Consider the following 72089-nt stretch of genomic DNA (forward strand, 5'->3'; position numbering starts at 1 on the left):
GCCAGGCATGAATGCACAGCTGAAAACATACATGGAGCAATGCAGTGTGTGCAGTGCACAGGGAATCAAGCAGCAAAAGGAAACTTTAAAATCACATGAAGCACCAAGTAGACCCTGGGAAACAGTGGGAACAGATCTTTTTACAGTCAACGAGAAGGACTATATGATTACCGTTGACTACTACTCCAACTTTTGGGAAGTAGACTTCTGGAGAACACAAAATCCAGGACAATTGTATGGAAGCTAAAAGCACACTTTGCAAGATATGGGATTCCAGACACACTGTACTCTGATAATGGACCACAATACACAGCAGAAGAGTTCAAGAGTTCAGCAAAAAATGGGACTTTAAACACAAAACATCATCCCCTGGCTACCCGCAGAGCAACGGAAAAGCAGAATCAGCAGTGAAAACAGCCAAAAGGCTAATGGCTAAAGCAAAAAGAGCAGGATCTGATCCATATCTGGCCATGTTGGACCACAGAAACACCCCCTCTCAGGGTGTAGACAGCAGTCCAGCACAAAGCCTGATGGGGAGGAAAACTAAAACCCTGCTGCTGATGAGTGAAAATCTACCAAGGCCTGGGGTGACCAGCAACAAGCAGAAGAAGATCATGGAGAGCCAACACAGGCAAGCACAGTACTACAACACATCAGCAAAGGATCTACCTCCACTACAAAGAAATGACAAGGTGAGAGTACAGCCATGGGGTGGACAGAGCAAATGGTGGCAGAAAGCCATGGTGATTAAGCCAGTAGACATGAGGTCTTTTGAGATACTAACAGAACAAAAGGACAGACCTTAAGAAGAAACCGAAGACACCTTAGGAGGTCTAAAAAACAGGGAAACCACTTTCCAACTCTAAATAAGCCCCAAGAACTGCAGGAGACAAACACTGAGGATGAAGAGCATAAAGAACTACAGACAAGTACACAGGGTACAGAGGGCCTCTCGGATGACATCGGGTCCAGGGAGTTCCGAGGACCAGGGTCAGCCAGCCTACCATGAGTCTTCAGCGGTCGCAGAATCTGCCCACAGCAGATATGGAAGACCTCTTTGCAGGCCCACACACCTAAAAGACTGTTTGAATCAATAGAAATGTTCATCATTTGTTTTAGTTTATGTACTAGAGATTAAAAGTGCTAACAAAAGTTAGTTGATAATGTTTATTAGTTAAAAAAAAAAAAAAAAAAAAAAAGGGATGTAGCAATATGTGCAGAACCTATTGCTGTGTATTACTGTTTTCCTGGGCGGAGGCATTAGGCACCACACTGCACGAACATGGCATGGAGCAAGAACAGAGCAGAAAGGCAACAAGGAGTCCTGTGTAATAAAATCAAGTTGTTTTGTTTCCCCAGCTGGATTTGTGTCGACTTCTTTTGCAGGGGAATACATCAAGCTTTAAACAATGTGGGGCATGTTGTCCGTGTCCTCCTTTGTAAAAACCTGTGAAACGTAATCATTTATATTTGCTTTTTTTTCCACTTCATCTATGATTTTGCCATTTGTGTCTTAGACATTTAACCTCCTCTTTGAATGTTCTCTTGCTATTATAATATTGGAAAAACATTTTCGAATTGTGTGAAATGTTACCTTGGGCAGCACAACGCTTACCCTACAAACACCTATATAAAATGTAAGTTGACATTACCTCAAAACACAGCAACACTAGAGGCGTCCTGCACAGTTGGACCTAATACATAGCAGCAAGTTACCTTGTATATATTATATACACAAACATTGCACTGAGACATCGGAACATACCTTCCACACACGTAAAACTCGCTTTACAGTCAGCTAGCAACCCCGGTTTGTGGCAAAATGAATGTTGTTCTCAGTCTAGCCGGGACGCCAGTTTATATGCGCTGCGAGTGACAACAAGCATTAATTAAACTAATTAAGGTGAGAATAAGTCTCACCTGTTAGTCTCATATTGCAATTGTGTTATTATATTTGTCTGTGTTTTGGAGACTTCAAATATTGCGATCAATATCAATATTGAAATACGTGCACGATGTCAATATACAATTTTCATATCGATGCCCACCCCTCATAATAATAATACAAGCAGGAATTTAAAGTTACATTCAAACCCATTAAGATAAAAAAAAGTCAAATTTATAATAATACGTTTTTAGTCTTATTTAAAAACTGTAACGGTATCTGCTTCCTTGACAAATACAGGCAGAGCATTGCATAATTTTGATGCTCTACAGGAAAAAGCCCAACCTCCCATACTACTCTTGTTGACCCTAGTCACTCCGTATTTTAAAATAGCTATCCGTTCAATACTATTGACAATAGCCCCTAGTAAAGACACCATTTGGCAATCCCTTCCAATAGAAGAACACAACCAAAACACAGGGTTGCTTTCTGCCTGTGTTAAATATAGAACACAACTTTTATATTAAAAAGTAGATTGATATACTTCAAAGTAAAAATACATTCTGGAGTCCCCTATTATGACACACAGTTGAACACATTAAAAAAAAAACATTAAAATAAACAGAAAACAGAAAGGGTGGGCTTAAGCCCCTGCCTTCCTGCCGTTATGCCGCAAAAGTGCTCTTTTTCTGTCATAACAATATTGCGATGCTTGAAAAGTGCCATTTATTTATGAGCCCCTGTCCTTTTAATATCCTCTGTACGTTACTGCCCAATCAACATTATTGTTAATTATTTTCAGCTCTGTCCTTTGTCAATCAATGAATTAATCCATCAGTCAAGTAACTAATTAAGGTGGGAGACTTTTCATCGTCTTTCATTACAGCATTGCTTCATTATTACTGTAGTTACACAGCTATACAATGATACAACTGAATTATCACTGGATTATTTGTGTAAGATGTTCATAAAATGTTTACTCTTTGCTATGTTCTTCACTGTGTAATAAACTTGGTAATGCATCTGTAAACATGGAAAAGAGTAAAAGCATCAGCTTTGAGTGTTCACAGTCAGGTGACTCTCATCAAGTCAATTATCCCGTTTGCTGCTTAGCAAAGCCGCCTCTGGCTGGAGGGGACGGCAGTAAGGAGTTATGTTGGTTGATGGTGACTGTGGATCTATTTATTACATTTGTTGGACAATGACGTTTGGAAACAAAGGAGTTTAGGTAAGCGTTGGGTTAAAATAGGAGTGTACAGGGCGTCAATATAATGTGGATAACATATTGATTATGTATTGCAATTGCTGCAAGCAAGGAGAGCTCGAGTCTAAAGAAATACACGATGTCATAATCTGCATGATGTGTTTGTGTACAGGAAAATATCTAAATTAGTCAAATTATTAGTAGTTAACACTCAGTGTTCATGAGTCGTATCACCAAAACAAACTTGAATAAAATATATAACTATTTGTTGTAATATCTCACGTGCCATTATTTTAATTGTAAACGGAATTTGTTTAGCTTTTAAGCTTTTTTGAAGGTGTCAAGTTTCTGTTTCGGGCTGTGGTAATTTGAAAAATATTAAAGCAATTGTTTTTGCACTGGAACTGGAAATGTGGTTTTATATTGGAAATCCGCAATTTCACTGATTGATATGTCTGACATGCCAGTGGGGCGATTTGTAAATGTAGGCTGCGCATTCTTGTGTGTTTAACAGGTTATGGGCACACGTGAATAACGTACATACTGCAGTATAGAAATGGAGACATCGGTAATTGTATTGTACGATACATTTAAAGTACATGCACTGTATACAGTTGTAGGATCTATTCTATTTCATTTGTTTTTATTTATTTCAGGTTACGTGATCTAGCCGAGTGTTTAATTATGTGTGAAAGTAGATCCAGATCAGAGATTTGTAAGTCCTCAGAAAAGACTGCAAAACCAGCGCGGAAAAGATCCAAGGAGAAAAAGCTACAGCTCAAAGTGCTGTTTCTGGATGAAACTCAACAAACATTTGAGGTTGAGGTAGGACTACATTTGAAAACGACTCTTTGGGAACAACATGGTTATCTAATTAAATTTAAATATTTGTTACGTTTTAAAATAATACAGTGTTAACTGTATTGAATTAATTAGCATATAAATGAAACAGTGTAGTGTGTGTGTGTGTGTGTGTGTGTGTGTATATATATATATATATATACTGTAGTGGTGTGGTCTCTGATGTGATGCCACAGTGAAATGTAATGTATATACTGTAGTGGTGTGCCACTTTGAATATATTGATTGGATTCAAGCATTCAAAATTCTAAAAGGTATTGACAATGTCGACCCAAGGGACTTTTTCGACCTGAAAAAATAAGCAAGGACCAGGGGTCACAAATGGATATTAGATAAAGGGTCATTCAGAACAGAAAATAGGGGGCACTTTTTTACACAGAGAATTGTGAGGGTATGGAACCAACTCCCCAGTAATGTTGTTGAAGCTGACACCCTGGGATCCTTCAAGAAGCTGCTTGATGAGATTCTGGGATAAATAAGCTACTAACAACCAAACGAGCAAGATGGGCCGAATGGCCTCCTCTCGTTTGTAAACTTTCTTATGTTCTTCTTATGAAATGTAATGTGTATACTGTAGTGGTGTGATCTCTGTGATGCCACAATCGAAAATGCTCTTGTCAGGTGGCTTGTATCGCACAGACTTCAACCCATTTCTTGAATCCGATAGATCTGAAGTATTAATACTAATTCTGACAGCAGCTGTAAAAGATACAGCCACAAAACTGAAACAAACAACATACAGTATATGCCATTAGGATGTCGATTTGTAATCTAAATCGATGACAAGCAAAATGACCAGAAGACTGTTGAGAACAATCATGTCGTTCAGCCTCATATTGCTATGGACATTCCTTAGGGAATGTAATTCAGGTAGTTCTTGACTTTTGCATGAGTTGTGGCCTCTGACTGTTTAGTTTTGTTATAAATCATTGAGGGATGAAGCTTGTGTGTCTGTGGATAAAACTAGCTTACATAAACTGGAAAGTCAACAATGTCAGCTACCCAGGTAACAGGAACCCTTTCTCTGGCATAAGCAAAGCATGGGGCACATTATTGAATTGAACACAAAACAAGGGCACACTTGGACTTTGCTTTTGTCTAAAACTAAAATGTTCCTAGTAAAATTTAATTGTTATTATCATTGTATATGTTGTTATTATCTTTGTATTTGTAGTTGTTAGTTTGTGGGACTACCAATGTAAATTAGCTGTAGCTAACTTGGGTGCGATGCATCGCATTTTTTAATCATGAATGTTTTTATTACAAATGGTCCTAAAAAAAAGAAATAAAGGATGTACTTGCTTTGAAATCTACCTCGCCTTTCTACATTTGTTGGTACAGTAATTTTGCCTTCCCATGACCAGCATGCCGCTTATAGGAGTGCCTATGTGGTTGCATTGCACTCATGGTTGAGTGATTGCATTCTTCCGGTTGAAAATGGGGTGTTCAGCAGACCGGTCAGTTCAGAAGTTTGGTGTTCGGAACTCTTGGTTCTCTGTTCTACTTGCACCAGTGAGGTCACATTAAAGAGAGTCATCTATTCAGGAGTACCAGGATATTTGGTTAGATAGAGGTCTGAGTAGGGGAAAACAGGAACTAAATGTCCCAATTTTACATGTATTCATCTTTCCTACTAGTGTAGGAATGTCAGCAAATCAATATGATTTGATACCTATATTTTGTGTGATTTTAATGGTGAAGTGACAGAACTGAAATGCCTTATAATACTATTCATATTGTGTAGCAGTTTATAGCTGATCATGTCTGCAGTGGGAAGGGGGGGAGGGGTTGGTCTCCCATTTGTTATTCTTGTAAATATTCTCTTTATAGATACCATTAGTCACTGCTGCTTTCTTACATAAAGTCCGAGTAACTGACAGCTTCAAGGCATTTTCTGCATTTTGGGTTGCAAAGAGACAGTAAGTGAATCGCAGACTTGCTGAGATTAATAGAACAGTCCTGAGTGCATGTTACAAAAGAGGTTCAGGCAGCATGCTTCAGTGTAACTGCATTTCCACTTTATACCTTCAGGCACCATACATGCTCCTTTTCCTTCGCTAAGAGGTAAAGTATTTTGTTAGTGTTTCATTGTAAACTGTGAGCTACAGATCAGTCAGTGTGTTTAGATGTTAGACCGACACAAAGATCAGAGTAGAAATGACACACTGGCAGGGATGGGTAATGGGAAGACATCTCCTTTTTTTTCTTTAGTTTTTTATTTTTTTGATTTGCTCCTCTGAGCTCTAGTGGAGTCAGGGCTGGCACCATGGGGCCTTGCCTGGCCACTTTTAACCTTGTGCCCACCCTTCCCAGTTTGTTCTTCTCCCAGAACAAATCATCCATTTACAGTACAAATTGCAGAGCATTTTAGTGCTTTTTGGTCAACTTTGTATTTCCGCTATGACGTGTGTCTGCTTCAATTTTTATACATTTATTTTCCATTTGCAATGCCCAGAACTTCCCTTTCCATGTAGATAACTGGTGTACATTCAGTACATAGGGGCACAGTTTGTGTAGCGTGAATTGGGCAGTTGAAAGAAGTATACATATTTTATATATATATACACTGCTGTGCAAAAGTCTTAGACATGTTGCATTTTTCTACTCTGATGCATTATGAGCATCAACAATTTACTCAAAGCCTCCACTGGTGTATTTCTACTAATATAACAACTTTGACTGTTATTAATACAGCTTCGTTTGGGTGAGAATAGCTCACATCACTCAATTTTCAAGGTGTAGTATCCGAAGCATAATCAACAAAAACAGAGAAACATCATCTGTAATTGACAAACCCAGGACTGGAAGACCCAAAAAGCTGTCTAACAAGGATGAGCAATACTTGAAGGTAATATCCATAAGGAATAGAAAGAAGACAAGTGTTGAATTGACAACAGAACTGGCAGAAGGCTCAGGTGTCACCCGGACCGACCAGTCAGATCCATTACCCGCGACCCTCCAGCTCCTGCCAAATTCTGGAGAGCTCCAAGGAATGACTGTGGCTGACTGTGGAGCTGAAGAACCAGACCAACTCTCCGGCGTTGAAGTTGAGCCCTCGAGCCCTGAGGCCGTAGTTACGCTTCTGCCTGACACCAGCGGCCTGCAGTTTGTCCATGGCAAAGCGGTGGGCTACCTTTAGCCGGTCCTGCAGCCTCCTGGTGTACTCGGGACCCGGGGGCACACTGGGGTTGTCTGTGGGGCAGCCGAAGACCATCTCCACTGGCGTGCGGAGCTAACGCCCCAGCATGAGCAGGGCTGGAGTGCAGGCAGTGGAGTCCTGCACAGCTGAACGACAGGCCAGCAACAAGAGGCAGGTGGGTGTCTTGGTCACAGCCAGCTGCACGGCCAGCATGCAGTTTAAACACTCAACCAATCCATCTCCGCGGGTGGAGGGGGGTGGTCCTGGTCTCCAGGAGCGCAACTTTGTGTCCCATGTCTTTGCGGAGATGTGCCGGCGCCTGGGGATCAAAGTTGCGCCCCTGGTCTAAATGGAGCTCCTGGAGGATCTCAAATCAGCTGACGAACCCCTCCAGCAGTGCTTCGGTGACCGTCTCTGCCTCCTGATCTGGCAGAGCGTACCCCTCCGGCGACTTGGCGAAGTAGTCAAGAGCCACCAAGACAAACTGATTCCCCTTCTCCTGAGCATGGGAAGGGGCCCTAGATCCACGGCGACCCTCTCCATGGGTCTGCCGATCTTGTACTGCTGGAGGGGGCATGCAACCGGCCCGGGGGGTCCTTTCTGGCCAGTAGAAGGACTGGCAGAGCCGCCGCAGCGTCTTCGTCACTCCGGTACACAGGGTTTTGTGATGGGATTCTAGCACCTCCCGCTGCAGTGCATGGGGAGGTGCTAGACAGACTGCATGCTGTATCTCAGTGCTGCACAGACTGCATGCTGTATCAGTGCTGCACAGACTGCATGCTGTATCAGTGCTGCACAGACTGCATGCTGTATCTCAGTGCTGCAATGATAGGGTGCTGCACAGACTGCATGCTGTATCAATGCTGCACTGACTGGATGCTGTATCTCAGTGCTGAACAGACTGAATGGGATTCTGGGATTTGAATATCGAATCCATCTCGTAAGATTTGGCCAAATACCGAACCGAATACCTTATCTACAAACTGTTGAATGAAAAACAGACTGGCAGCTACTTACAAGGGGCGCTCACAATCTATAGTTTTGAGTCTTTTAGTAAACTAGTATTTTTATTACCAAATGGAAATATATCCCTGAATAAGATTTCAGTTTGAAACTTACACAATTTACTGCTAGCCCCCTCCCCCCACAACAGAAATGTCAAAATACAGAACCCTTTACCTTTACAAGAAAGGAGAGCTGCATCTTTGCCATAACCCTCTATTTTCTTTAATGAGGTTTCAACCTGTGTCACCTGATCTGAGAGTAGGGTTCCCAATAGGCTTCAGAATCTCGGAACACTTTAAGACAGGTCAGGTTTTGTAGGCAGCAGTGTGGAGTAGTGGTTAGGACTCTGGACTCAATCCCAGGTGGAGGACACTGCTGTTGTACCCTTGAGCAAGGTACTTTACCTAGATTGCTCCAGTAAAAACCCAACTGTATAAATGGGTACTTGTATGTAAAAATAATGTGTAAAAAATATGTAATTGTATGTAAAAATAATGTGATATCTTGTAACAATTGTAAGTCGCTCTGGATAAGGGCGTTTGCTAAGAAATAAATAATAATAATAACTCGCTTCTCTAAACTTCAGTAAAGCGAGTGTGAACTGTCGCTAAATCAATTGAATTGTTTTACTTAAGTGTTACCAAAAGCACACACCTGCCTGCAAGGATCATCAGGGCAGCAGTGTGGAGTAGTGGTTAGGGCTCTGGACTCTTGACCAGAGGGTCGTGGGTTCAATCACAGGTGGGGGACACTGCTGCTGTACCCTTGAGCAAGGTACTTTACCTAGATTGCTCCAGTAAAAACCCAACTGTATAAATGGGTACTTGTATGTAAAAATAATGTGTAAAAAATAATGTAATTGTATGTAAATATGATGTGATATCTTGTAACAATTGTAAGTTGCCCTGGATAAGGGTGTCTGCTAAGTAATAAATAATAATTTCCATCAATCAGACCTATACAGTAGCTGATTGGCTTTGAGACTGTGTGAATCAAGAAATATTAAACAAATAGAAACTTTGCCTGCTGCCACAAGGTTGAATGAAAGCATGCAGGTTAGTGCAAAGTTATCTATAGTAATGGTATTGTGCTATTTTATAGATATTGTTTACTGTATAAAACAATTCAAGCAATACGATTAATCATTGTGTTACGAGGTTCTCCGAATAGAATTGCCACCACAATTAAATACATTTACTAAACTGCTCAAGCAATTCACGCTCGCTTTACATGTCGAAATACATTGCAGTTTAGAGAAGTGAGTTAAGAAACCTGACCTGCCTTAAAATGTCCTGAGATTCTGGAGCTTGTTGACAACCCTATCTGAGAGCTATGAGGAAAATATTACCGTGATGAGTGACCTGAATCTCCCTACGAAATAAAACCCACATTGATTTAAATGCACCGTGTGTGTAATACCTATCAAATAGGCTACGAAATAGTTTTAAAAATATTTTAATAAAACACAGTAGTTCCCAAATGGTTCAACTTGTATTGGCAATTACAATAATTTAATTTACAAAAGCATATTGTTCAAAAATGTCTTGCACATCTGACAGTTGTAAAGTTACCAAAAATATATATTTCTGTGCACCAATTTTTTTTTCTCAGTATGATCTCTAGAACATGTTTGACAGACAAAGCAACAAAGCACGAAAGTCTACAACAGTTTGCCGTTACTATATATTAAAGGTTTACTGCATAACTTTACTCCATGAAAAGTGTGATGTGAATGTGCTTTTGCATATGGGGGTATGTTTGCATTAAGCAGCTGCGTGACGTGTTTAGTGCGTTTGCCACCAGTAATAGGGAGTTGAGAGTTGCGACAGAGTTAATCAAAACGTGTTCTTGTTGTTAAATACAAGAGTTACGTTCAGTACCGGATTCGTGTCTTAATTAAAGAATTACTGCACACGTTGGAGGTATGTATTAAAATGGATGTGCGTCTGGGCAGATATAGGATTCGGTTTCGGTTCACCGAATCCTAAGTATTCGACCGAATCCAACCCCAGATTGAACAGAAGGATAGTGCGAATGGTAGAAAAAGAACCAAGGATAACTGCCAAAGAGATACAAGCTGAACTCCAAGGTGAAGGTACGTCAGTTTCTGATTGCACCATCCATCGCTTTTTGAGTGAAAGTGGGCTCCATGGAAGAAGACCCAGGAGGACATCACTTTTGAAAGAAAAACATAAAAAAAGCCAGACTGAAATTTGCTAAAATGCATATTGACAAGCCACAATCCTTCTGGGAGAATGTCCTTTGGACAGATGAGTCAAAACTGGAGCTTTTTGGCAAGTCACATCAGCTCTATGTTCACAGACGAAAAAATGAAGCTTTCAAAGAAAAGAACACCATACCTACAGTGAAACATGGAGGAGGCTCGGTTATGTTTTGGGGCTGCTTTGCTGTGCCTGGCACAGGGTGCCTTGAATCTGTGCAGGGCACAATGAAATCTCAAAACTATCAAGGCATTCTGGAGCGAAACGTAATGCCCAGTGTCAGAAAGCTCTGTCTCCGTCACAGGTCATGGATCCTCCAACAGGATAATGACCCAAAACACACAGCTAAAAGCACCCAAGAATGGATAAGAACAAAACATTGGACTATTCTGAAGTGGCCTTCTATGAGTCCTGATCTGAATCCTATCGAACATCTATGGAAAGAGCTGAAACTTGCAGTCTGGAGAAGGCACCCATCAAACCTGAGACAGCTGGAGCAGTTTGCTCAGGAAGAGTGGGCCGAACTACCTGTTAACAGGTGCAGAAGTCTCATTGAGAGCTACAGAAAACGTTTGATTGCAGTGATTGCCTCTAAAGGTTGTGCAACAAAATATTAGGTTCGCGGCCCCATCATTTTTGTCCATGCCATTTTCATTTGTTTTCTTATTTACAATATTATGTTGAATAAAAAATCAAAAGCAAAGTCTGATTTCTATTAAATATGTAATAAACAATGGAGGATGCCAATTACTTTTGTCAGTTTCAAGTTATTTCAGAGAAAATTGTGCATTCTTCGTTTTTTGTGGAGGGGTACCAACAAATTTGAGCACGTCTGTATAAGCCGGACCAATTGAATGTGGCTCTGGCTTCGACGTCATCATCTTGTAGGTCCACCATATCTTCTTGCAAATCAGAATCACATTCATGTTACGGAAAATGGCTGCACTATCCATTCAGGACTATTGAACAGGCAAAGATCTTGGAAACAAATCAGCATGTCTTCTTTCGTTTGGATGATGCGATTTGAAATTCTTCATTGTTCTCATGACAAAGTTGTCAGAACAGCCTGTCATTCAAAGGATGACCTTTGATCTTGTCAATGGCCTTTATTGCCTAGTGTAAGGACTGTTTGGCTACCAAATTGTATTGGTGCAAAACACAGTGAACAGTAAGCACCTGTGGTGCGTCCGCCTTCAACAAGCAGTAAACCCACAATATCGACCAACCATCGAAGGGGCACCATCTGTGGTGCAAGCGACTAAGTTTGTGAAAGGAATGTTTTTCTTGGAGAAGTATTCTTTCAGCGTTTTGCTTGGTGTCTATTCCCAAAAATGTTACAAGGAAAAATTCTTCTCTTGTTTGACCCCAATGGTTGAAAAGGACATGAGAAGGGCATTGTTGTCACTTACGAGCTTTAATCTAGTTGCAATGAAAATTCAGTTTTATGTAAAAGGGAGCACAGTTCCTCAGCACCTTGAGCCATTTCTTCAACTGTGGTGGACACAGACTCTGCTCAGAGGCATTGGCATAGCCAGGAAATTTTTGCCACTGGGGCAAATAGAAATGTTCTATTTTTTTACAGTGCTAAACGTAATTATTATAGAAATGTAATTTCTTAACTTCCCTACTTTCTAAAAGAAAAAGCACAATTTTTTCTTCCCCCTCGGTTCCATCTTCTCCTGAACCAACAATATTTTCTTTGTGTCATGTCACTGAGGGATACCAGCACGTCTTGCTCCACAGAAGATAGGAGCAGTGCCTCCAGACTGTCTTGCCGCATGGTTTTGACCAAATAGTTTGGAAAAGCCTTGCTCTACAGAGGCAGTTGTTGCAGGCAGCGTCAGGGCTATTCTGTACAGGCACTCAAGGTCCTTGTGTTCCTTTGCGATTGGTGCATAGGCCTCTGAGAGTGACCATTGTAATCTTTAGGCCTGGCAGCTTTCTCAGCAGCCTCTACTGTGCCACAGCAGAAAAGGAATCCAGCTGTGGATATCTGCTGGCCAAAGACTCCACTTGATGGGTTGCTTCCAGTTTCCCCATGTGAAGAGGAAGTAAATAGGCAAAAGCATTCAACTCGAAGGGAAACAGGTTTTAAGCTCCATAAGGATCATGTCCAAGGTGCTGAAGTAGAACTCTGTCTTCATGCCCTCTTCTGTAATGTTGTGCAGCTGAGTTTCTGGATTCTCATCAATTCTGGTGGACACTCTACATCTTCTCTTTTCTTCATATTCTGCCCTGATGCCCATGGTGCTGGCAAGGAATTTTGCTTTTGTACGAAGCTCTGCCAACATTACACAATTTCTCAAGTCCAGGATGTTGTTCTTTAGCCTGCTGATCGTGTTGTTAGTATTAAGGAGGTCAAGGTTGGAGGCCTGTAGCACCTTGTTCAGTTGGTCTATATCACCCATCACCCACTCTCTGAACCCAGCCACTGTGCCTCTGTTTTAATCATACAAACACTTTCTTTAGGACAGTATTTTTATGGTGCCTAGCCTCTTGTAAACTCAGAATGAAAACACTTTAACGTAAATTATAGGACAACCCTTTTGGATTTTGTTTTAAACATTGTGCTTTGACTACCAAAACGTATTTACATAGATTTGTAAGCAAATAAGTAGCTTTACAGGTGGGAATTTAAAACATCAAGTTTAAAGAAATAAAAATGCACATATATTTTTATCAATTTAACCCAAATGTCAACTATGTCAATACCTAGAGTTTAAACATTTATAAAACCAAAGTGCATGTCGCTGGTAACTTTTAAATATTTAAATGGTTTTCCTGTGTTGCATGAATATAGTTTTCATAATATTTTTTTATTTTTCTGAAAACACCCCAATTTGAAAACTATAATCATTGGTTTAAATAAAGCCTAACAGTTTTGTTTACTATATTTAGAGCCTGGCAATGTCAAATAATGGCTTGGAATAGAAAACCCTACTGTATTTGCCAATTACTCGTACCTTATGAACAGAGTTTCACTAGTTGCATGGGGTAAAACCCCCATGTTAAATATATTGACAATGCATACAATTTCCAAAATAATTAAAATATATATATATATATATATATATATATATATATATATGTTTATACTACTGCCACCTGTGCGTAAACAAGGCAGAAATAATTAAGAAAAGGAAAAAAAGCATCCATGTCTTCAGATTTCCAGCATGGTGAAACATGGTGAAACTGCATCTGTGTCATCTTACCCTGCGTTAGTTCCAACAATTCAGGTGTATTACAGTTGCAGGCACATGTAACCACTTTGTAACAAGAAGCTAGCCTTTCATTAAGTCTTTAATTACAAATATGTTTTGTTGGTAATGATTTTAAAATACATAGCAAAGCCAAGAAATGAAAAAGACCCCGGTATCATCACATCCAGTAAACGGCACTGCTGGTAAGAAACACTTTTATAACGGGACATGTTAATCTTTCCTTTTGACGTACTTCTGAGTTATCTTAAAATAAATGATGTTGTACTAAACTTTCAAATACATACCAGGAAACCGCGCTTACCAGTGTTGCTTTTCTGGTCATCTGTGGGCTGAATTGGCCCATGTTTGGGACTGGATCACTCGGACCACATCCAATACATTGTAAATATGGACCTTATCCTCATCTATTCTGTTCTTTTAATAACCTGTTACTGTGTGGATTTGGCGGTGACCTGTTTGGCGGGTTCCCATGTATATACAGCCAATCAGCATTGGAGTCATGTAATAGGCAAGGGGGTGGGACTTTTTCTTTAAACTATTTTTATTAGAGAGTGTGCAGTTTCCCTGGTTGAGACAGGGCTATCCAGCCAATGGGATAACTGCAATCCTGACCCCCCCCCACCCCTACACCCCAAAGAAAAAAAAGAAAATCTCATCAGGTTTGCACAAATTGCATGACCCAATCCTGACTGGGCAACTGGCGCAACGATTTAACAATTCCACTTGGATCACGCTCCGTTACTGTGGATACGACTTTTTTTATTGCCGGAATGGTGAGCTGGTTCATCAGTAAATGAACACATTTTGCGATCAGCAAAGAAATCTTGTACGAAGCAGTAAGTCCACTGGCATTCTGGTTTTGTTTCTTCTTGAAAATATCATTGGTGGAACCCCGCTTGATAAACGTTTCTCGCAGAACTTGAAAAACCGATAATTCTTTGCTTGCTTTATCTGGATGAATCTTCAAGCCTTCCTTCAAACGTGATGGTTTCATTGCCGCATTTGAGAATACTTGCTTGCGTAAAAAGCACAATGGCAGGTGTTGATTTGATGGCGATGGAATAAAACCATATTTCAAATATTCAACGGAATGTTGCTGACTCTTGTGCCATTGCGCGGATAAACTGTGAAATTCAGATCATAACATTGCAACAGGTGTAAATGGAAGGGCTGCTCCGTTCAGATTGGCCCATATTAAATTTGCATGACAAACTGGATAGCACAACTGGCAGTGACGTTGCTGAGTAGCACACATTTCTGACTTGATGTTTACGAGATCTTATAGTGTATGAGTCGGTGTGTACGTTACTGACACATTGTGTGGAAGTAGTTTAATCAGCATTTTGAAATGTTTCCTTAATTTCAGTATTGAGGAAGCACAACTCCCCTGTTTTTGCGGTTAAAATGTCCCCCCCCCCCCCCCACCCCGCCCTCTTGGTTGTAAATGCCCCCCTTTGGCTTTAGAAGGCCCCTTGGAGGACGGTATTGTCCCCATTTGAGAAACACTGCTGTATCTGAACCAGGGAGACCTGTTTCTAAGTGGTTTCAGATCTCTAACTACTGTAGCGTTCTGCATTGACTTGCTAATGAATGCAGATGCTTATTGCAGCTGTTAATGAGTGCTTCATTTCCTGCAGCTCCTGACATAACCGAGCACTTCTGTTTATCATAAATAAGGCCTATGTTTTGTTTCACACATTTAACTAGTTAAAGCCCAGTGATTGATCAAAAGCACCACCTTTATCCACACAGTTATATTTAGATTGTAACCTGGGCTGGTACAGTACTATGTTCTGACAAGCAGACTTGCTGTTTTTTCTAGGGTGCCCCTCGCTTGAGGAAGCTGTTTTAATTATACTTGGACTGTGGTAATTTGCAGACTCTGGTGGCACATTATATTTAGAACCCTAGAATTATTCTGTCAGATTCAAGGCTGCCTGTACACAAAGTAGGCAGCTTTAAACAAAAACAGCATCTGCTTCCCAAAAAACACTTGAGATGCATTGGGCAATTCATTGGTGAATGTGTTAATGTAGTTCCCAACTCTAATCCCTTATTCACTGTTGTTTAGGTAGGTTAAAGTTTCAATTATTAGCATATTTTACACAATTAGCTTTAGCCTCTTGTGGCAAAGTGGCTGATTGTGTACAGGTGCAGGAGTGATGCAGTGCGCAATGAACAAACAGAATTGTAATCCAGTTGGAAACAGTTTTTTTTTTTTAATTATAATCCTGGTCTGGTGACAAAACAATAACTCCCGGCAATACACAACAATGTGTAACGCACTGGAAGTAAATAAACAGGTTACAGTCCCAAATAATAAACACACGTATGTACAAACATGGTCACCAGTCCTGGGTGCGTGCTGTAGTGCTCGTGGTGGGTGATACAAGTTTATGCATGACAAAAATGAAGTGCTGTTCTGGGTTTTGTGCTGGTCCTTGACGACAGCTCCAGAATGTGATGGCCATCTAATAATAACAAACAAACAAACAATTATAGGCAAACAAAACAAAAAACTCACAGTACTTTTATCACTGGGACTCTCACAGGTCCTTACAGGTTTTAATATTCAAACCAAAACGAAGGAACAGATTGCGATTCTCTGTCCACTTTTATGCCGTCACACATGAACCCTTGGCAAACGAGTGCAACCGCCTCTCTAATCTGCGGCTGCCACATCTTCCGGGTCAATACGTTATGCAATGGAGTCTCGCCCCCTTCCAGGCTGGACGGCTTCCCTTGAACCTGTGAAAGAACTGTCAGACCAGCCCGTCCAGAGAACTCTGTTCTCACTGCTTTGCGCCCTCACAGGTCAGGATTTACAACCAAGAATCATTGTATTTCTGTCACACCCCTATAAAAAAAATAGCTATCAACTGCATGCACAGTCCTCGAAAACCAACATAAATGCACGCAAGAATGCATCACATTTTTTACAAACAGAAAGTAGCCCAACTATGCTCACTCACTTTGGTGTCAGTGTGATCCATTAGCACTTGGAAGAGGAAAAGCAAAAAAAAAACCCTAACCAGGTTAGAAGTGGAAATGAAACCTCTTCCCTCAATATTGTTCATGACAGCATCTAGCCTATTCCTGAAGGATCCGATATCTGCTTCAACAACTCAGTCCGGCAGCCTGTTTGATGGTTCACCACCCTTTCCATGAAGAAGCTCCTTCTCCCCTCGGTTCTGAATATGCCCCTGGTTCTGTTCTCTGTGACCTGTGAAAAATATTTCTCAGCAGTTACTTTATAAATCCCTTGACATTTATTAAATACCTCTATTAAGTCGCCTCTGGCTCTCCTTTCTAAGCAATATAGATTCAGCTCTTCAGTCTATCTTCATATGACATGCCTTTTAATCCTGGAATTAATCGTGTTGCTCTCCTCTGTACTTTTCTCCAATGCCTCAATGTCTTCCTTATGAGATGGGGACCAGAACTGCACACAATATTCTAGGTGTGGTCGTACCAGTGCGTTATATAATTAATGTATCTTCTCTAGATTTTCCTGAGCAACATCCGAAGAATCCGACCCTTCCTCACCAACTACGCTACCCAGCTCCTGGTCCAGGCCCTGGTACTCTCCTGCCTAGACTACTGCAACTCCCTCCTGGCTGGCCTCCCTGCGTCCGCCACCCATCCGCTCCAGCTCATCCAGAACTCTGCTGCCCGCCTGGTGTTCTCTCTGTCTCGCTTCGCCCACGCTACTCCACTACTCCGCTCACTCCACTGGCTCCCGATCACCGCTCGCATCCAGTTCAAGACTTTTGTACTAGCCTACAGATGCCTTGACCAGACTGCACCCAGCTACCTCCAGACCCTCATCTCTCCCTACACCCCCACTCGACCTCTCCGCTCCGCCTGCACTAGAAGACTGGCTCTACCTCCGCTACGCTCCCCTGCCTCCAGAGCCCGCTCCTTCTCCACCCTTGCTCCGCAGTGGTGGAATGACCTTCCTACAGATGTCAGGACTGCCCAGTCCCTGACCACATTCCGGCGCCTCCTTAAGACTCACCTGTTCAAACAGCACCTGTAGAACTCCTCTGTTTGTATCCTGGGACACTATCACCCTTCATTTAGATGTGCTTTATTTTGCTCTTATCTGCCCCCTATTTTACTGCATTTAATCCTGTACTTCAGAATACTGTAATCTGCCAAGTGTTTAACCTGTAGTATGTTGTATTTAATCATATCCTGATGTAACTATCACTATTATCTGCTGTATTATTGAATTGTGGTTTGTCACACTTGTACTCTGCTTGAACAAAAGTTATTATTTCTTGCTCTTATTGTATTACTTGTATTGTAACACTTAATGTATTTGCTTACGATTGTAAGTCGCCCTGGATAAGGGCATCTGCTAAGAAAGAAATAAATAATAATAATAGATTTGAATTCACTGTCTTGGCTATAGAACCTAACATTTGATGTGCCTTTTTTTATAGCTTCTCTGCATTGTCTAATTTACTTAAGAGATTAATCCACTACTTATGTACCCCCCAAGTCCTTTTCATACATAGCCTCCTCTATTTCGTTACTATTCATGTTGTACTTGCCTCCATTTTTGAGAGGAGCGACACACCCAGAGAGAGAACGACACACCCAGCGAGAGAGAACGACATACCCAGCAAGAGAGAGCGCGAGCGACACACCCAGCAAGAGAGAGAGCGCGAGCGACACACCCAGCGAGGGAGAGAGCGAGCGCGACACACCCAGCGAGAGAGAGCGAGCGCGACACACCCAGCGAGAGAGAGCGAGAGCGACACACCCAGCGAGAGAGAACGCGAGACACACCCAGCGAGAGAGAGCGAGCGCCACATCCTGAGAGAGAGAGCGCGACACACCCAGCGAGGGAGAGAGCGAGAGCGACACACCCAGCGAGGGAGAGCGAGAGCGACACACCCAGCGAGGGAGAGAGCGAGAGCGACACACCCAGCGAGAGAGAGCGAGAGCGACACACCCAGCAAGAGAGAGAGCATGACACACCCAGCGAGAGAGAGAGAGATACATAAAAGCTTACAGAAAAACTATCAGACTGATGCAAACGGAGTCAATCTGGCTGTGAGAGACTTCAGCAAAATGTTACTAATAGCAGCAGACAAATCAGCATTAAGGAAAACAAACACAATTATTAAGATCCAGAAAACAAAACCTAAAGAAAAATGGTTTGACAGGGAATGTAAAGCAATGAGGAACAAATTAAGAGAACTATCTAATCTGAAACATAGAGATCAACAAAATAAAGAATTACGACTCAATTACTGTCAAACTTTAAAACACTACAAACATACACTTAAAAAGAAAAAACAAGCCTACGTGAGCAAACAATTATTACAGCTTGAACAATCAATTGATAATAATTCTTTCTGGTCAAACTGGAAGAATCTGAACTCCAGTAACAAGGAATTGGCAATCCTTATGGAAATATTTGGAAACTATGTTTTGAAAAACTTTACAAACCAATCCCAAAAACTAATCTAACTGTAAATCAAAATGGATTACTTGATAAATTAGCAAACCTGGAAAGAATTATTAAAGATAATCAATCACCTCTAGATGCCCCAATCAGCCTGCAGGAGGTGACAGACAAACTGAAGTCCCTCTCAGCCAGGAAAGCCTGTGGCCTCGACAGCATCAGCAATGAGCTGCTAAAATACAGCAACAACCATCTGAAAGAGACCCTGGTGAAACTCTTTTACATCATTCTGAGCACAGGCTGCTTCCCAGAGATCTGGAACAAAGGGCTCATTACACCAATTTATTAAAATGGAGACAGATTAGATCAGAATAATTATAGGGGTATCTGTGTAAACAGTAATTTAGGGAAAGTATTCTGCAGTATTATTAACACCCGAATACTGAACTTTCTGACAGAACACAGCGCGCTGAGTAAAAGCCAGATAGGCTTCTTACCAAAGCACCGCCCTACAGACCACATTTACACCCTGCAGGCCATCATTAACAAGCACGTCAATCAGACCAGCAAAGGAAAAGTGTTTGCTTGTTTCATCGACTTTAAAAAAACCTTTGATTCAATCTGGCACCCTGATCTCTTCTTCAAACTCCTCCAAAGTGGCATAGGGGGCAAGGTGTATGATATTATTAAATCAATGTACTCAGGAAATAAAAGCAGTGTCAAAATTAAGAACAAAAGGAGTTTTTCACACAGGACAGGGGAGTGAGACAAGGGTGTAACCTGAGCCCAACTCTCTTTAACATCTATGTGGATGAGTTGGCTACAGTGCTGGAGCAGTCCTCTGTCCCAGGAGTAACTCTGGATGACACTCTGATTAAATGCTTGCTCTATGCTGACGATCTGCTTCTGTTATCTCCCACAGAGCACGGGCTGCAGCAGAGTTTGAACCTGCTGGAGCAGTATTGTGAAACATGGGCTTTAAACATAAACATGAACAAAACTAAAATTATGATTTTCCAAAAAAAAGCCAGGATACAGAGAAATAAATACCAGTTGACTCTCATTGGCAAAACATTAGAGCACACAACAAATTACACCTACCTGGGACTAATGATCAGTGCATCAGGGAGCTTTAACCTAGCTGTCTGTGCACTGAGACAAAAAGCCAGTAGAGCCATTCATGCAATAAAAAAACAGCTGTTTTTAAAGAATCCTTCAAGAAGCTGCTTGATGAGATTCTGGGATCAATAAGCTACTAACAACCAAACAAGTTTACAAACGAGTGGCCTCCTCTCGTTTGTAAACTTGCTTATGTTCTTATGTATAACCTAAAACCATCAATCACGGTCTGGCTCAAACTCTTTGACCAAGTTATACAACCAATCCTTTTGTACGGCAGTAGAGTCTGGGGCCCCACTCTGAACACAGTAATTGGGACAAAAGTCCAACAGAAATCTTACATGTAGAATTCTGCAAAAAACATCTTGCAGTTGCACAGAAATGCTCCAAGCAGTGCTTGTAGAGCTGAGCTAGGACGCCTTCCCTTACTGCTCACTGTACAAAAGAGAGCTTTGAGGTACTGGAGCCACCTGAACCAAAGCAACCCCGACTCCTACCAGTTCAAGACCCTGAAGAGCCAGGAGAGCTACTCATATAAAAAGACCATCAACTACATGATGGAGAAGCTCTGTGAGGAGAACCAGATCAGTACCACAGAGCCTCAGAACAGCTGCTCTAATCAGGCCCCAGTGATATCTAAAATAACCACCGCCCTGAAAAACAAATACCTGATACACTGAGAGAGCCAAGTAAAATCGCAGCATGAATTAGAGTGCTACCAGAGCTTAAACAGACCAGACGCCCTGGCAGAGTTAAAGACCAAAAACAAAAGCAACTACTGACCAAATACAGATTGAGCGACCACACTTTAGCAATCGAAAAGGGTCGACACAGAGCCACGTGGAGACCCAGAGAGAGGAGACTGTGTGAGCACTGTGAGTTAGACCACATAGAGACAGAGCTCCACTTCCTATTGCACTGCCCCAAATACAAGCTGGTCAGGGACACATTCATACACAAATTCACGACTCGCATAAGTGACTTCACCCACCTCAGAGAAACTTAAAAATTACAAATATTTTTAGGAGAGGTGGGGATAACATGTGCACTAGCTGCAGAATATGTGACTGCCTGCCACAGTCCAAGAGAAAAAATGAACCTGCACTGAAAATTATCTTTTCATTGTGTCTGTTTATACACTGTACCTGTCTCTTTGTATGTTTATTTTGCTTTGGCAAAATGTGTTTATTCCTGTTATGTCAATAAAGCTTATTGCAGTGTGTGGCAATGTGCCCCGCCCCTGTGTACATGTGTGTGTTATATGTTGTATGTTGCGTGCGTGTGTTAATGTTGGTGTATAGAGATTGGTACACGGGATATAAACGGGTCTGTGTTTCACGTGTATTTAAAAATGTAGATTTGTATTTAGGCACGAGGAGGGCACAAATCACTTCACGTGCTGGTAAAATGTAATGTGTGGTCACGGGAGTACACTTAACTAATTCACGTGCTGGGATTCAAGTGAGTAATTAATTAGTAATTGAATCCCAGCACAACAGTATATATAGATGCACGTTTCTGTCACTCGGGGTTAGGTGTTCGGTGAGTGGAGAACGGGTGAGGAGCGGAGGTAAATGTTAGGAAAAATAATAATAAGTAGTAGTAAAATCTGCTCACCGTGTTGTGTTCGTCTGTCTGTGCACTGTTTAGTTCGTTTTGTTTGTCTATTTATTTTGGCCTCAAGTGCCGTGTCCTGTGTTTTTGTCTGTTGAAACCTTTTATTTTCTGTTCTGTTATTAAATGCTGAGCGTAAGCATTCGCTCAGCTTCACTAAACCCCAAATCTCTGTCTGTTTATTTCCTGCATCTGGTCTGACGCCACCCACTCCGGCCGTCTTTGTGACACGTGGTGTCAGAAGTGGGATAAACAGCGCCTCCAAGCGTCAGACCAGGAGAGGGGGTTTTGGATCACAAAAAAAACAAAAAAAACAAAAAAATATATATATATAGTAAAGCGAGGATGGGAAGAAAGAGCTGCAGGAAGCAGCAGCAGCAACAACAGCTGCAGCCCTCCTCCTGCATGCCGGGCTGGGAGGAGGACAGCCACAACGGGGCAGTAGCCACCCCACTGCCACCGGGTTCCCCACCGTCCCGGGAAATATGGGACAGGCTGGTGCACCCCGAGGGGAACTTCGCCAGTGACCTCCCCTGGGTTATTCACGCGCTGCAGATGCGAGATGGGAAACGATGGGAGGACTGGGAGCAACAGCACAACTCGGCATCCGTTCGTGACCTCACCATGGTGGTGCTGGGGTACCTAGCTGCAGACATGGGAGGGATGCCTTCCAGTGAGCAAGAGGGAGAGGAGCAGTCGCTGCCCTCTCCAGTACCTGAGCGGGAGGAGCCTGAGCGTCCACAGCCCAAGCGGGAGGAGCCTGAGCGTCCACAGCCCAAGTGGGAGGAGCCTGAGCGTCCACAGCCCAAGTGGGAGGAGCCTGAGCGTCCACAGCCCAAGCGGGAGGAGCCTGAGCGTCCACAGCCCAAGCGGGAGGAGCCTGAGCGTCCACAGCCTGAGTGGGAGGAGCCCGAACGTCCACAGCCCAAAAGGGAGGAGTCGGGGCATCCACAGCCCAAAAGGGAGGAGGTCGGGGATGATGGCTGGGAGGTTTTTTTAAAGAACCTCGCGGCAGAGTTATGCCCTGGCTGTGGGGCTTATGGGCACACGTTAGCCATGTGCCCCACCCAGTATGAAGAGGAGGAACTAGCGCCCAGACGGGGGGACCGCGAGCGTCCAGCGCCCAGACGGGGGGGACCGCGAGCGTCCAGCGCCCAGACGGGGGGACCGCGGGAATCCGAAGCCTGAGAGGCAGCTGTTCCCACCTTCACCAGCAGAGCAAGAATGCCTGCTGGTTTCCCCATCACAACCAGCAGAGGAAGAATGCCTGCTGGTTTCCCCAGCACAACCAGCAGAGGAAGAATGCCTGCTGGTTTCCCCAGCACAACCAGCAGAGGAAGAATGCCTGCTGGTTTTCCCTTCAGAGGCAGAGCCGCACCAGTCCCCTGCAATAGGAGCGGAGCCGCACCAGTTCCCTGCAAGAGAGGCAGAGCAGCACCAGTCCCCTGGAAAAGGGGGAGACTACACGCTGCTCCCACCTCCACCGGCAGGAGCAGAGCAGCCGGAGCTGCCTCTGCCTCCGCCACCTACACCGGCAGGAGCAGAGCAGCCGGAGCTGCCTCTGCCTCCGCCACCTACACAGGCAGGAGCAGAGGAGCAGGAGCTGCCTCTGCCACTTCCAGGAGCAGAGCAGCCGGAGCTGCCTCTGCCTCCGCCACCTACACCGGCAGGAGCAGAGGAGCAGGAGCTGCCTCTGCCACTTCCAGGAGCAGAGGAGCAGGAGCTGCCTCTGCCACTGCCAGAAGCAGAACTGCAGGAGCTGTCTCTGCTTCCTGTACCTCCACCACGGGGAGTACGGTGGCCGGAGCCCCAGAAAGGGGAGCTGTCGGCCACGAAGAAGGGGGAGGAGGTCTGGAGACCACCAACCCCAGCAGCAGTTTCGCTGCCGGAGATCGTGGGGGAGGTCAGGAGACCTGCTCCCACTGCAGCAGTTTCGCTGCCGGAGATCGTGGGGGAGGTCAGGAGACCTGCTCCCACTGCAGCAGTTTCGCTGCCGGAGATCGTGGGGGAGGTCTGGAGACCTGCTCCCACTGCAGCAGTTTCGCTGCCGGAGACCGTGGGGGAGGTCCGTAGACCTGCTCCCACCGCAGCACTTGTGCTGCAGAAGAGACTGTGGCCGGAGCCCCGGAAGAGGGAGCTGCCGGCTACGAAGAAGAGGGGAGGTCAGGAGACCATTCCCCAAGCAGCTTTTCCGCTGCCAGGACTGCCCCGGCTGAAGGAGTCAGTCTGGGAGCTGTCAGCACGTCTGCTGACAGCATGGCCAGTAGCAGCCTGGCTACTGGCAACATTGCCACCTGGGCCCCTGGAAGCCTCCATTCCCAGCCCGAGACTTTGTTCTGGACTGCTGGGTTTTTAAGGGGGGAGGTGGCCGTTGAGGCCATGTGTGCTGCGCACAAGGGGGGGTATATGTGGCAATGTGCCCCGCCCCTGTGTACATGTGTGTGTTATATGTTGTATGTTGCGTGCGTGTGTTAATGTTGGTGTATAGAGATTGGTACACGGAATATAAACGGGTCTGTGTTTCACGTGTATTTAAAAATGTAGATTTGTATTTAGGCACGAGGAGGGCACAAATCACTTCACGTGCTGGTAAAATGTAATGTGTGGTCACGGGACTACACTTAACTAATTCACGTACTGGGATTCAAGTGAGTAATTAATTAGTAATTGAATCCCAGCACAACAGTATATATAGATGCACGTTTCTGTCACTCGGGGTTAGGTGTTCGGTGAGTGGAGAACGGGTGAGGAGCGGAGGTAAATGTTAGGAAAAATAATAAGTAGTAGTAAAATCTGCTCACCGTGTTGTGTTCGTCTGTCTGTGCACTGTTTAGTTCGTTTTGTTTGTCTATTTATTTTGGCCTCAAGTGCCGTGTCCTGTGTTTTTGTCTGTTGAAACCTTTTATTTTATGTTCTGTTATTAAATGCTGAGCGTAAGCATTCGCTCAGCTTCACCAAACCCCAAATCTCTGTCTGTTTATTTCCTGCATCTGGTCTGACGCCACCCACTCCGGCCGTCTTTGTGGCACAGTGGTACTCAATAGGCGGCCCGCGGGCCAAATACGGCCCGCCAAGGCTCCCTGTGCGGCCCACCAGCTCACCTTGAAAATGAACAAAAAATAAATAATTGCTATGATAATAAATTATTAACGTCTCGTCTAGCAGTAAGAGTAAGTATATACAATTTACAAGCAGTATAATGCGCTGCCTATCAGTTTGCTCTATCACTTGCCTATTGGATCTTATGCTCTCGCGATTGCATCAGACAGTACGTTCAGCTAGGACACCGCCCATTTTTTCATTATTAGTGTGATGGAAATGGAGCCAAAAATGAGTGCAAGCGGGAGTAAACATCGCAAAGTGGACAGCGAAAACCGTGCATTTAATCCAAACTGGACGGCAGATTTTCTGTTTATTATGCCATCTCATTTAAATGCAAAACCTTAGTGTTTAATATGCCAAACCACTGTAGCAGTCTGCAAGGTCGCCAACCTGAAACGGCACTTTGAATCAAAGCACAGTAATTTCAACACAGCCTATCCTCCTGGCAGTGTCTTAAGACGTGACAAAATTGAAAGTCTGAAGTCTTCATATCACACGTCAAATTTGATTCTCATTACATCAGCGACTGTACGGGAAAAAGCAACAGCTGCTTCTCTTCAGGTAATGTGGGCACTAGCTAAAAAGAAAAAAGCCTTTCCTGGACTCTGAGCTTGTGAAAGAGTGCACATTGGAATTGCTGGATGAGCTGTTGGCTGGAGATAAAAACAAAGTCGACATTCTGAACCGCGTGAAGCAAGTTCCACTGTCTGATTCCACAACAGCACGAAGAGTGGAGATTATTGGCGAGGATTGTCTGTCAGCACTGCTTTCCGAATTGAAAAATGCCAAATACATGTCTCTTGCAGTTGACAAATCATGCGATTTTACTGACACTGCCCAGCTATCGTTGTTTGTTAGATTTTATGATGGTGAAATCTTCAAGGAAGAATTTCTGTGCTTAATACCATTAGAAACCTACACTACAGGAGAGATCGTTTTTGAAAATGTAAAAGGCTTTTTTAATCAGCATGGATTAGATCTGCAGAAAGTAAACCTGCTTGTTACAGACGGAACCCCGTCCATGACAGGGAAAGAGAAAGGCTTTGCTTCCCGTTTGACAGCGATACACCCTTCATTAAACACTCTTCACTGCATCATTCACCAAGCTGTCCTGTGCGGTAAGTTGTCTGGTGAATTGAAAAAAACAATGGATTTTGTGATGAGATTAGTGAACTACATACGCTTAACTTCTAGCTTGCAACATCGTCTTTTTCAAGCACTTTTGCAGGACGTTTCAGCCGAATACAATGATCTGTTGCTGCATAGTGACATTCGCTGGTTAAGTCGGGGGCATGTGTTAGAGAGGTTTTGTGCGCTTCAAAAAGAAATAATAGAATTTCTTTCAAATCAGAAGACCAGCAAGGCTGGTGAATTACTGGAATTTATGAATGATGTTCCTACAATGTCCCGGGTAGCTTTTCTGTGTGATATTACTGGTCATTTGAATTCCCTCAACCTGCAGCTGCAAGGCCGTGCAAGCAGTGTTGGGGATCTGTTTGAGAAGGTGTGCGTGTTTCAGAGGAACCTTGAAATCTTCAACACTGATTTAACAGGAAAAATGCTGTACTTTCCCACATTGCGCGTTGTTGCTACAGATGAAACCTCGATGAAAATGATGCAAGAATTCATGAACAATCTCATCAAAAACTTTCAAAGGCAATTTGAGAACTTTAAAATTCCAAAGGATGTGCTTTTATTTGTTCGTGATCCGTTTGTTGTCTCTGCTGATGGACCTTGCCCTTCTGAAGCGAAGAACATTCTTCATTCAATTGATGAAGGTGCCTTTCAATTAGAAATTGTAAGGCTCCAGAGTTCAGACGTCTTGAAAGCAAAATTCAGAGAAGTGGGACCTTGTGATTTCTGGACTCAATATGCTGACCAATTTCAGAATAGCCAGAACTTAGCCGTCTTTCTTTTAACGATGTTTGGATCGATGTACCTATGAGAATCAGGGATTTCCTCTATGACCATTATAAAAAGGTTGGTGTGGGGCAGGGCAAGATGTCACTCACCCACTGGGGCATCCACAGATCCCCCTCAAGAATATGTTGAGGCTCCAATAAATCTCCCAATGGATGTTGGCATAAGCGGCACACCCCAAGCACGAATCATCAACACTACTGACCTTCCTCCTACAGACTTCATGAGCCCACCCCTTACTAACCAGTACAGTGGGTATGCAGCGCACGGAAACACACCTCTTACTAACCAGTACAGTGGGTATGCAACGCACGGGAACACACCTCTTACTAACCAGTACAGTGGGTATGCAACGCACGGGAACACACCTCTTACTAACCAGTACAGTGGGTATGCAACGCACGGGAACACACCTCTTACTAACCAGTACAGTGGGTATGCAGCGCACGGAAACACACCTCTTACTAACCAGTACAGTGGGTATGCAGCGCACGGAAACACACCTCTTACTAACCAGTACAGTGGGTATGCAGCGCACGGAAACACACCTCTTACTAACCAGTACAGTGGGTATGCAGCGCACGGAAACACACCTCTTACTAACCAGTACGGTGGGTATGCAACGCACGGGAACACACCTCTTACTAACCAGTACGGTGGGTATGCAACGCACGGGAACACACCTCTTACTAACCAGTACGGTGGGTATGCAACGCACGGGAACACACCTCTTACTAACCAGTACGGTGGGTATGCAACGCACGGGAACACACCTCTTACTAACCAGTACGGTGGGTATGCAACGCACGGGAACACACCTCTTACTAACCAGTACGGTGGGTATGCAACGCACGGGAACACACCTCTTACTAACCAGTACGGTGGGTATGCAACGCACGGGAACACACCTCTTACTAACCAGTACGGTGGGTATGCAACGCACGGGAACACACCTCTTACTAACCAGTACGGTGGGTATGCAACGCACGGGAACACACCTCTTACTAACCAGTACGGTGGGTATGCAACGCACGGGAACACACCTCTTACTAACCAGTACGGTGGGTATGCAACGCACGGGAACACACCTCTTACTAACCAGTACGGTGGGTATGCAACGCACGGGAACACACCTCTTACTAACCAGTACGGTGGGTATGCAACGCACGGGAACACACCTCTTACTAACCAGTACGGTGGGTATGCAACGCACGGAAACACACCTCTTACTAACCAGTACGGTGGGTATGCAACGCACGGAAACACACCTCTTACTAACCAGTACGGTGGGTATGCAACGCACGGAAACACACCTCTTACTAACCAGTACGGTGGGTATGCAACGCACGGAAACACACCTCTTACTAACCAGTACGGTGGGTATGCAACGCACGGAAACACACCTCTTACTAACCAGTACGGTGGGTATGCAACGCACGGAAACACACCTCTTACTAACCAGTACGGTGGGTATGCAACGCACGGAAACACACCTCTTACTAACCAGTACGGTGGGTATGCAGCGCACGGGAACACACCTCTTACTAACCAGTACGGTGGGTATGCAGCGCACGGAAACACACCTCTTACTAACCAGTACAGTGGGTATGCAGCGCACGGAAACACACCTCTTACTAACCAGTACAGTGGGTATGCAGCGCACGGAAACACACCTCTTACTAACCAGTATAGTGGGTATGCAACGCACGGGAACACACCTCTTACTAACCAGTACAGTGGGTATGCAACGCACGGGAACACACCTCTTACTAACCAGTACAGTGGGTATGCAGTGCACGGAAACACACCTCTTACTAACCAGTACAGTGGGTATGCAGCGCACGGGAACACACCTCTTATTAACCAGTACAGTGGGTATGCAGCGCATGGAAACACACCCCCGGCCCCTGTGCTGATCTCCACCTCCCACCAAATCCCTGTATTCAGTGGAAATCCTGATGGAAAAATTGGCATTGAGGACTGCTTAAAAGATATTCAGTACTTGCAGGATGCCACAGCTCCAGCGAGACACCTTCAGTTTGCCACCATAGTGACATCTTCGTGGTGGTGTTAGAAAGTTTGTGTTAAACCTCCCTCCAGCACAGCAGTGTCCTCAACAAATCTTTGAAGAACCAAGAGCAGAGTACAGTGACTACCAGTCCAAGCTTCGTCAGTTTGCTCAGGAGGCACGAGTGGCCAAGGGATCCAAGGGTTACAAAGTGGAGAATCACCCACAGAAGATTGTAGCGCTAGCAGACATTGCCCCTCAAGGCGTAAATCAAGCCAATAAAACCACAGCTCAGATGAATGAACAGATGGAGATGGTACGCACCATCGCAGTCAACCAGCATAAGAACATCAAGTTTACAAACGAGGAGGTCATTCGGCCCATCTTACTCGTTTGGTTGTTAGTAGCTTATTGATCCCAGAATTTTGTCAAGCATCTTCTTGAATGATCCCAGGGTGTCAACTTCAACAACATTAGTAGAGAGTTGGTTCCAGACCCTCACATTCTCTGTGTAAAAAAGTGCCTCCTATTTTCTGTTATGAATGCCCCTTTATCTAATCTCCATTTGTGACCCCTAGTCCTTGTTTCTTTTTTCAGGTCGAAAAAAGGTTGACATTGTCAATACCTTTTAGAATTTTGAATGCTTGAATCAGATCACCGCGTAGTCTTCTTTATTCAAGACTGAATAGATTCAATTCTTTTAGCCTGTCTGCCTTTCTTTGCACTCTTTCTAGAGCAGCAATATCCTTTTTGTAACGAGGTGACCAGAACTGAACACAATATTCTAGATGAGTGGTCCAGTGGTTAAAGAAAAGGGCTTGTAACCAGAAGTTCCCTGGTTCAAATCCCACCTCAGCCACTGACTCATTATGTGACCCTGAACAAGTCACTTAACCTCCTTGTGCTCCGTCTTTCGGGTGAGACGTAATTGTAAGTGACTCTGCAGCTGATGCATAGTTCACACACCCTAGTCTCTGTAAGTCGCCTTGGATAAAGGCGTCTGCTAAACAAACAAATAATAATAATTGTAAAGTTTTAACATTACTTCACTTGATTTAAATTGTATATATATATATATATATATATATATATATATATATATATATATATATATATATATATATATATATATATATAATCAGTGGCTCTCAAAAGTATTCACCCCCCTTGGACTCTTCCACATTTTATTGTGTTACAACATGGAATCAAAATGGATTTAATTAGGAGTTATTGCCACTGATCAACACAAAAAAAGTCCATAATGTCAAAGTGAAAAATAGAATCTATAAATTGTTCCAAATTAATTACAAATACAAAACAGAAAATAATTGATTGCATAAGTATTCACCCCCTTGAGTCAATATTTGGTAGAGGCACCTTTGGCAGTAATTAATCTATTTGGATAAGTCTCTACCAGCTTTGCACATCTGGACACTGCAATTTTTGCCCATTCTTCTTTGCAAAATTGCTCAAACTCCGTCAAGTTGGATGGGGACCTTTGGTGAACAGCAATTTTCAACTCTTTCCACATATTCTCAATTGGATTGAAGTTCGGGCTTTGACTGGGCCACTCCAGGACATTGACCTTTTTGTTTTTAAGCCACTCCAGTGTAGCTTTGGCTGTATGTTTGGGGTCATTGTCCTGCTGGAAGATGAATCTTCTCCCAAGTCCCAGGTCTCTTGCAGACTTTAGCAGGTTTTCCTCCAGGATTTCTCTGTACTTTGCTGCATCCATTTTGCCCTCTATCTTCACGAGCTTTCCAGGCCCTGACGCAGAGAAGCATCCCCATAGCACCACCATGCTTCACAGTAGGGAAGGTGTTCTCAGGATGATGTGCGGTGTAAGGCCAAAAAGCTCTATTTTGGTCTCATCAGACCATAGAATCTTCTTCACTTGGTCTCAGAGTCTCCCACATGCCTTCTGGCAAACTCTAGCCGAGATTTGATGGAGTTTTTTTCAACAATGGCTTTCTTTTTGTCACTCTCCGATAAAGGCCAGTTTTGTGAAGCACCCGGGCTATTGTTGCCGTATGCACAGTGTCTCCCAGCTCAGCCGTGGAAGACTGTAACTCCTTTAGAGTTGCCATAGGCCTCTTGGTGGCCTCTCTGACTAGTGCCCTTCTCGCTCGGATACTCAGTTTTTGAGGACGGCCTGTTCTAGACAGATTCACAGTTGTGCCATATTCTCTCCAATTCTTAATAATGGACTTTGTGCGCCGGGGGATATTCAATGCCTTGGAAATGTTCTTATATCCTACCCCTGATTGGTGCTTTTGAAGAACCTTATTCCGGATTTGTTTTGAATTTTCCTTCGTCTTCATGATGTAGTTTTTGTTAGAAAATGTACTAACCAACTGTGGGACCTTCCAGAGACGGGTGTATTTAACACCTTAATTGCACACAGGTGGACTCCATTCAACTAATTATGTGACTTCTAAAGACAATTGGTTGTACCTGTGTGTCATAGCAAAGGGGGTGAATACTTATGCAATCAATTATTTTCTGTTTTATATTTGTAATTAATTTAGAACAATTTGTAGATTTTATTTTTCACTTTGACATTATGGACATTTTTGTGTTGATCGGTGGCAAACACTCCTAATTAAATCCATTTTGATTCCATGTTGTAACACAATAAAATATGGAAAAGTCCAAGGGGGGTGAATACTTTTGAGAGCCACTGTATATATTAGTATATTGATGCACACACAAGTATATGTTTTGTTGCAAGCCCAGCTCCTCATGAAAACATTGCTTTTTGTTAGGCAGTCTTTCTTTGTTTATGATGTCTTTGAATTCATGGTCACTGAGATGTAGGCTTGTTTTTCAGCAAGGGATTCTTGGAAATGACTTCTACAATAAAGCATGTGGCCACCTGAAGCTGTTAGAAAAAGAGTACTTTGGTCTTGAGTTCAGGAACCATACTGGGAGTTACGTAAGTTATTCTGCAATCATTTTATTGTGTGCAGTACAATATGCATATGCAGTGCAGCCTCTATGAGACGTTGTTGAAACTCAGTCATGAGCAATGGTATAATAGGCCTTTTAGAGGGGAACTGCAATTCAGCTCATTTCCTTGCATACAAATAACAGAAAGAATACATGTAATAATTAAATGTTTTAAATAGCATGACGGTTAACAAGATTTTAATTACAGATCCAGTAGCTGGATAGGGACACAAGACATCATTTGAGTTTTTAAATAAGTGTTTATCAATGCTCTTTATAAAAACCCAGAATACTATACTCTTTACAAAAACCCAGAACACTATACTCTATAAAAACCCAGAACACTATACTCTTTACAAAAACCCAGAACACTATACTCTTTATAAAAACCCAGAACACTATACTCTTTATAAAAACCTAGAACACCATGCTCTTTATAAGAACCCAGAACACTATACTCTTTATAAAAACCCAGAACACTATACTCTTTATAAAAACCCAGAACACTATACTCTTTATATTTACTTACAGGTGTGGCTGGAATTGCTGAAACCGATTGCTAAACAAGTTAAAAGTAAGTTTTTATTAGAAACCAATTAAGAACAGCAGATTATGAGCCAATAGTCGACCTTCTGTTTTCTCCCTGGGGAAACGTTGGTTAAGGAGGAAGGCTGCACCCTACATACACATTGCATCAATTCATTGGAACCAATTAAAAAAACAGAAACAAGCAAGTAACTCCCCCCTCATGCAGTGATTCATAGGCCTACCTCCGCCTCCCCTATCTCCACTATTAAGTGACCGCTTCGTCTAATTGGCCGTGTTGACCCTTAATCGAAGTGGGTTTGAGGCAAATGTTTCATGTTCCATAATCATTAATACAAATTTCTTTTATTTCAAATGTCTGTGTTGTGGGGTTTTCCTGAACTACTGAATTAGATAATAGAAAGCAGGGTGTCCTTCAAACCACAGATGGCGGTTGTCCTTTTAAATGTGCACTTCTTCTAAATAATTGTATTTTCATCACTATTAACCCTTAGTGGTTCATTTATTCAACATGTCTCAGGCGCGTCAGGTCCAATTTATTTTCACACTCACAGTTTATTTTAGATGTGCTGTTTAAAAGTTTTTTTTTTCACAGTAAAACAGGTTTAAAAGGCACTGCATATCAACAGGACACTCAGTACTGCATCTCCAGCCCCGCCCCACCCTTTGTTCGCTGTATTTCACATACCTCTTGATAGTAGTGCATACCGATAAATCATCTCCTGATCACTCGTTTTATCACCAAACTCCTCAATAATGAGATCCAAGTCATTATTTTATTACTATAACATTTAAAAAAAGCTCTGCAAATGTCTGTGATATTCTTTGAGCACTGGATGCAGAAACAGCTATCTTGTTTGTTTATGTCTGTGTTATCTATGTTTTTTCTGCTTTTTTCTGCTTCTCTCGGCTCCTATCGGTCTTACTCGGCCATTGAATGGTTTTCTCGGCTTTTTCCAGAGAAAAAACAATTAGAGACCTGTTTTTTTCTTCTTTTTGATGATGTCGGACAGGGGCCGACATTGGACCGGAAAGGGAAAATTGCAATGTCGGACCAGGTCTGACATAGGACCGCAAAGGGTTAAAATGTGAACAGTCAGACCATATTGCCTAATGTTGCTCATATGTCAGTGTGTCTGGGGTACTCTTCTGAAACTAGTACAATAATAATGGTAGACACAGTTCTATTAGAGGGTGTGTGCTGGTTAGCTCCTATTAACAGTAATGCAGTCTTCAGTATCAATGACTCCCCTATAACATGAGAACTTATTTGACCTGGTTGAAAACCAATCTTATATTATTGTATGGTTTTTTTTATACTTTGTTTTAACATCAAATCATAATTTCTCTTAGATGCAAATGAGGTTTCATTTAAGTTCATAGTGAAATTTTTCCCACCTGATCCAGGACAACTTCAGAAAGAACTAACAAGGTTTGTGTCTTCCAAACATAAGGTACTTTGTATTTGTTTTATATTTCTGTGTTATACAGTGTGTTACTGGTGTGATGAGACCTTTCAGTAAAAGTAATATTAGTTATTAATGTATGTGTCACAAGAATAAATCAATGATATTTGATTTCTTTAAATACCACATGAATAAACATTGTTCAAATACAAATTCTAAAAAGTAAGGTTCCCAAGTAATACTGAATGGAAGACAGACCTGGGGAATTAAAATAGTTAATCTGAGTAGCTGCTGGGAAGAAATACAAAGTAAAAGTTGTTGGAACTAAACATTCCCTGTCATTGTGTCAAACATTCCATGAATAAAGGACAGAACCCCCACAGTTACAGTACCTGACAAACCATCAAACATTCCATGAATAAAGGACAGAACCCCCACAGTTACAGTACCTGACAAACCATCAAACATTCCATGAATAAAGGACAGAACCCCCACAGTTACAGTACCTGACAAACCATCAAACATTCCATGAATAAAGGACAGAACCCCCACAGTTACAGTACCTGACAAACCATCAAACATTCCATGAATAAAGGACAGAACCCCCACAGTTACAGTACCTGACAAACCATCAAACATTCAGTGAATAATGATGACATGGGGCTCCCAAGTGGCGCATCCAGTAAAAGCACTCGTTGAGAGTGCAGGACACTCCCTATAGTCTGGATGTCACCGGTTTGAATCCAGGCTATTCCTTTGCCGACCGAGGACGGGGGCTTCCACGGGGCGGCTCACAACTGGCCGAGCGCCGCCCGGGGGGAGGGAGGGTTAGGTCGGCCAGGGTGTCCTCGGCTCACCGCGCACCAGCGACCCCTGTAGCCTGGCCGGGCGTCTGCGGGCTTGCCTGTGAGATGCCCAGGGCTGCGTTGTCCTCCGACGCTGTAGCTCTGGGTGGCTGCATGGTGAATCTGCAGTGGGCGGCTAATGCCACACGCTTTGGAGGACAGCATGTGTTCGTCTTTGCCCCTCCCCAAGCCGTCAAACATTCAATGAATAGTGGACAGAACCACTACAGTCACAGTAACCGACAAACTGTCAAGGGTTACTTTACATTGCTATTTACTTGAAACTGTATTTATGCATTTAGCTGAGATGTATACTAGAGGATGGAAGCACATTGCACTTGTTCTGTGTATAATTGCTTTTTGGCTATTAATAATAATACTATTTATTCACTCTTTTCAGGTATCTCTTTGCCTTGCAAATCAGGCAGGATTTGGCTAATGGAGGACTTCCATGTAACGACAACAGTGCAGCTCTGATGGTGTCTCATATCTTACAATGTATGTCATACATACCAATGCAAGGCTGTCTAAAATTATTAAAAATCATAGCTTTCTTTAAAAAAGCCTGGTTGTGTGGTGTGCATGTTTGTGGTGTATCTCTTTTAAATGATGCTTCTTCCTTTCAAACAGTTACTAAATTGAAATATATTTTACATAAAGTATCTCAATGTGTGTATCATTGATGTTTTGATATTTCCAATGCAGCAGAGGTGGGTGATTTTGATGAAGAGCTAGACATACAGCAGCTAGAGTGCAAGCAGTACATCCCGAACCAAGAATATCTAGACAACAAGATCATGCGATTTCACCAAAAACACAGGTAACTGCAAACAGAAGGAGGCGTTAGCTACAGGACTTGGCTTTACTCCGCTCTCTCTCTGATTTAATACATAACCTTTAATAAATGTGGATCATGTTTACTCAAGAGACACTGACGTAGTATTTTAGATTTGGAGCTGAAAAGTTTCCTCCTTCCTTTGCCAGTCGGCACCTCAGCAGGAAGGGGAGCGAGACCATCCTCCCAGGGAGAGAGAATCCAGAGTTTCTGCATTACAAACACTTCTAATCCCATTCTGACATCCTATTACAATTGGTCTGTTTTTTTTAATATTTATTTATTTATTTTTATTTATTTAGTGTTTCCAGATATTGTTTTTACCCCTATTATTTTTTTCCCAATTTGGAATGCCCAAAAAACGCATTTCCCATCCTGGCTCAGGAGACCCGAAGGTGCAGTGGGCATCCTCCGATCCCACGACGAGCCAGCTTCCTTTTTCATCCAGGAACTTGAGAGCGAATGTCAGGGAGCTACCGACCTCTGGAGAACAAAGGCCAGCTCTCCAGGTGTCCACTGTGAGCTCACTGGGCGCCTGGCCAGCAACGTTCGCTGTAGTGCGATGCGGAGAAACAGTCCCTGCCGGTTCTGCCTCCCTAACTCGTGGGAGCTCCAGAGCCAAGTGGTACTCCCTTCGGAAATCTCCAGCGAAGACCAGCCTACTTCGCACAGCCAGGACGCGAACCTGCGCTGTATGACTCGCCCTGCGCACCACGCGGCTGTGCTTCTACTAGGTGAGCCACTCGAGGGGGACAACCCTTTTTTAAACGTGCCTAATATTTTACAGAGGGCAATTGCCAGCAGAATCCGATGTTCAGCTTCTGGAAATAGCTAGGAAGTTGGACATGTATGGAATCAGACCACATCCAGCTAACGATGGGGAAGGAATGAAGATCAGCCTTGCTGTTGCACACATGGGCGTGCTCGTCTTTCAGGTACCGCCTCCTCTACCACCTTCCTTTCAGGTTTGTCCTTTCATTACTAATTGTTTACATTTTTGGCTACAGTCCTGGAATTAGTGTCTATTCTTTCTAGTCAGGTAGCAGCACAGTGCACCCCAATAAATGTCAGTAGATGCACTTTTTATTCTCACTCGAGAGCCCCACCCACCCTTAGCTAACTTTTGTAGGCAGCTATCTGCTCTGGTTGCCAGGATATGGTCTGCCTGGCATTCCAAGCAACAGTGTCATCTAGGATGAATTAACTCAATGGCCTATCAGCGTTAGACCTGTTTTATTTTTGTATTTAAATTTTGTTATAAAATGCCTACTGTATCGGTAGTTGTATAGAGTAAATTAAATACCAAGACTGCTCTGATTTGAGTTGAGCTCAGAACCAGTGTTCGGTTGTCCTCCTGTTCTCTGGTTATACGGAGCTGTCGTTCTCGCATGGTTCCCTGGTTATTCGGAGCTGTCGTTCTCGCATGGTTGCCTGGTTATTCGGAGCTGTCGTTCTCGCATGGTTGCCTGGTTATTCGGAGCTGTCGTTCTCGCATGGTTGCCTGGTTATTCGGAGCTGTCGTTCTCGCATGGTTCCCTGGTTATTCGGAGCTGTCGTTCACGCATGGTTCCCTGGTTATTCGGAGCTGTCGTTCTCGCATGGTTCCCTGGTTATTCGGAGCTGTCGTTCACGCATGGTTCCCTGGTTATTCGGAGCTGTCGTTCTCGCATGGTTCCCTGGTTATACGGAGCTGTCGTTCTCGCATGGTTCCCTGGTTATTCGGAGCTGTCGTTCTCGCATGGTTGCCTGGTTATTCGGAGCTGTCGTTCTCGCATGGTTGCCTGGTTATTCGGAGCTGTCGTTCTCGCATGGTTCCCTGGTTATTCGGAGCTGTCGTTCTCGCATGGTTCCCTGGTTATTCGGAGCTGTCGTTCTCGCATGGTTCCCTGGTTATTCGGGAGCTGTCGTTCTCGCATGGTTCTCTGGTTATTCGGAGCTGCCGTTCTCGCATGGTTGCCTGGTTATTCGGAGCTGTCGTTCACGCATTGTGAGTAGTCTATTCATCCATCCATTCATTCATTGTTACAGTTACTGTAATAGAGAAAAAGACTTCCAAAAACACATTTGAATTATTTAAATATTAACTTTAAAAAGATGTCCCTATCTTTCTATATATTATGGCAGGAAGAAATCAAATGGAACTTTAGGTTATTCTCATAACCCTGGTTCCCTGAAATCAGAGAATGTGAGTGGTGACCACTCACTGCTCATAATATCCTCGGCTCCGCTCCGCTCTTTCTTTCATTCCGCTCCACTGCTTGCGATTCCCACTCCACTCCCCAGATCCAGACAACATAGGCATAAATTCTGTTTTTTCACCCCACTGTATTGCTGATTGCAGATGAGAAGATATGATGTACATTCAGAAAGGAATACTATTTAATCTTCCTTATTATAATCGCATAGCTTGACCCAAGTAAAAAAACATATATCCCCAGCTATGATCAGCAAAGAAAAATGCCTACATGAAGTGCTCAGAGACGCTTTCTCATTATTATTGATTGGTACTTGTGGCAAAGTGCCCCGCCCCTGTGTGCATTTGTGTGTTCTGTGTTGTGTATATGCGTGCGTATGTTAATGTTGGTGTATAGATTGGTACACGGGATATAAACGGGTCTGTGTTTCACGTGTGTTTAAAGTGTATAATTATATTTAGGCACGAGGATGGCACATCACTTCACGTGCAGATAAAATGTGTATAATGTGTGGCACGGGGTTGCACGTAATGAATTCACGTGCTGGGATTCAAGTGAGTAATTAATTAGTAATTGAATCCCAGCACAACAGTATATATAGATGCACAGTTTCACTCAGTCGGGGTTGGTGTTCGGTGAGTGGAGAACGGGAGAGAGAGAAGGAGAAAAGAAAGTCAAAAGTAAAGTAAAGTAATTAGTGTTTTCACTCACCGTGTTTGTCCGTTTGTCTGTTCACTGTTTAGTCTGTTTTGTTTGTCTCTTTATTTTGGCGTATAGTGCCGTGTCCCGTGTTTTTGTGTTTCAAACCTTTTATTTTCTGTTTATTAAATGCTGAGCGCGATCACGCGCCCAGCTTATACCAAACCACATCTCTCTGTGTATTCCTTCCTGCTTCCGGTCTGACGCCACCCACTCTGGCCGTCTTTGTGACACGTGGTGTCAGAAGAGGGATAGCCGCGCCTCCAAGCGTCAGACCAGGAGGGGTCTGGAAAAAAAAAAAAAAAAAAAAAAATATATATATATAATGGCAGAAGACGCCACAAAATGGCGGGACTGGTTCCTGGAGAATGCTGGGCTCCCAGGCTCTGCCCATAGTCGTTCGGGCCCTGTGGATGATGGACAGTGAGAGATGGGAGGCCTATCAGGAGGAACACACCCCAAACACCTTGGAGGAAGGTGTGGAGTTTCTCCTCAGCTACCTGGAGGCAACGATAAAAGGAACAGCAGCCCAGGTAGCAGGCCCACCAGCAGAGGGTGAATGCCTGCTGTCCCCATCTCCACCAGCAGAGGGTGAGTACCTGCTGTCCCCATCTCCACCAGCAGAGGGTGAATGCCTGCTGGTTTTGCCTCCACAGCCCAAATGGGAGGAGCCTGAGCGTCCACAGCCCAAATGGGAGGAGCCTGAGCGTCCACAGCCCAAGCGGGAGGAGCCTGAGCGTCCACAGCCCAAGCGGGAGGAGCCTGAACGTCCTACGCCTGAGTGGGAGGAGCCCGAACGTCCTACGCCTGAGTGGGAGGAGCCCGAACGTCCTACGCCTGAGTGGGAGGAGCCCGAACGTCCTACGCCTGAGTGGGAGGAGCCCGAACGTCCTACGCCTGAGTGGGAGGAGCCCGAACGTCCTACGCCTGAGTGGGGGGAGCCCGAACGTCCACAGCCCAAGAGGGGGGAGTCGGTGCGTCCACAGCCCAAAAGGGAGGAGTCGGTGCGTCCACAGCCCAAAAGGGAGGAGTCGGTGCGTCCACAGCCCAAAAGGGAGGAGTCGGTGCGTCCACAGCCCAAAAGGGAGGAGTCGGTGCGTCCACAGCCCAAAGGGAGGCAAGTCGGGGCTTCCACAGCCCTGGGACCCAAGCCACCAGCAGAGGGAAAATGCCTGCTGGTTCAGCCCCAAGAGCCGGAAGGGGAGGGGTTACAGGCTCAACCCCCTGAAAATTTTTGGGGGGGAGAAGGGCAGGATGCTGGTGTCCCCCAGCAGCCTCTCGCTATGCTGCTGAAGGCAGCACGGCGCGCACATGCCCAGCCGCCACAGCAGAGGGAGCCAGCACCGCCAGGAGCAGAGGAGCAGGAGCTGCCTCTGCCTCCGCCACCACCACCGCAAGGAGCAGAGGAGCAGGAGCTGCCTCTGCCTCCGCCACCACCACCGCAAGGAGCAGAGGAGCTGGAGCTGCCTCTGCCTCCACCACCGCCAGGAGCAGAGGAGCTGGAGCTGCCTCTGCCTCCACCACCGCCAGGAGCAGAGGAGCTGGAGCTGCCTCTGCCTCCGCCACCACCTGGAGCAGAGGAGCTGGAGCTGCCTCTGCTGCCCGTACCTCCGCAGGGAGTACGGTGGCCGGAGCCCCAGAAAGGGGAGCTGCCGGCCACGAAGAAGGGGGATGAGGTCTGGAGACCACTTTCCCCAGCAGCAGTTTCGCTGCAGGAGTTCTTGTGGCCGGAGCCCCACAGGAGGGAGCTGCCGGCTATGAAGAAGGGGGAGGTCGGGGGACCACCTGCCCCCGCAGCTTTTTCGCTGCAGGACGGGACCAGCATGCTGTCAGCCGTGCCACTACCGGCAGGGGAGCTGACAGCATGTCCAGCCATGGGCCCACTAAAGCCTCCCTTCCCAGCCCGAGACTTTGGCCGGGACTGCTGGGTATTTAAGGGGGGAGGTGGCCGTTGAGGCCATGTGTGCTGCGCACAAGGGGGGGTATATGTGGCAAAGTGCCCCGCCCCTGTGTGCATTTGTGTGTTCTGTGTTGTGTATATGCGTGCGTATGTTAATGTTGGTGTATAGATTGGTACACGGGATATAAACGGGTCTGTGTTTCACGTGTGTTTAAAGTGTATAATTATATTTAGGCACGAGGATGGCACATCACTTCACGTGCAGATAAAATGTGTATAATGTGTGGCACGGGGTTGCACGTAATGAATTCACGTGCTGGGATTCAAGTGAGTAATTAATTAGTAATTGAATCCCAGCACAACAGTATATATAGATGCACAGTTTCACTCAGTCGGGGTTGGTGTTCGGTGAGTGGAGAACGGGAGAGAGAGAAGGAGAAAAGAAAGTCAAAAGTAAAGTAAAGTAATTAGTGTTTTCACTCACCGTGTTTGTCCGTTTGTCTGTTCACTGTTTAGTCTGTTTTGTTTGTCTCTTTATTTTGGCGTATAGTGCCGTGTCCCGTGTTTTTGTGTTTCAAACCTTTTATTTTCTGTTTATTAAATGCTGAGCGCGATCACGCGCCCAGCTTATACCAAACCACATCTCTCTGTGTATTCCTTCCTGCTTCCGGTCTGACGCCACCCACTCTGGCCGTCTTTGTGACAGTACTGAAAAAATGCGTAAATTGAAAATAAAGTAGAAGTCAGGAAGTATCATCTTGCAATGAACAGTTTTTTAACAGGTTCCTACGATGTTGTGTACGGTGTACTCGCCTATTTCAAACTTTGCATATGATTCGTATCAAATTAGCTTTATACTGAGCTTGTTTGTACCTGAATATCTCAACAGGGCTGACGGACCACCCTTACATTTTTATATGGCACAAATGCAACTCCACAATCGGGAGCATATATATTTTTTTCTCCATAATGAATTATAATCACATTGAGTATTAAAGAAAAAAATAAACTTTGTAAAAAATGCAGTTCTCAAGTCTGCAAAACATAAGTGCCTAATGCTTTGAAACTGGAAAATGAATGGTTAACATGCACAGGCATAATATAAAATACTGTATTTGTATTGCATCTGTATTTGTCACCTTCTTTTAAACCAAACTTTTGTGCAAACTCCATGGCTGAACATGTATTTAAGAAAAATAAAACCGTGCTCAGTGCTCTGAAAAAGCAGGCCGGAAATGTCCGATCCACGCTCCCCTCCAGCAACTACCTCACTCCATATAAAATTAGCGCACACCGCTCCGCTCACACTCTGAAATATAAATGTAACCATTACTGAACAGGTATTTATCTCCTAAAGACCCGAATCCTGAATATTGTATATCAGAGCTGCTGTTTGTTTGGACTGCCTCCAAAATTTTGTCCTGTCATCATAATATGCCAGTATATGGAGCTGTTCCTCCCTGTCAGACTGGAAAGGAGGCAGATGGAAAGCATCTTATTCAACAGACTGGTTGACATGGAACGCTGAGATCATCTTCAGAAGAAGGCAGGATTGGTGCAGAGCGTGATCTTTGTCCTGGCCCCTGTAAACATTAAGCAGGCTTTCGCAATAGAGAATACCTGCATCTCACTCATCCACGTTGCGGAGGTGATGGCAAGCAAGAAAGCAGCTTTAAATTATAAACATTTTGGCTTAACTGAATGCAGGGGCTCAAACAAAGGCTTCATGAGTGCATTGAGCACCATTAGTGCATTAGGCTGCCTATGTCCTTCATAGGTCACCGAGCCCCTTTCCTTGCCCCGCCAGGAAGTGAGCTCCTGGAGACCGAGTCAATCATGACATGGCAAGCTGAAATAGCTGCCAGATAGACCTTAACATGTAGGGGGATTTCCCCTCGTCATATAGGTCCTGGAAAGATTGCAGTATTACTGCCATAGGACAAGTCGTGAGGTCAAACCCACAAGGCAGACACCACGCCTGGAAGACACCCCTCTTGTACCTGTACTAGGAACGCATGGTCGCTGCCCTGGCATTCTGCATGGTGTCAGTAATCCTGTTGGAAAGTCCTAGGTGGCTCAAATGCAGGCACCATGGGTCAGGATGCCATAAGGTCCCTCGTGACTGACTGAGCAGGTGTGTTGGCAGTCTCCACGGCTGGCTGCTGAGGAGCTGCATCAGGGTTGAAAACCAGATTCTCCTCATCCAATATGGGACTGCTAGGAGCACCTTGGCCCAGTCCTGTCTTATTTTCTGCAGACACAGCGGGAGCAGTGCGAACGGTGGGAAGGTGTATAACAGCTGCCTCGGTCACTGGTGTGCCAAGACATCTCTTCCCAGCGGTTCACCGCCTATTATGGAGAACCAGAAAGGAGAGTGGTTAAGCCTCCACTCTGAGCTCCACTGCCCTTGAGGAGTCCCGTCACCCAGTTCATCACCCCAGGCAGATGTACTGCCCACCGTGAGAGGAGGTTCTAGAGCAAAAGCTTGTGGGCCACACGATGGAGACTAGGTGACCACAGGCCGTCCTGGTGGTTGATGTAAGCCACCACTGTCGTGCTGTCTGTGCGTACAAGCACATGCCTCTCTTGAACATCCTGCAAAAATTCTGCAAGGCCAGGTAAACTGCCTGCAGCTCTAAATATTATTATTATTATTTATTTCTTAGCAGACGCCCTTATCCAGGGCGACTTACAATCGTAAGCAAATACATTGTGTTACAATACAAGTAATACAATAAGAGCAAGAAATACAATAACTTTTGTTCAAGCAAAGTACAAGTGTGACAAACCACAATTCAATAATACAGCAGATAATAATGCTAGTTACAGCAGGATATGATTAAATACAAAATACTACAGGTTAAACACTTGGCAGATTACAGTATTCTGAAGTACAGGATTAAATGCAGTAAAATAGGGGGCAGATAAGAGCAAAATAAAGCATATCTAAATGAAGGGTGATAGTGTCCCAGGATACAAACAGAGGAGTTCTACAGGTGCTGTTTGAAGAGGTGAGTCTTAAGGAGGTGCCGGAATGTGGTCAGGGACTGGGCAGTCCTGACATCTATAGGAAGGTCATTCCACCACTGCGGAGCAAGGGTGGAGAAGGAGCGGGCTCTGGAGGCAGGGGAGCGTAGCGGAGGTAGAGCCAGTCTTCTAGTGCAGGCGGAGCAGAGAGGTCGAGTGGGGGTGTAGGGAGAGATGAGGGTCTGGAGGTAGCTGGGTGCAGTCTGGTCAAGGCATCTGTAGGCTAGTACAAGAGTCTTGAACTGGATGCGAGCGGTGATCGGGAGCCAGTGGAGTGAGCGGAGTAGTGGAGTAGCGTGGGCGAAGCGAGGCAGAGAGAACACCAGGCGGGCAGCAGAGTTCTGGATGAGCTGGAGGGAGTTGCAGTAGTCTAGGCGGGAGAGTACCAGGGCCTGGACCAGGAGCTGGGTAGCATAGTTGGTGAGGAAGGGTCGGATTCTTCGGATGTTGCTCAGGAAGAATCGACAAGTGCATGCCAGAGTGGAGATGTGCTGTGAATAAGAGAGGTAGGGGTCCAGGGTGACTCCGTGGTTCTTAGCGGAGGAAGAGGGAGAGAGTGTGGTAGATTCCAGAGGAACAGAGATAGAGAGATCAGAGGAGGGGGAGGAGGAGGGAAAGAAAAGGAGGTCAGATTTAGAGAGGTTGAGTTTGAGGTGATGCGAGTGCATCCAAGAGGAAATAGCAGACAGACAGGTTGAGATACGGGCGGAGATGGTGGAGTCAGAGGTGGGGAAGGAGAGGAAAATCTGAGCATCATCAGCATAGAAATGGTATGAGAAACCATAGGATGCGATGAGGGGGCCCAGGGAGTGGGTGTAGAGAGAGAACAGGAGAGGACCCAAAACTGACCCTTGGGGGACTCCAGTTAAGAGAGGGTGAGGTGTGGAGGTTGCTCCACGCCAGGTTACCTGGTAAGTGCGGTTGGAGAGGTAGGAGGAGAACCAGGCCAGAGCAGTGCCAGAGATCCCTAGGTTGTGGAGACCCTGCCAAGGGGGGATTCACACACCCACCCTGTCTTTCCACACTGCCCCAGCCCAGACTGGACACATCCATGGTGACTACCTCCACCAAGAGAGTGCCTTTAGACAGTGACGAGACACTGTCAGTAGGTGGTCACGGTTTAAAGCGGGCTGAAAAACCCTGCTATTGAACCAGGCCTGCAGAGGGCGCTTGTGCAGGAGACACAATGAAAAGGTCTAGGAAGCTGCTGCCTTTAAGCCTAGAAGTTATTGGAACATCACTACTGTGAGCGCTCTAAGCTAAAAGAACTCTAAACAGGTGGCTAGTCTCTGCACTCTGCCGTCTGACAGGGATCTTGTACGCTGAAAGGCGAACCGCAGGTACTTCCTGTGTGCTGGCTTTATTGGGATGAGGAAATAGGTGTCTTTGAGGCCCACCGTGGTGAACCAGTCACCTGGCCTGACTGTTTCATTGTCAACATTTTGAACCTCCTTCGGCTCAAATACAGGTTGACCTGTCTGAGGTCAAGGATCGGTCTGAGGTCACCATCCTGCTTGGGCACTGGGAAGTACCTGAAGTAGAACCCTTCCTCTAAATGGAGGGGGTCTATCATGCGAATAGCCTGTTTTTTCAGCATAGCTGCCACCTCCTGAGACAACACAGCGGCGTCCTGTGGACCCATGACTGATGTTGTAGTCATGCCCCGAAAGGGAAAGCAACCATACTTGAACTGCAGTGAAAAGTCGGTTTGAACGGTAGTAAGCACAAAGATACCGTGGTGCACTGACGACAATACTCCAGATGGCACCCTGAAAAGGGGCCCTGGGTAAGTGGCAGCAAACTCGTAGGGCTGCTGCTCGGCTTGTGGCTTGGACTGAGGCTTCTATCTCTGAGCATGGCGGCAGAACCTATTAAAACCTCTGCGGCGAGCAGCGGCGGGCCGATTCTGACCATCACCTCTGGTAGCAGGTGCAGCCGGCTGTGCTGGACTTTAAGGCTGCTGTGGCCTAGGGCGTCGGTTTGCTGCTGGTTTTTGCACTGGAGGTGGTCGCTTAGGCAACAGGCGGACCAGCTCCTTCGTGGATTCCCATGAGCAGTGAGAGCGCTGCAGCATCTCGTCCACCGCGGGATCAAATGTATGCCCTGGTGTAATCCCCATTTGACACGCGTGCCTGGGAAAGCCAAAGCTGCCTACGTACAGCTACCAGCAGAGCCAGGTTCCTGCCTACAGCCTGCTCATTGAGCTTTGACACACAGAGCAGGTTCTCATTAACCAGGTGCAGGTTCTCATTAACTAGGTGTGACAAACCACAATTCAATAATACAGCAGATAATAGTGATAGTTACATCAGGATATGATTAAATAGTGATAGTTACATCAGGATATGATTAAGTACAAAATACTACAGGTTAAACACTTGGCAGATTACAGTATTCTGAAGTACAGGATTAAATGCAGTAAAATAGGGGGCAGATAAGAGCAAAATAAAGCATATCTAAATGAAGGGTGATAGTGTCCCAGGATACAAACAGAGGAGTTCTACAGGTGCTGTTTGAACAGGTGAGTCTTAAGGAGGCGCCGGAATGTAGTCAGGGACTGGGCAGTCCTGACATCTGTAGGAAGGTCATTCCACCACTGCGGAGCAAGGGTGGAGAAGGAGCGGGCTCTGGAGGCAGGGGAGCGTAGCGGAGGTAGAGCCAGTCTTCTAGTGCAGGCGGAGCGGAGAGGTCGAGTGGGGGTGTAGGGAGAGATGAGGGTCTGGAGGTAGCTGGGTGCAGTCTGGTCAAGGCATCTGTAGGCTAGTACAAGAGTCTTGAACTGGATGCGAGCGGTGATCGGGAGCCAGTGGAGTGAGTGGAGTAGCGTGGGTGAAGCGAGGCAGAGAGAACACCAGGCGGGCAGCAGAGTTCTGGATGAGCTGGAGCGGACGGGTGGCGGACGCAGGGAGGCCAGCCAGGAGGGAGTTGCAGTAGTCTAGGCGGGAGAGTACCAGGGCCTGGACCAGGAGCTGGGTAGCATAGTTGGTGAGGAAGGGTCGGATACTTCGGATGTTGCTCAGGAAGAATCGGCAAGTGCGTGCCAGAGTGGAGATGTGCTGGGAATAAGAGAGGCAGGGGTCCAGGGTGACTCCGTGGTTCTTAGCGGAGGAAGAGGGAGAGAGTGTGGTAGATTCCAGAGGAACAGAGATAGAGAGATCAGAGGAGGGGGAGGAGGAGGGAAAGAAAAGGAGGTCAGATTTAGAGAGGTTGAGTTTGAGGTGATGTGAGTGCATTCAGGAGGAAATAGCAGACAGACAGGTAGAGATATGGGAGAAGATGGTGGAGTCAGAGGTGGGGAAGGAGAAGAAAATCTGAGCATCATCAGCATAGAAATGGTATGAGAAACCATAGGATGCGATGAGGGGGCCCAGGGAGCGGGTGTAGAGAGAGAACAGGAGAGGACCCAAGACTGATCCTTAGGGGACTCCAGTTAAGAGAGGGTGAGGTGTGGAGGTTGCTCCACACCAGGTTACCTGGTAAGTGCGGTTGGAGAGGTAGGAGGAGAACCAGGCCAGAGCAGTGCCAGAGATCCCCAGGTCAGCAAGAGATGATAGTAGAATAGAGTGATCAACAGTGTCAAAGGCAGCAGAGAGGTCGAGGAGAATTAGGACAGAGGAGAGAGAGGCAGCTCGGGCACACTTAAGTGAGTTGGTGACAGACAGGAGGGCGGTTTCAGTGGAGTGAGCAGAGCGGAAGCCAGATTGGAGAGGGTCAAGCAGAGAGTGGTTGGACAGGAAAGCAGAGAGCTGGCGGTGTACAGTCCGCTCGAGGGTTTTGGAGAGGAAGGGTAGGAGGGAGACAGGACAGTAGCTCTGGAGGGAGGTGGGGTCGAGGGTAGGTTTTTTGAGGAGGGGAGTGATAGAGGCTTTTTTGAAGGCAGAGGGAAAGATGCCAGAAAGTAGAGAGGTGTTGAGGAGGGAGGAGATGAAGGGGAGTAGAGCAGGAGCAGCAGCTTGAAAGAGGTGAGTGGGGAGGGGGTCCAAGGCACACGTGGTGGGTTTGTGACCCTGGAGCAGGGAGGAGAGGTCAGAGTCTGAGAGGGGCAAGAAGGTGGAGAAGGAGGGCGAGTTAGTAGGGGATGTAGTGGGTGTAGGGGTTGGAGCAGGAGGGGGTGCGGGGGAGGGAGAGGTGTTAAAGAGTTTGCGGATATCTGAGATTTTAGAAGAGAAGAAGGAGGCAAAGTCATCAGGGGAGATAGAGGAGGGAGGAGGAGGAGGGGGGGTTTAGGAGGGAGGAGAAGGTAGAGGACTGTTGTGGAGAGGACCTGTGACTCTCAGAAAGGGACCTCAGCTAATGGAACTGGTAGGCACCCAGAAGGCTATTATAATTGCCTAGCCATGCCGCGAACACACTGGCGGTATAGGCATGCTGGAGGATCACCTCCGAGACCCGGCACTGCTTGTTGGGGCAGTTAGCATCCCTGGACTGGAGCACTAAATGTGACCCCAGGACAATTGGATCTCAAAGAGGTAATCCGGGTGACCTGGGGCAGGTCTGGGAGAGGTGGTAGGTTCCTCCTGTGGCAACTCTGTGCTCGTAGCCCTGAGGGGACAGACTGGGCAGGCGGCAGTAGTTTTGTGAGCACTGTTCCTTGGTGGGAGACTGCTGCCCCGAGTTTCCCTATCTGCTCCGTGTCCGCCGATCACTTGGAACGACGACTTCTTCTCTGTGAAAAACAGAAAAAATTAATGAATTACAAATACAATTCTCACATACAATAATAGTAATATAATTACTTAAATTATACAAACCATCTCTAAATTTTGTCCGAAGCCAAAATGAGAATAAAATAACCAGCCAGAGCTATTTCAGCTTGGGAGAAGAGCACAATGTCAGCCGATTTATGTTGCTTGATCCCTGGGAAGGAGCAAGTAAAGCGACTGGCTTCACGCGGGGCAGAAGGCCGCTGTGGGACGTAACAAACAACAGGCTGTAGTGCACAATATACACGTAATTCATTTAAGAAAATTCAATTATGCTGTAATAATTTATCGCATAAATTATGTAAAACACAATAATTAGTGGAAATTATAGTTATAAGAAAAAAGTACTTATCTGATAGACTCCTCTTGTCGGGTCAGTCTTGAAAGGAAACATGGCAATGAGATCTGTGTGTGCAGTTCATTTATGTCCTCAGGGGCGGGACATGACTGCGTCACAGGCTCTGCAAGCAGCTTTGTTTGCATATGTAGCTGTGACTGTTACTTATTGATGCCCGTTATTGAATTACTCAAAATCCCTTCATCTGCTAAGTTTCATTGCTCTATGTTAATAGATTTGTTTATCCATACTGGCTGTGCAACACAGCTAAGTGACTTAATGATCACCCTGTAGTTTATGCACCAGTCGTTTCCTGTTGTATTGCACAGGGTCACACTGTAGTTTATTCACCAGTCGTTTTCTGTTGTATTACACAGGGTCACACTGTAGTTTATGCACCAGTCGTTTCCTGTTGTATTACACAGGGTCACACTGTAGTTTATGCACCAGTCGTTTCCTGTTGTATTACACAGGGTCACACTGGTTTATGCACCAGTCGTTTCCTGTTGTATTACACACAAGGTCACACTGTAGTTTATGCACCAGTCGTTTTCTGTTGTATTGCACAGGGTCACACTGTCGTTTATTCACCAGTCGTTTCCTGTTGCATTACACAGGGTCACACTGGTTTATGCACCAGTCGTTTCCTGTTGTATTGCACAGGGTCACACTGTAGTTTATGCACCAGTCGTTTCCTGTTGTATTATACAGGGTCACACTGTAGTTTATGCACCAGTCGTTTCCTGTTGTATTACACACAAGGTCACACTGTAGTTTATGCACCAGTCGTTTCCTGTTGTATTACACAGGGTCACACTGTAGTTTATTCACCAGTCGTTTCCTGTTGTATTACACAGGGTCACACTGGTTTATGCACCAGTCGTTTCCTGTTGTATTATACAGGGTCACACTGTAGTTTATGCACCAGTCGTTTCCTGTTGTATTACACAGGGTCACACTGTAGTTTATGCACCAGTCGTTTCCTGTTGTATTACACAGGGTCACACTGTAGTTTATGCACCAGTCGTTTCCTGTTGTATTGCACAGGGTCACACTGTAGTTTATGCACCAGTCGTTTCCTGTTGTATTGCACAGGGTCACACTGTAGTTTATTCACCAGTCTTTCCTGTTGTATTGCACAGGGTCACACTGTAGTTTATGCACCAGTCGTTTCCTGTTGTATTACACACAAGGTCACACTGTAGTTTATGCACCAGTCGTTTCCTGTTGTATTGCACAGGGTCACACTGTAGTTTATTCACCAGTCTTTCCTGTTGTATTGCACAGGGTCACACTGTAGTTTATGCACCAGTCGTTTCCTGTTGTATTACACAGGGTCACACTGTAGTTTATGCACCAGTCGTTTTCTGTTGTATTACACACACAGCGTCACACTGTAGTTTATGCAGCAGTCGTTATCTGTTGTATTGCACAGTGTCACAAAGCACCTGGCTGTACAAGCCTCTGCTGCTGCTTAATAGGGAATCCTACAATATTGTGATACTTCTTCTGTTTCAGGGCAACACGAAAATAAACACCTTCAACTGGGCCAAAATCCGAAAAGTGAGTTTCAAGAGGAAACATTTTCTGATTAAGCTTCATGCAAAAATTGTTGTAAGTATTTCACTCCTTTTATTGTATACCTTTTAAAGCTGTTGTCCTTGTGAAGATACAAGGAAGGCTTTGGATTAAGCCCCTTCCCCACTAGTGACTCCCAGGTACAGACTAGCAGGCTGGTCTGAGTGAGGTGCTGGGGAAGTTTTTCTCGGGCGCACTAGACCCTGGATGAAGCTGTGTCAGTGAAATGACACAGAGGATTGTTCAGAAGCATATGAATGAGACGGAATGCCAAAATTACATTTGTTATAGATTAGACCCCCCTGGTTATAGTTTATTTCTGCACTGTATTTTGTAACTTCACACTATACACATTCTTGAATTCTAACTTGGCTGTAATCAAATAGAGGATAGATCACACTTCAATTAGAGAAACAATGCTGAGATTTTGAAAGAATGACGTCTGCCTGTGTTTGCCCATGGCCCGCTCTCATTCTCCATCTCCACTGGGGAGCTCTGCTCTTCCTAGCACAATATTGCTTTTGTCTGTGCAGTGTCTATTTATTCTTGTTCTTGTCTGTGCATGCTTTGAATCAGCCGTCCCGCAAGGACAGCGTGGAGTTCACCATGGTGAGCCGTGATGCCTGTAAGACCTTCTGGAAGATGTGTGTTGAGTACCATGCATTCTTCAGGCTTTCTGAAGAGCCCCAGTCAAGGCACAAATCCCTTTTATACAGCAAGGGCTCGTGTTTCAGATACAGGTAGTGATGCAGCAGTATTGTTTCATATTCCTCTTAATTAAAGATGAAGAATGGATCCATTTACATTGTAATGTTCTTGTAATCTCAGCGGCAGAACCCAGAAGCAGCTTCTGGAATGTGTGGGTAAAGGGGAGAAAAAGAACTTGCCTTTTGAAAGGTAATTGTCTCTATTTCCAGGGAGAGTATAACCTATACTTTACTCTTTTTATCCTTCATGTAGAAGGAATATACAGTAGTGGAGGTGTCCCAGTAATTGCTGAAGGGTAGCATTGCCTTGAAAATCAGCAGAGGGAGGGAGGCTGCTAGACTCTTGCACATGTTGCTTTAGTACACAGGGTCTGTATTAATGATCTGAACAGTGGCAGATTAAAACACTTTGATGCGTTTTAACTCTATTAATCCGGCTGTTTTTTTTTTTTTTTACTAGGGTGATGTATGGATTATCTGTAATAATACTAAAAGAAACACATTTAATGACAAATGGTTGACAAGGTGTGGGTTTTAATGTCTTCATTTTTTACATTTGAAGATCCGTCACAGGTTAGATTATTAAAATGGAGCCCTTGCCTTGATGCAGGGAGAAAAGTGATTTTGTCTCTAATCTTTGACAAGTTTAAAATACGCATTAGAAATAGTAACCTTAAAAATACTGAAAATAATACTAAAGCTAATAAGAATGGGGTTTGTTTTTATAAATAATTCTGACAGCAGAAGCACTAGCAAGTCCTCTTTTCTGCTCTACAAAGACCTGTCCACGAGATACAACAGAATAACAGATGCTCAGGTTTCTCATTTCCAGGAAACACTGTAAAGCTCACTATGATACACGGCAGTGCAGATCATCGCCAGACCTTCTGACAGATGTATCAACACAGGTAAATCGAGTTTAGGTTTTTCGTTTAGTATGTATTTATTGTTTAAAAGAGGGTTTGCCAAGGTTCAAAATACAGTGGTTACCTCACAGCTACTATATCGGGAACAGTTGAGTTCTTAATAGTGTCTCCCCATCGCCACCCTGTGGCTGCTTCTGTCCTTGATAAAGCTGACACCTCTTAAATAAAGATGGAAACCTGGCTTCTCAGACTGTAAACTGAGGCCAAAGCTGTGGCCTTGTGGCTTGACTACCCTTTTCCAAGGCCACGGTCACTCTGTTACAAACCATCTCTGTTCATATCTTTTGGTTAGGTTTATAATCAGCCCATAAAGTTACTTGTCATTTACACTTATATATAAGAATACATACCAAGTGCACTTTTATGTTTAAGGACTCTTGTGTAAATGTCAAAAAGATCAACAGTTTAAGGGAATGTATATTGATTTTCAAGGAGTAAAAGCAATCTTGTCACATTGATCAGAAGCAATACTGTGTGACAAGAATCTGAATACCTTCCCTCTCCAACACAAGTAGCATTTTCTAACTTGAGAGCTGAACTCTAATTTGAACTGCTCAACCTTCTATAATGTAAACTTGATATTGTTGTTTTCTTGACCTAATGTGTCCAGGCGTATGAACAGACACACTGTGACACAGACAAACACAGCGAACAAGCTCTGACGGCAGCTCTGGCTGGGAAACGCAGTAAATCAGCAGTAGAGGTAGTCTTTGCTGCTGAACTGGAACGATCCAAGCCTGAAGCCGACCCTGCCTCCTTCAACCACTCGAGGAGCAGCTCCTTCTCCTGCTTTGAGGCTGAGGGACGACCTGATGTGCTGCAGGGCCAGAAAAGCCACATGTGTTTCGTGGGGAGCAGCAGCATTGCTGAGGTGAACCGCAGCAGGATGATCACCAACCCACAGCTCCTGAGGCACACTGCTTCCCCAAATTACACCCGGGCCGCAAAGCAGACAGATAGTTTTGTCTCGAGCGCATCCTTCTACCTGGAGTGTCCGCCCCCGCTCTCGAGGTATGCCTCGCTAGTGGATGACGTTATCAGGTCTTCCAGTTTCTCGAACCCCTCCTCCATGTCGCCTGCTAGCAGAGGCCTTCAAAAATACAGACCCGATGGTTTATACCAAGTTGGAATTACAAGCTGTGGCAGCAGAATCAATGTAGGGAGAGAGGAAGCTGGACACATGGCAGAGAATCCAAACTACCAGGTTGCACTTCCTAAGCGGTCTTGGAGTCAGTGTGATATGAAATTCCTGCACACCGCTCACAGCACAGAGTTTAGACCGCTGGCACATTACCATTACCCATCTAGGAGGCCGAGTTTGGTGCGGCAACATGTGGCTGCGGACCGAACAAACTCTCTCTGCACGACAGAAAGGTATATCAGTAGTGGAACAGATGGTAGTGATTCAGACTCTGACATCGTCTATCCTTACTACTACCCTGTACTAGGCAAGCTTGTTAAAGCTGCCCCCCTTGCCAGGCTGCGAGTATCCTCTGGTAGCCTCCAGCTGGACGAGGAAGATGAGGATTCCTTTAACAATGGCGACTGTGTGGGTGCAACTCCATTAGCAACCTCTGCCAAGTTACTGTCATAGTGGGGTTAGCCAAAAAAGATTTGTGTAAGGAATAAAATAAACATGTAATATTGTATTCTGTGTATAGATCTGCATTTGGAAGGAGTCTAATGTTAGCCTGGTGTTAATTAGGGTATATGTAAGTGTCCTATTGCAAGGTATACAGTGTTAAGTGGAGAAAAGCAATGCGAGAGCTTCCTATTGCAGGGCCTTGAAGGGTCCAGTGCGGAGCGGAGGAAAGGGTCTCTGTTGTATAGGTTCATTATATGTGAGAGTGCCGTCTCAGCTAATGTGAAACAGATGTAAACCAAAACCACATGTAGCGTATGGAATTGTATAGGATTAAGACTGTGCATGTTCAGAGACAATCATGAGGTTTCCATGCAAGTTTTTTTTTTTAACTCGAGACATTTACACGAGAAAAATGTCTTGTGTAAATGCATTTTTGGGTTTCCATTCGCTCAGTTTATTTTACTCGAGTAAACCGGGCTTTTCACCCGACGTCATGCAAATGAATGGGAAAGGTGGGGGGTGATATGTAAATTAGCTATGCGTAAAGTACTCGTGCTGTTTTTGAAGATTACTAGTGACATTTTGTGAAAATGTGGTTTCCATGAGCAGAGAACTGGTACACAAGTGAATCTAAACTGCTGTGATTAAGCAAAATACCCTGTGCCTGCTTGGTTAATAACGTGCTTTACTGCTCTTGACCAAATTGTTTTTCAATTTGAGGAGGCTCGTGCTGTCAGAGATGCTCTCCTTTTAAGTTGTGTTGGATTTACTGCTGTGTTAAATATTAATCATGCAAACAAATAAAACACAATCAATACATTCATTTGCTATTTTATTTGGTCAGTTCTGAGAGGGCATCAACAAAGTGGATGTTGTTGTGCTGTTTTGGGCGATCGAGCTGGCTTATGACATCCAGTTCACAAACTATATTTATTAACGTGGAGGGCAGAGACGCATTGTCTTTGGACATAGCTGGGATCAAAAAAAGGACGGGAATTAATTCAGTTAAGCAGCTCACTTGCTCTTCATGTTTAACTTTAGCGCAGTTTTTACAGCAAGGGTATTCTCAAACAGCTGCTTTAATACTATAACAAATGCATAACGCAGTTTGTGGTAAGTGGTTTTATACAGAACTGTAAACCCACAAGATGTATACAACATGACAGACCAGACACAGCAAAAAACAATAAAAAAAAAAAGGCCGCCCGCATTAGCATTAAGGTGAACTACTCCACTGCTAACCATAAAATCACCCATCAGCCACTACTTTCTGCTGTCTTGGAATCCACAGTAACAATTGACCTGATCCCTTGCAATATTTATAGTTAAGAATAAACACGCTCATTAACATTTACACGTGAAATGCGGGTTTCCATGCGAAACTGGGCGTGGATTTCCAGTGTGTTTCGTCATTTACACGAGTAAATGAGATTTACCCTATCCCTCTCTTTGGCTGTTTTTTTCGGCCACAAACCTGATTTACCCGAGTAATTCTCCCAAACGTGCACATGCATCGCCATCATGTGTACATTGACCTGCATGGAAACCCCATGTATGAGATGCACGAAGTAAAAGCTTAGAGGAAAGTACACTCCAGACCTGGTCTGAAAGAATGTTCCCAGTTGAAGGTAACGGCCAATTACTATTTTGACTACAAGTTCGGTGAATACCATTATTCGACTAGTAGAGGGTTGCAGTAATTGTGATGTTTCTGTATCTTGAATAACTGTGAATGTAAACACATGTAATCATGTATTGACTATCATCTGGGAAGAAATCTTTTATTCAATAATTAACAAAATTTGAACATCCTGTAAAAGTAGTTCCCTTTCATTTCGAAGACGACCACCAATGACATTACGTATGGGATAGTCCTGCCCATTGGGTAGGTATTCCTGAGCTCTCTATACCAGAGCTGCCCGTAGGCCCCTTCCTGGGATGATGCACTCGGTCCCGCCCACCGAGGGGATAAAGTTCCCATCCTGTGGAAGCCATTTCTCTTTTTCTTTCTCAAGATGGTAAGGTAAGACCTCTATGTTTAGCTGAGCGTGTTGATAGAAAAGAGCTTCTCGAGTCAATTGCACTTGAGCTGAAACCTGGCTCGCCGCTTTCCCGGAATCAACGACTTTGAAAAGACCAAGCCTTTTGCCTTTCTGTCTTTGTTATCTGTCTGTCGTGTGAGAGTGTCTGCCTGTGCAGTCACCCGCGAGTGGTTTTCTATTTCTTCCTGAGAGTACACGGTTCCTCCACAGGACTAGGCATTGCCACTTCTCCGCTGTCGAGTAGACCTCACCTCGGTGAGTCAGGCCTTGTAAACAAACAGTGTGCTCTCCCCTATACTACTTTCTACCGTGTTTTTGCTGTCTGCTTCAACTCACCCACCGCTGTTTCGGTCCTTGTGTCACCCCTGGTGCACGCTACGCACTGACCAGGTGTGTGTGACCGCGTGGTTAGGGTAGGCACAATTGCGTAGTGATTAATAATCACATTAATTTTAACAAATTATGTTTAATCGTGCTACAATGAATCAAATAATACCTGGCAATACACAGAAGGCGATCTCCATTCCCTGGTGTGGGGCCAGGAGACTGTGACCTCACAGAGGGAGATACCCGCACAGACTCCTTGCATCTGCCAGTATGGATGACAGCGACAGTGAAAGTGAGAGTAGCCTCATTTTATCAGTTTCAGACACCTCTTATGAATGTGAATCATGTAGTGATGGATCTGATGTAGAGAGAGAAAACAGGGATTGTCTCCCGTATCAGTTCAAGCCGTATGCCTCTGAATCAGAAGGTTCAAACTCGGAGAGACTCCGACAACACCAATGTGGATGGACCAGTGGGACAGCAGATGTCCGCAGAGAATCAGCGTCTTGACAACACGGAATGGTTAATAAAAAACCTTATGTTTAATAGAGAGTGATACTTAAAATATTTCATATTACCCATAATTGTATAGTTATGTCAGTCCTTTAGTTAACAATATTGATACATGAATTATTGATACTAACAGAATAACGCTGTGGATTGCTACTGGCATGTATTTAACATAGCTCTCTCTATATACATATGTACAGTATGTTAAGCATGTGCAAATCATAATGCAGAGATATCAAAGGCTATGATTTGGCCATAGCAGCTACTATTTTTTGGAGGTACTGCTTCAGCGCTACGTTGAAAGGGTATGTATAATACTACGATTTTTAATAAATAAATCCATGATGGATACTCCCTGATTATTATTTCAATACCATGTGTTTTTTTTTTTTTTTTTTTTTAATGAATTAATGGTTCATAATACTGTATTTCACTGACAGTCTATTGTGGCATTGACATACTAAAATCTCTGAGCCGAGTTGCTTAGTAACCGATTTAGAAACTGAAACTGCTGCACAAAACTCTAAACAGTTTTTTTTATATTACTGAATTTATATATTACATCATTATATTGCACATTGTGCTTCTAAAGACCCTGTGCTTGCACTGTATTTTTTTCTGAAAAAACTAAAACTAAAAACAAATTACTAGCAGTATACCGGTAGTGTTTAATGCAAAACCTTATAAACCCTCATTTTATACATGAATACGAAAATATCTGTACCTCCAAATAATAGGTGATCTCGGGATGGAATGGGACGGGATTTTTTTTGACAGGACAGGATGGGACAGGATTGGAAATGATGACTCTTTCATGGGATGGGATGGGACAGGTTTGGAAATGATGACTTTTTCATGGGATGGGATGGGACAGGAACATTTTTGACAGGACTGAAGATTCATTCCCGTGTCATTCTCTAGCGTATGTATGGTTTCATTTCACTGCCTTGCATTTTAGAAATAAAAAATAATACAAGTGCGATTCCTCCATCGGGGTCCACCGCTGCTGCGCTCCGCTGTTGAGTTGCTTACGCTGGCTTGATTCAGCCCGCCTACAGAGGACTGGTGACTGTTATTTTTATCCTCACAGCTTGCTGTGGAGTGTGTATGTATTCGTTTCTTTACTGCCTTGCAGTTAGAAATAAAAAATAATACAAGCGTGACTTCCACCGGGACCCAGCTCTGCTACACCCCGCTGTTGAGTGGCTTCCACAGGCTTGTTTCACCCCGCCTACTCGGCGCGCTGGTTTAAAAAGAAAAAAAAAAAAAAAGTGTTACACGCGCTGCTGTGGCGACTGCTATGGCGACTGCTATTTCACCCTCACAACTGTGCTGGTGTGTGTGTGTACAGTGGCTCTCAAAAGTATTCACCCCCCTTGGACTTTTCCACATTTTATTATGTTACAACATTGAATCAAAATTGATTCAATTAGGAGTTTTTGCCACTGATCAACACAAAAAAAGTCCATAATGTCAAAGTGAAAAATAAAATCTACAAATTGTTCTAAATTAATTACAAATATAAAATAGAAAATAATTGATTGCATAAGTATTCACCCCTTTTGCTATGACACACCTAAAAAAGCTCTGGTGCAACCAATTGTCTTTAGAAGTCACATAATTAGTTGAATGGAGTCCACCTGTGTGCAATTAAGGTGTTTCACATGATTTCAGGTTAAATACACCTGTCTCTGGGAGGTCCCACAGTTGGTTAGTACATTTCCTAACAAAAACTATATCATGAAGACGAAGGAAAATTCAAAACAAATCCGGAATAAGGTTCTTCAAAAGCACCAATCAGGGGTAGGATATAAGAACATTTCCAAGGCATTGAATATCCCCCGGAGCACAGTAAAGTCCATTATTAAGAAATTGAGAGAATATGGCACAACTGTGAATCTGTCTAGAACAGGCCGTCCTCAAAAACTGAGTATCCGGGCGAAAAGGGCACTAGGGAGGCCTATGGCAACTCTAAAGGAGTTACAGTCTTCCACGGCTGAGCTGGGAGACACTGTGCATACAGCAACAATAGCCCGGGTGCTTCACAAAACTGGCCTTTATGGGAGAGTGGCAAAAAGAAAGCCATTGTTGAAAAAAACTCACATCAAATCTCAGCAAGAGTTTGCCAGAAGGCATGTGGGAGACTCTGAGACCAAGTGGAAGAAGATTCTATGGTCTGATGAGACCAAAATAGAGCTATTTGGCCTCAACGCTAAGCACTATGTTTGGTGCAAGCCTAACACCGAACATTATCCTGAGAACACCATCCCTACCGTGAAGCGTGGTGGTGGCAGCATCATGCTATGGGGATGCTTCTCTGCGTCAGGGCCTGGAAAGCTCGTGAAGATAGAGGGCAAAATGGATGCAGCAAAGTGCAGAGAAATCATGGAGGAAAACCTACTGAAGTCTGCAAGAGACCTGGGACTTGGGAGAAGATTCATCCTCCAGCAGGACAATGACTCCAAACATACAGCCAAAGCCACACTGGAGTGGCTTAAAAACAAAAAGGTCAATGTCCTGAAGTGGTCCAGTCAAAGCCCAGACCTCAATCCAATTGAGAATATGTGGAAAGAGTTGAAAACTGCTGTTCGCCAAAGGTCCCCATCCAACTTGATGGAGCTTGAGCAATTCTGCAAAGAAGAAAGGGCAAAAATTGCAGTGTCCAGATGTGCAAAGCTGGTAGAGACTTATCCAAATAGACTCATGGCTGTAATTGCGGCCAAAGGTGCTTCTACCAAATATTGACTCAAGGGGGTGAATACTTATGCAATCCAATTATTTTCTGTTTTGTATTTGTAATTAATTTAGAACAATTTGTAGATATTATTTTTCACTTTGACATTATGGACTTTTTTTGTGTTGATCAGTGGCAAAAACTCCTAATTAAATCCATTTTGATTCCATGTTGTAACACAATAAAATGTGGAAAAGTCCAAGGGGGGGTGAATACTTTTGAGAGCCACTGTACATATGTGTTTTTTCTTACTGCGTAGCAGTTTAAAAAGAAAAACTAGTAGCAGTGTGATTCCTCCACTGGACCCAGCTCTGCTATGTCCCGCTGTTGAGTTGAATCAGCAGGCTTGTTTCAGCCTGCCTACTCGGCCACCCGCTTGGCATGGTGAATGTGTTTCTCCCATAGCTGAATTGCTGTGTGTATAAGCCTCTATGTTTTCCTGTTACTGCCTTTGCAGTTAGAGGGAAAAAAAGCACTTTTATTCCTGCCTAACACACCGCAGCTCCTTGAGCCTGTGCTTCACTGTGCACTGCCACGTTGTGTGACTGCACACGGTCCAGAACCAGGTTATCGCCACTCTGCACTGTGGTGCATAGAGCTGAAGTACCTGTCTATGAAGACAGCCTTCCTCTTGGCTATCACCTCCACGACGCAGGTCAGTGAGCTGAAGGCGCTCTCTGTGCACAGCTCCTGCATGCGCATTTGGGAGGATGGCAGCAGGGTGTGTCTGCGCACCAACCCTGCTTTCCTCCCCAAGGTGATCACAGTGTTCCACACTAATCAGTCTGTGTAACTGGAGTCGTCCTTCCATCCACCTCTGTTTGCTTGAACAAAGGATGAGAGATTGAATTCTGTCTGCCCAGTGCAGGCATTGAGATGCTATGTGCGTAGGACAAGAGCTCTGCGTCAATCTGACCTGCTGTTTGTCTGTCCCTAGGACAGCCCCTCTCTAAGCAGCGTCTGTCACACTGGATTGTGGATACAGTCTCGACTGCATATAATAGTGCTGGTTTGCCCCCACCTGGTAGGGTAGCCGTACACTCCACTAGAGGGTTGGCTACATTTTGGGCCCTCTTCAGAGGTGCCTTGATGTCTGATATTTGTACTACGGCTAGCTGGGCTACGCCGCATACTTTCTCCAGGTTCTACCATCTTAATGTGGTAGACCCTGCTTTCCCTTCTGTAGGTACAAGGGTCCTTGAGGGTGTAAGCTCACACCGCTAACCTCTGGGTTACACAGCGCTTGTGCGTCCCTCATATGCTGCCGTTCCTTCTCCCTCGCGACGGCTCTGGTATACATTATCCCATACTAACGTAATTGGTGGTTGTCTTTGACTTGAACAGGAACGTTAGGTTACTTACCGTAACCCTGGTTCCCTGAAAGAGAAGACGACCACCAACCACGAGGTCACATCGGTCGCCCTCACGAGTTCAATAGAAAAAGAGAAATGGCTTTCTCAGGATGAGAGTTTTATCCCCTCGGTGGGTGGGACCGAGTGCATCATCCCAGGAAGGGGCCTATCGGCAGCTCTGGTATAGAGAGCTCAGCGATACCTACCCAATGGGCAGGCATATCCCATACATAATGTCATTGCTGGTAGGGAACCAGGGTTATGGAAGTAACCTAACGATTTGTCTGATTCATTGTACATTACCAAAGTGACCACACCCTACATCTGTGAAAGAAACACATGGAATGTTAAATAAAAATAGCAATTAAGGATGGTTAGTTTTCATAGATGGGACTACAAAGTCCATTTAAAGAAATAGCCAGGGTTGGGAAACATATTATTAAATAATAAAAATGGTTTATTGTTCTTTCAGCTTGTATTTCTTGTGTGTGAAGCTACCTCTGTGTTCTCTGGTATACACCCCTAATACTCCTGCAGAATAAAATGCCAGTCATTGGCACCTGGTTTAGGTTTCTTTCATCTTGAAGCCAGACTGCAAAAAACAACTATTTTTACTGTACAAAATGCAAGGTGTCACAGCAGGTTGGGAAAGCTATTTGCTAGATTTCAAATCTCAGTTAAATAAACAGCTAGTCTTTTCAATACCAGATGAAAACATTAAAGCATTTTGTAGCAACTATGAAACACTTTATTTGGCTATGGGCTCCCAGAACAGCTTATCAATATCAGCTAATGTTTGATGTTTTGTTCCTTTTTTAAAATACATTATTTTAGTGCCAGAACCACAAGCATTTCCTTCATTTTTATTTTTTTATTTCTTCCTCGCAAAGGAGCCTCCTACTTTCCCCTGATTGGCTGCTGGTAGTTTATGTACGGTGCGGCGAATGTTGAAAATGTTTGATCTCCTGCGCGCCGCTCTGCAGTGCCCTTCTCGTGACCGCCTTCATTGAAAACAATTGCTTTTGCCGCGCCGTGTCCGGTGTGAACGCCCCTTTAGCTTTGTGTGTGTTACCTGCCTGTTTATTAAACCATTGTATGTATCCTGTGTGCGTTATTGTTTATTGCATTTATTTTATTGAACTGCTCGTTCTTGTAAAATGAACCGTGCATTAAGACAAGAATACTTGCCTGGATTTCTTCCATTACCTCCACATTACAATATCAATGTAAAATTGTGTTGCAACATTATGAATACCAATTTTAATTTAATTCAACATCAAGCATTGCAAACATACCGACAACAGTCAGTGGTGCAGTTTTTTGCAATATGCATTGTGAGCAGGTAGGATATATTCCATGGTTCCTGCAGCTCTCAGCTGAGCAAATTTAAGACCTTTTTAAGACGAATCTTTAGAAAATTTAAGACCCATTTTCACATCAAGTATACCAAACTAAATACTAAAATTGTGACTAGTTCAATACCATCTAACAATTATTTATTCAAGCTGTATGAATTGTAAAAGAATCAAACATTTTGATGTTAGTATTATTATTATTTATTTCTTAACAGACATCCTTATGAAAGGCGACTTACAATTGTTACAAGATATCACATTATTTTTTACATACAATTACCCATTTATACAGTTGGGTTTTTTACTGGAGCAATCTAGGTAAAGTACCTTGCTCAAGGGTACAGCAGCAGTGTCCCCCCCACCAGGGATTGAACCCACGACCCTCTGGTCAAGAGTCCAGAGCCCTAACCACTACTCCACACTGCTGCCCCCGTACACTACATACAGTACCAATGCAATGATAACAGTTGATGACAAGGGTTATTGTTCAATCTTTCTTTAATCAATAGAGCAGCATTTCATTCCAGCTGATCAACAAACAACTCAATTATATATTTATGAAATCTTAAATGACATTAAGAGCTGTCAAAAACACTTGACCTACGTTCTGACACGTTATAAGCATTAAATTAAATATAGTTTGACATTTTATTGATTGATAGATAGATAGATAGATAGATAGATAGATAGATAGATAGATAGATAGATAGATAGATAGATAGATAGATAGATAGATAGATAGATAGATAGATAGATAGATAGATAGATAGATAGATAGATAGATAGATAGATAGATAGATAGATAGATAGAGGCAGGCTGTGTGGTCCAGTGGTTAAAGAAAAGGGCTTGTACCCAGAAGATCCCCAGTTCAAATCCCGGCTCAGCCACTGACTCATAGTGTGACCCTGAGCAAGTCACTTAACCTCCTTGTGCTCCGTCTTTCGGGTGAGACGTAATTGTAAGTGACTCTGCAGCTGATGCATAGTTCACACACCCGAGTCTCTGTAAGTCGCCTTGGATAAAGTCGTCTGCTAAATAAACAAATAATAAAAAATAATATATATATATATATATATATATATATATATATATATATATAGATTCCTGGAGATAACATAACAGTTTGAACCATTAGCATTGTTTAGCCATCAGTATCAATCAAATTTAATCTTTTTTTTAAAAAAAAATAGTCCATTGCATTTCTTACTTGTTTTTTTTTTCCTATACATTTGGAATCACTCATTGTTTTTTACAACAACAAAGAGAGGCTCGAACGAGTGGTATTTGTGGAACTAATCCGTTGTGTTTATTCAGCAACACACATAGGCTACAACTAGTAGTGATTCATTTTATTTTTTTTTGTTTGGCAGACTTACACAAGGTTACGTACATAGTAAACTAAGAAGAACTGTAAAAAAAAATAATTATGGTGCACAAACTGATTTTCTGACAGCGTGAAGCAGTTCTCTAGAAAGTACACACCGTCTGGATCAGAGCTATATAGCTATGGTCTGGAGGATGTAAATGATGCCATTTTGGCTCACACAGAGTTCTTATCATGCACTAAGTAAGCGGGAATTTGGATCCAACATGGCACATACGGTCTTCAGTTTCATAACACTCAACGAGTTGACAGACAACCCGGTTTCCTTGTTACAATGAACAAATCAGCCACTCGATAGGCTGGTAACTCGACTCCTGTGCGCCACGCAGCTTGTTCATAGGGTGAATCAAAAGAACCGATTCAATGGGGACTCTAATCCGATTTCCATCGTTCACCTAAAGCCAGGTTTACACTATATGATGTTTTCAATCGGGAGACGCAGCGCCACGCACACGTACCGATTAAGCTACGATTTCTCACTGTAGATCGGGGGATTGCAAGCTACACACACTACACGAGACATCTTGTCGTGGTCTGCGCCTATTTTCATTGCAGAATCGTAGACATCATTCGGGAGAATCATTGACTCAAGCGAGGAGGCGATCGCTGTTGTCTGTGCATTGTTTTGCACAGATAAAAGAAGAAAACGCGGAGAAGATCCATTTGAACGCGCAATTGGCTTATGTAGATTTTGCGATTAATATTTTTCTTTAATATGAAAAACATTAAATACTAGAAAGATATTCTCATTAATATATTATATATATATATATATTGTGAACTGGTGAAGTCCACGTAAGTATGAGATGTGTACGTAGTGCCTGTTTTGGTGCAGAAGAACGTGACAGAGACCCAGGTCCAAGGAGATTTTGTTTTTTTTAATGATTTTCCTTTTCCTCTTATATTTTACAAATGAACACACAGAAGTTCCAATTATCAAGACAAATAATAACACAACTCAAATAAACACAGTCCAGGACTTTTTGTGGAACGAAACCCTCAGGTAAGAAATGTTTCTTTGTTGGTGGCTTGGTATTGTGGCTTCTTTCTCTTTTCCACGTTGTCGCGGACATCCACCAGATGGCGCTGTGGAGTTGTGGTAGTCCCCGTCCTACTCACAGGTTTGTAATCCCGACGGCCCCGGAAGCCTGTTTGCCGTATAGTGCGGCCCCAACACCCGGCCAACCTTTCGTAAAGGTAAGTAATAACACTGTCTACAGCGGTCAGTGTTCTCTGCGTTGCTCCGATGCAGGGAAGCCTGTAGTCCGCCGTGTTGTTTCCAAGGTAAAACCACCGTGCACAGTCCCGCTGTAGAAACAATGGTTGTCTCCGACTGGTGACAATGGTAGTCCGCAAGGTTGCTTCAATGGAATGTCCCACTACGCTGTACCGTTTTAGAAACGAGTGCTACAATTGTATTCCTCTGAGTTACCACTGGTTAATTTCCCAATTTCGCTCCCAATGCCGCTGCCCACTTTCGTCTGGGTTAGGTACTCTCCCGTCCCACGGCTCGTGTATGCACCTGTTCTCGCTCTCCCCTCTAGCTGATTCCCGCAGCTTTTTAAAGCTACCGCTGTTACCCGTCATGCACGGTATGTTTGCCCCATTGTTGGGAATTGTAGTTCCTAGTCGTTCTGGGTCTCTAACCCCTTTGACACTCTTAATTTCACACATCCCTTTCCTCAGCTCTAACCTACTGGTTTGAGCGACTTTATCACCCCAGCAGTGTACCCTCGATAACCCATCGGCATTTGCATTTTGACTACCCCTACAATTTCAAACCTGTAGGGCTGTAATGTTAAAAACCACCTTGTTACCCTAGCATTCCGCTCCTTGTTCTCTTTCATCCATTTAAGGGGGGAATGGTCCGTAACCAACAGAAACTTCCTACCCAATAGGTAATACTTAAGTGATTCTATCGCCCACTTCACTGCCAAGCACTCTTTCTCCACCACTGCATACCCTCTTTCTCTCGGCAGCATTTTCCTGCTCAGATACATCAGGGGGTGTTCTACTCCATCCTTCATTTGTGACAAACATCCGATGCGTCTGTCTGAACAATAAACCTTTTTGAAAAATCTGGCACCGCTAACACTGGTTCGTTACACAAGATTTTTATAACTGTCTGAAATGCTGTCTCTGCTGCTGCGCTCCACTTGACTTTCACTGGAGCCGATTTCTTTGTTAAGGGTGCCGTAATAGTGGAGAACTCCGGCACAAACCTCCTATAATACCCTGCCAAACCTAAAAACGCCCTCACTTGTTTTTTGGTTTGCGGGGTGGGCCAGTTTTTTATTGCGTCTATTTTATTAACCTGTGGTTTAATTTTTCCTCCCCCTACTACATACCCCAGATACTTCGCCTCTTTTAAACCGACAAAGCATTTCTCTGGGTTCGCTGTTAACCCTGCTTCTCTTAAACTATTCAGTACTGCCTCTACCTTCTGTACATGCCCTTCCCACGATTCTGAATATATTACAATGTCGTCTATATAGGCCGAAGCGTATTCTACGTGTGGTCTTAAAACTTTGTCCATTAAGCGCTGAAATGTTGCGGGTGCCCCATGAAGCCCAAAAGGCATCACTTTATACTGAAACAGACCCCACGGAGTAGCAAACGCTGTTTTTTCTCGGGATTCTGGAGTTAACGGGATCTGCCAGTATCCCTTGGTGAGGTCTAGGGTGGTTAAGTATTCTGCCTTTCCGAGTTTCTCTATCAGCTCATCTACCCAGGGCATAGGGTATGCATCGAACTTCGATACATTATTTAGCTGTCGAAAATCATTGCAAAATCGCCATGTACCGTTTGGCTTTGCAATCATAACTATGGGACTACTCCATGGACTGTACGATTCTTCGATTACGTCCAGTTCTTGCATCAATGTGATCTCTTTCCTAATGTCTATTTTTTTCGCTTCAGGTATACGGTACGGTCGAAGTGTGACTTTAACACCGGGTGGGGTTATGATATGATGGTGTATGACACTAGTTCGGCCGGGCGTCTTGGACAACACATCTTGGTTACGCCGTACCATCTGATGTATTTCCTCTTTCTGCTCCGGCTCTAACTCGGGGTTGATATTGATAGATTCTGTTTGATTCTCTTCCCCTATGTGTACTTCATTTATGGACGGCGTTGAGCTACCGTGAGTTGAGTCGATCTCTACCGTTAATGCTTCTCTGTCTACCCACGGTTTTAACAGGTTAATATGATATATCTGTTCCTTTTTCCGTTTATCGAATTGGTGTACCTTATAGTTTACCTCGCCTACCTGTTCAATAATTTCATATGGTCCTTGCCAGTGAGTGAACAGTTTGCTCTCGGGTGTGGGCACTAGCACCATAACCCGATCGCCTGGGTTAAACTGTCGCAATTTAGCTGTTTTGTTATATTGTCGTGCTTGTCGTTGTTGTGCTTGCTGAAGGTGGCTAGTTACAATGGGTGTGACCCTATCTATCCTATTCTGCATTTGGATGACGTGATCAATTACATTCTTACCGAAGGTGTTCTGTTCCTCCCACGTCTCCTTGGCAATGTCTAGAATTCCCCGGGGTTGGCGTCCATATAGTAGCTCAAAGGGGGAGAAACCTGTAGAAGACTGGGGCACTTCCCGAACAGCAAACATTAGGTAAGGTAGCAACAAGTCCCAGTCCTTCCCATCTTTGGCGATTACTTTTCGGAGCATAGATTTTAGGGTTTTATTAAATCGCTCAACCAGTCCGTCCGTCTGAGGATGGTAAACTGACGTTCGAATTGGTTTAATTTTCAGCAGAATGCACAATTCTTTCATCAATCTACTCGTAAATGGGGTCCCTTGGTCTGTAAGGACCTCCTTGGGTATTCCCACTCTTGAAAACACTTGAAGTAACTCTTTTGCAATGGTTTTAGAGGCCATATTTCGTAAGGGAATCGCTTCTGGGTACCTGGTAGCGTAATCTACAATCACAAGAACATACTCATGCCCTCGAGCAGACTTATTTAGGGGTCCTATCAAATCCATGGCCACCCGCTCGAACGGGACTTCAATGATAGGCATGGATTGGAGGGGAGCTCTAAAATGTGATTTGGGACTGGCTTTCTGACACTTAGGGCAGGATTTACAAAAGTTTTCCACCATCTTGTTAATACCGACCCAATAAAACCGTTGGCAAATCCTTTGTAACGTTTTCTCACTACCTAAGTGTGCTCCAAACAAATGATTGTGGGCTAACCTTAAGACTGTCAGACGATATGCTTGGGGCACCAAGAGCTGCTCCACCTGTGAGCCATTAACCATAGTAATGCGATACAGTAAATCATTCTTAATAATGAAGTGTTCCCTAGGATTCACAACAGCACCCTCTACTGGCACCCCATTCACCGATATAACCCTGTCCCGGATATTTACTAAGGTACTGTCTTGGGCTTGTTCCCTTCCGAAATTCTGGGCTGAGGGTTGAAAAGGTTCATACCAGTTTTCTGTTTCATCCCTCTCCCCTATATCCATTATTTCCTCCTCCGTGGTATCCATAATATCACTGACGGTACACTGGGTGCCTGTTTCTCTCCTTTGTTCCCCCACTAGGACTGGTGCACCTTGCGGTCCATACCCCTTTTCTAGCCGTCTTTGTCGTCGCGACTTATAAATCTTACTGGGTCTCGTTCCTTCAAACAGGCTGCTGTCGGTAAAGGGAAATAAGGTTAATAGACTCTCAGGGGTGGTATTGCCCACCTCAGTGTTTAACTCGGGAGGACTCAATTTCCCGTTAATGTCCACCAGGGTTTTAAACCTGGGATAATCTCTGCCCAGGATTACTGAGTACGGCAAACTTTTAACCACGCCCACTCTCATGCTACACACGTGGTCTTGGTAAGTTATATCAACCAGAGCAGTGGGGTAAGGTTTAGTATCGCCATGTATACACATAATCCCTGTACTGAGATCATAATTCAATCGGAAAGTAGGTACCAAATTGGACACTACCAAGGTAATTGCACTGCCTGTATCAATGAGAGCCATGACCTCACGTCCATTTACTTCTACTGGGGCGAGGTAGGGCGCCCCTCTTTCTATTTTCCCTGGAGCTATTATACTACCACACAAATAATCCCCCATATTACACTGCATAGGCTCGCCTTGTGTGCAAAACCTGGCTATATGACCCACTTGATTACACTTATAACAGCGGTAAAAAGAATAATCGATCCCCCCCCCGGCTGCTGTTGACCCCCTGTCCCTTCACCACAGGTACTCGCTCTTCCTTTCCTGTGGACTGCGGCTTACTCCTCGGGTCTAGGACACGTGGTCTCCAACTGTCTGGTCTGGTCGTCACTTTATTACCCGAGGCCCCAGGGCGCACTAGCTCTTCAGCCACTAGTTGGCGCTCTACTAGGGCAATGAAGTCGTCCAATGTGCTAGGGTTCCCCTGGCCAACCCATTTCCTCATCGTTGGGGGTAGTGCTCTGAGATAACGATCCATTACCAACCATTCCACGACCGTGTGACTGTTGTTCACTTCGGGTTTTAACCATCTATTGGCCAGATGGAACAGCTGGGACCTGGGAGGTAAGGACCCGCTGTAACTCCAGCTGTGGTACTTTTGTGCTCGGAGAGCAGTAGTAATCCCGGCCCGGGCCAGGATTTCAGCCTTGAGTACATCGTAATTGTTGGCCTTCTCGGTGGCCAAATCAAAGTATGCTTTCTGGGCATCTCCAATTAAAAAGGTTGATAATATACCGGCCCACTGCACCCGTGGCCAGCCTTCTCTAATTGCCGTCCTTTCGAAGGCCAGGAGATATGCTTCAATGTCATCGCCGTTGGTCATTTTATTCAATACGTGCGTTGACCGTATAGAAGCGGTGGCCGCCGAGGGAGCCGGAATGCTCACCAGTTCTTCCATCCGTTGCAAAATGGCTACCCTTTCCTTCTTTGCTTCCTGTATCTGCTCGTTCTGCAACCGGTTGGTTTCCTGTTGGATGGCTGCGAGGTTCTGTTGTGCGGCCGTGGCATTCATGATCACACGGACCAGGGCTTCTAAATCAGCCATTTTCTGCAATCAGGTAACAGACAGGTGGGTGCTGTAATGGATACTACAGGCTTAACACATCCCACTTCTAACACCAAATGTGAACTGGTGAAGTCCACGTAAGTATGAGATGTGTACGTAGTGCCTGTTTTGGTGCAGAAGAACGTGACAGAGACCCAGGTCCAAGGAGATTTCGGTTTTAATGATTTTCCTTTTCCTCTTATATTTTACAAATGAACACACAGAAGTTCCAATTATCAAGACAAATAATAACACAACTCAAATAAACACAGTCCAGGACTTTTTGTGGAACGAAACCCTCAGGTAAGAAATGGCTTGCTGTATCCAAGTTTCTTTGTTGGTGGCTTGGTATTGTGGCTTCTTTCTCTTTTCCACGTTGTCGCGGACATCCACCAGATGGCACTGTGGAGTTGTGGTAGTCCCCGTCCTACTCACAGGTTTGTAATCCCGACGGCCCCGGAAGCCTGTTTGCCGTATAGTGCGGCCCCAACACCCGGCCAACCTTTCGTAAAGGTAAGTAATAACACTGTCTACAGCGGTCAGTGTTCTCTGCGTTGCTCCGATGCAGGGAAGCCTGTAGTCCGCCGTGTTGTTTCCAAGGTAAAACCACCGTGCACAGTCCCGCTGTAGAAACAATGGTTGTCTCCGACTGGTGACAATGGTAGTCCGCAAGGTTGCTTCAATGGAATGTCCCACTACGCTGTACCGTTTTAGAAACGAGTGCTACAATTGTATTCCTCTGAGTTACCACTGGTTAATTTCCCAATTTCGCTCCCAATGCCGCTGCCCACTTTCGTCTGGGTTAGGTACTCTCCCGTCCCACGGCTCGTGTATGCACCTGTTCTCGCTCTCCCCTCTAGCTGATTCCCGCAGCTTTTTAAAGCTACCGCTGTTACCCGTCATGCACGGTATGTTTGCCCCGTTGTTGGGAATTGTAGTTCCTAGTCGTTCTGGGTCTCTAACCCCTTTGACACTCTTAATTTCACAATATATATATATATATATATATATATATATATATATACACAGACGTGCTCAAATTTGTTGGTACCCTTACAGCTCATTGAAATAATGCTTCATTCCTCCTGAAAAGTGATGAAATTGAAAGCTATTTTATCATGTATACTTGCATGCCTTTGGTATGTCATAGAATAAAGCAAAGAAGCTGTGAAAAGAGATGAATTATTGCTTATTCTACAAAGATATTCTAAAATGGCCTGGACACATTTGTTGGTACCCCTTAGAAAAGATAATAAATAACTGGATAATAGTGATATTTCAAACTAATTTGTTTCTTTAATTAGTATCACACATGTCTCCAATCTTGTAATCAGTCATTCAGCCTATTTAAATGGAGAAAAGTAGTCACTGTGCTGTTTGGTATCATTGTGTGCACCACACTGAACATGGACCAGAGAAAGCAAAGGAGAGAGTTGTCTGAGGAGATCAGAAAGAAAATAATAGACAAGCATGGTAAAGGTAAAGGCTACAAGACCATCTCCAAGTAGCTTGATGTTCCTGTGACAACAGTTGCAAATATTATTAAGAAGTTTAAGGTCCATGGAACTGTAGCCAACCTCCCTGGGCGCGGCCACAAGAGCAAAATCGACCCCAGAGTGAACAGAAAGATAGTGCGAATGGTAGAAAAAGAACCAAGGATAACTGCCAAAGAGATCCAAGCTGAACTCCAAGGTGAAGGTACGTCAGTTTCTGATCGCACCATCCGTCGCTTTTTGAGCGAAAGTGGGCTCCATGGAAGAAGACCCAGAAGGACTCCACTTTTGAAAGACAAACATAAAAAAGCCAGACTGGAATTTGCTAAAATGCATATTGACAAGCCACAATCCTCCTGGGAGAATGTCCTTTGGACAGATGAGTCAAAACTGGAGCTTTTTGGCAAGTCACATCAGCTCTATGTTCACAGATGAAAAAATGAAGCTTTCAAAGAAAAGAACACCATACCTACAGTGAAACATGGAGGCTCGGTTATGTTTTGGGGCTGCTTTGCTGCGCCTGGCACAGGGTGTCTTGAATCTGTGCAGGGCACAATGAAATCTCAAGACTATCAAGGTATTCTGGAGCGAAACGTACTGCCCAGTGTCAGAAAGCTCTGTCTCAGTCGCAGGTCATGGGTCCTCCAACAGGATAATGACCCAAAACACACAGCTAAAAGCACCCAAGAATGGATAAGAACAAAACTATTGGACTATTCTGAAATGGCCTTCTATGAGTCCTGATCTGAATCCTATCGAACATCTATGGAAAGAGCTGAAACTTGCAGTCTGGAGAAGGCACCCATCAAACCTGAGACAGCTGGAGCAGTTTGCTCAGGAAGAGTGGGCCAAACTACCTGTTAACAGGTGCAGAAGTCTCATTGAGAGCTACAGAAAACGTTTGATTGCAGTGATTGCCTCTAAAGGTTGTGCAACAAAATATTAGGTTAGCTGTCCCATCATTTTTGTCCATGCCATTTTCATTTGTTTTATTATTTACAATATTATGTTGAATAAAAAATCAAAAGCAAAGTCTGATTTCTATTAAATATGTAATAAACAATGGTGGATGCCAATTACTTTTGTCAGTTTCAAGTTATTTCAGAGAAAATTGTGCATTCTTCATTTTTTGTGGAGGGTTACCAACAAATTTGAGCACGTCTGTATATTACTTGCTTCCAAACTGGTTTCATTACTTCAGGGACATACACTCCACAAATGTTCAATATTACGATAAAAAAAGGTTATAACAGTTATAACATTAGGCTATAGCAATGTCAATATTGTAACGACCCTGGCGATGGCAGCATCCTGGACATTGTGTTTGTCTTGTTTGTTACGTCCTGTTTAAGGTTCCATGTATTGTGAGGGTACGGGGCACGCCGATGGTGTGTGTCTGCGTGAGTGCATGTGTGTGTGTGCAGTGGGCGGTTCCCCCGGAGGCTTTAAGTAGGAGGGGGGAGAGGGGGGCCGCGAGCGGGAGAACGCGTGTGAATGTCTGACTGGAGAGCGACTGTGGGAGACAGAGTACCGGCTGAGAGAGTGCTTGTCGGTGAAGCAGTGTGTGAACCCCCAGTGAGTCTGCAGTGTAAAAGAGAGAGAGACAGCTATTTGTTATTTTGGCGTGAACCCCGGCCCAAACAGGGTTTCGTTGTGTTATTAAAGAAATTAAAAAATAAAAGTACGTGGAACCTCATCCGGTCTCCCCCGAGTCTGTCTCATCCCCATAGCACAGAACGCTACATTGGTGTTTCAGGAGTGGGATTTGTACAGCGCCTGCCACGAGGGGTGAAACAGAAGCAAGAGGGAAAGATGGCGGACGCGAGAGAGATGAGAGGAGACGAGCTGCGAGCCAGACTGGAGCAGCTGGTCGCTGAGCTGAGGGTCAGGAGCTACCCGAGAATGGGT

General features: G+C 44.4%; 1 protein-coding gene across 1 annotated transcript; it reads left to right on the forward strand.

Annotated features, from left to right (window-relative positions):
* The first annotated feature begins 3025 nt into the window (after positions 1-3025).
* On the forward strand, positions 3026-54304 carry LOC117430944 (FERM domain-containing protein 7-like). Its single transcript, XM_034902546.2, has 13 exons — positions 3026-3113; positions 3746-3914; positions 31550-31654; positions 32200-32242; positions 33568-33646; positions 34866-34963; positions 35171-35285; positions 36088-36235; positions 49680-49775; positions 50316-50479; positions 50568-50636; positions 51279-51354; positions 51983-54304. Exons 2-13 carry the CDS (start codon positions 3774-3776, stop codon positions 52964-52966), a joined length of 2118 nt encoding a protein of 705 aa, XP_034758437.2. The 5' UTR covers positions 3026-3113; positions 3746-3773; the 3' UTR covers positions 52967-54304.
* The last annotated feature ends 17785 nt before the right edge of the window (positions 54305-72089 follow it).

Source organism: Acipenser ruthenus, chromosome 26 (assembly GCF_902713425.1).
Source record: "Acipenser ruthenus chromosome 26, fAciRut3.2 maternal haplotype, whole genome shotgun sequence".
NCBI classification, from domain to species: domain Eukaryota; kingdom Metazoa; phylum Chordata; class Actinopteri; order Acipenseriformes; family Acipenseridae; genus Acipenser; species Acipenser ruthenus.

Bases quoted from the DNA above. Each gene is read 5' to 3' on its own strand.
- LOC117430944 (XM_034902546.2), top strand. From the start codon at position 3,774: ATGTGTGAAAGTAGATCCAGATCAGAGATTTGTAAGTCCTCAGAAAAG. The intron at 3,915-31,549 runs GTAGGACTACAT...CTTGTTTTTCAG, and splicing joins AACAAACATTTGAGGTTGAG to CAAGGGATTCTTGGAAATGA. The intron at 34,964-35,170 runs GTATGTCATACA...TTTCCAATGCAG, and splicing joins GGTGTCTCATATCTTACAAT to CAGAGGTGGGTGATTTTGAT.